This window comes from Aedes albopictus, chromosome 3, assembly GCF_035046485.1.
Source record: "Aedes albopictus strain Foshan chromosome 3, AalbF5, whole genome shotgun sequence".
In the NCBI taxonomy this organism is placed as follows: Eukaryota; Metazoa; Arthropoda; class Insecta; order Diptera; family Culicidae; genus Aedes; species Aedes albopictus.
Window position 1 is genome coordinate 15,517,764 of NC_085138.1, and position 60,948 is coordinate 15,578,711.

General features: G+C 41.5%; 4 protein-coding genes across 5 annotated transcripts; 2 read left to right on the top strand and 2 right to left on the bottom strand.

The window, feature by feature from the left end:
- Positions 1-8,767: 8,767 nt before the first annotated feature.
- Positions 8,768-9,864, bottom strand: LOC109427981 (uncharacterized). The gene is made up of 2 exons (XM_019703638.3): positions 9,499-9,864; positions 8,768-9,438 (listed from the first exon to the last, which is right to left on the bottom strand). Exons 1-2 carry the CDS (start codon positions 9,563-9,565, stop codon positions 9,095-9,097), a joined length of 411 nt encoding a protein of 136 aa, XP_019559183.3. The 5' UTR covers positions 9,566-9,864; the 3' UTR covers positions 8,768-9,094.
- Positions 9,865-11,528: 1,664 nt separating this feature from the next.
- On the bottom strand, positions 11,529-12,763 carry LOC109427975 (uncharacterized). Of its 2 annotated transcripts, none has more exons than XM_029876843.2 (3): positions 12,604-12,763; positions 12,087-12,545; positions 11,529-12,021 (listed from the first exon to the last, which is right to left on the bottom strand). In XM_029876843.2, the coding sequence occupies exons 1-3, from the start codon at positions 12,650-12,652 to the stop codon at positions 11,633-11,635; spliced, it is 897 nt and encodes a 298-aa protein (XP_029732703.2). In that variant the 5' UTR covers positions 12,653-12,763; the 3' UTR covers positions 11,529-11,632. The 2 variants fall into 2 exon arrangements, with proteins under 2 accessions (XP_029732703.2, XP_029732701.2); XM_029876841.2 differs by having other exon boundaries at positions 11,529-12,024.
- A 3,723-nt stretch (positions 12,764-16,486) lies between these two features.
- Positions 16,487-17,160, top strand: LOC109427980 (uncharacterized). The gene is made up of 2 exons (XM_019703637.3): positions 16,487-16,651; positions 16,713-17,160. Exons 1-2 carry the CDS (start codon positions 16,594-16,596, stop codon positions 17,123-17,125), a joined length of 471 nt encoding a protein of 156 aa, XP_019559182.3. The 5' UTR covers positions 16,487-16,593; the 3' UTR covers positions 17,126-17,160.
- A 9,756-nt stretch (positions 17,161-26,916) lies between these two features.
- On the top strand, positions 26,917-59,210 carry LOC109418213 (microtubule-associated protein futsch). Its single transcript, XM_062842455.1, has 5 exons — positions 26,917-26,940; positions 28,582-28,809; positions 38,628-39,009; positions 39,073-52,038; positions 54,969-59,210. Exons 1-5 carry the CDS (start codon positions 26,917-26,919, stop codon positions 55,136-55,138), a joined length of 13,770 nt encoding a protein of 4,589 aa, XP_062698439.1. The 3' UTR covers positions 55,139-59,210.
- The last annotated feature ends 1,738 nt before the right edge of the window (positions 59,211-60,948 follow it).

Below are 60,948 nucleotides of genomic sequence, written 5' to 3' on the forward strand. Positions count from 1 at the left end.
TTCTCTCTTGATTTCAAATGAGACCTTATGAAACAATAACGTGTGTTGATGAATTCATCAGAGCTTGATTATGATTTCATAATGTTATTTTATGATTTCTTGCTGCTGAATTATGAAGTTCAGTAACCAAATTAAGACAATCGTAGCGCTTAGCATGGAATTAGATTCTGGTTAAAATAATGCAATGCATGTGTAAATTGACTCTAGAGCGATTGCTTTACGCATGAACTGAACCATTTTGAATCCGGAACTAGTTTATTTGTTAATTGTTCAGTTTCATGGTAATGCAGCTTTCACTCAAGAGCCAAACCTCTTCTAATTCAATGAAGATAGTTTATGCACAGAGAACAGACATCCAGGCTAGAACAAATTTCATTCGGAAAGTTGTGTAAGGATTTGAATCTTTACTTGAGTAAGGTTGCAAACCAATACACGATGACAACACTAACGCCACCAAACGCCATATTGCCACAGTCAGTGGTGAATTGAAACATTTCAAGTGGTGAATTAAATTAGTATGGGAGTCGAGTCAAGTACAAGACACTGAAGACGACCTTACAGTTGAGGTCGAAATACGTATCTGTCAAAGGATGCAAATTCTTAGTGGAATTCAAAGGAATAGTACTTAACCCGATTTTCTTTTTTATTTAGTATGGGAAATTAACCGATTGCAGCGCCTCGCTATTGCCACTTGAGTTGCCGATTTCAAATGGCCGTTAAATTTCTTACACAGTTTCGGAACTGGACTTGGATGTCTGTTCTCTGTGGTGATATGATTCACAAGTTATATGAAAATTCACGACACGGTCTTTATCCCGATTATGATTTATTTGGTCGCGATAGTAAGGGTAATGCACATACGTCAACGATCTTTCTATATTAAACGCGTTACCGCATTGATCGTTTACACTACCGTGAAAACCAACTTTCCCACGAAAGTTATCGCGCGCTTCTGATTTTGCATTCAATATTCGCGCCCCCATCTTCCTACCGAGAAAACCGATCGACTCACGGAAATAGTCGCGCGTTTCACACAATATTGAACTTAGAATATACGGAGAATAAACTTTCAAGGTTAGATAGCTATTATCGAATTATGTATTTTACTAAGAGTAGTTCCATGTGTTACCTGTGATCGACAGCCGTTGAGGTAATTAAGTCATTTATTTTTAATTTGCTCAATGATTGTTGTGAACTGCAATCACTTTCTTCTAACATTTTTATCGCTTCAATATTAGACCTGCACCAGAACTACAAGATTTATTTGCAGATATTACAGACTCCAGGAGTCCTAATGAAAACGCATTGGCGAAATTACCCCAACTTCTTCTAGTATGTAAAGAAAAAAAAAACTCCGAATGATCTCACCCAGTTCCATGTCGTCGGATGACCGCAACCATTTCTTGACTCCTTCAATTTTCTGCAATACTGTTTGCTACCAAGTGTTCATCCATTGTTATCACTTCACAAACACGTGTCACTCCTCACTTATTACTTCGAACAATGCTACGCGACCGAGATTTTCATCGCAACTTCCACAAACAAGCGTCACTTTTCTTCCGCCGAACAATGCAACCCGATCGAGATCCGCAACTGCCCAAAACATGCATCATTCTTCACTTCTTACTTCGAACAAAGCCACCCGATCGCGGTCCCCATCGCAACTGCCCCAAACACGCGTTATTTTTCACTTTTCCCTTCGAACAAAGCCACCCGATCGCGGTCCCCATGACAACTCGATTGGAACTGGATCGGCGGAAAATGTGTAAACAAACAAGCGAACCTGAGTCGGGTGTATGTTGCAACTGTGATCTGATCCAGTTCCAACCCAGGCTTTGGTTCAATTGCCGCATCCATAAACCCGCTTATTAAAAATCAAGGCCACTTCTACTTCCTTTTTGTCCCAGTGCTCGTTTGTAAAATTTGTGGTGGACATAAGGGAACATCTATTTATTATGTAACGCTAAATTCGACATTTTTGAACTCCAAGGTTGGTTCATTAGGATCTGGTGACCTTCATAATGTGTTTTTGTATGATAAACAGTCGATTTGTCATCAGTTGGAGGATGACAAATCGACTGTTTGATGAAACTGATGCGTAGCAAAAGATAATCAGATAACCCCAACTTTTTTGTACGGATCGTAACGCTAGGCTGTATTCTCTATTCCTCTGGAGCATTACGTAATTTATTAAACCCCTATCTCCTGAAGTGTCGAGGCCAGCAGCAAGACACCGGGGTGAAACGCACCGTACTAGTATGCCTTATGCTGCCAGCTTAGACTACAGCTCCGTCTCACAACTCACGTTTAACGTTACTTGTCTTTATGATCATGATAAATCCTCAGGACAATATTGTTATTGTTACATTGCTTCGTATTGATTTCCTTTGTTCCACATTGAACTATTGTAACTCATTTTCTATACAACATTGTATACAACAAGGCTCTTTATGCAGTATCAATAGGGTAGGGCCGAATATAAATAGCACACAATGTAATGTATCAAGCAGTCTCAAATAAACCATAGGAGTGACAAGTACTATCCGTGTTTAAGTCTCGTCCCGGAACGTATCCGCGATAACATGAAGCGTTACGCTATTTGGGGAAGCGCATAATGAAAATTGAAAACTTAAAATAGTTTTTATGCGCAATGTTGGGAAATTTCGACAGCGGGTTGCACTAGGCTTTCCAAAGATCAAATTAAGTACTTATTTTGAAATCATTTCACGATGAGATATTGAGCAGATATTTGGCAACTTTTTGAATATCCTATCAATTAAGCCTGTATCCGCAATAATCGGGACACAGAAATATGGCTGTAACTCTGCAATAGATACATTAAAATTGCTCAAATTTTGCCTGATAATATCTTAAGATGTGTTCATTTTACCTGCAAAATTTCATGTGAATCGGTGAAGTACTTTTTGTTGTAACAATGAAACAGTAGAACGCGAGCAATTGAATTTTGTACAGCCCCGGTTTAGCTTGTCAGCGCTGTAACTTTTGAATTTGATAAAGGAAATGACTGAAATTTTGAACACAAACCTCTCAATCTACTTTACTTACATAGGCAAAATTTCAAAATAAATCGATGCACTATCAACAATTTTATAGTCGTATATTGGGGCTGACCGTGGTTTTAGCCCTTCAGACAACAATTAGTGAGCCCCCTTATTGTTTCGATTGTATTGTTGAAAGTACTACACCAATAATCATCACATTTTGCAGGCATAATATACACATAATCAACTACCTTCTGTGAAAATTTCATGAAAATTGACAGACATTCAAAAGTTATCAATAGACAAACATCGCACATAAAAAACATGAAACATTTTCATTAACACTATCCCCTATCAACACCAGTAACTTTCAATCCAATTGATAGAAGTTGATGAAATTTTGCAAAAAAGTGTCTCTATAAGTATCCTAACTGCTCATGAAGTTTCATAATTATCCTCACAGAACTTTGAATTGTAGCGGAAAAGAACCATCTAGTTTGCGAATGAAAATTGGTGATGATTGTACAAAATCTTAAAAACGTCGTCTGTTTGTTTCTAATCCACAGTTAAAAGTAATGCATCGATTTTTATGAAATTTTGCACAAATAATAAACATACACCAAAGCGGTCTCAGTTAATTTTTGGCCAATTTTTATTGATTCAGTACAGAGTTACTGCCGTACTTTTGTGTCCCGATTATTGCGGATACAGGCTTTATCATATTAAGATATGACATCAAAATTTGAACGTTTTAAGATATGATTATGATATTCACGTCTACCCGTCGCTTTAGGAGGGGAGGGGGGTTTTGCAGAACGTGACGACCCATACAAACAATCATGAGGTCCCATACACAAAGCGTGACATAGAGGAGAGGGGGGTTGAAGAAGGTCGAATTTTGCGTGACATAATTTGTGTATCACCCCTTAGACTAAATCGATTTCGCTCAAATGCTGAACGAAGCTTCTGGGAATCCAAAACAACTGATGCAGGAGGTAAGGCTTGGCATTTTTTGAATCTTATGTTTTTCATATAAGTGTGGTTCACTCCAATACGTCCTTTTCAAATGTTAGTCTAGATAAATATTAGATTATGCAAAGTTGCTTCTTAAACATTTTTTTGAACTTCCATAAAGTTTCATTGGTTGATGAGAGGCTGCTGAACCTATATATGGCCATGTTGGTACGAAACACGATGAAAAATATTCACTCAATGTAGACATGAAAAAAGTTTTTGTTAGAAAAACCTTTTTCCCTTGAATATGTCACAGCAACATTGTTTGGAGAAAATGTAGGTAATTGAAATACCTTTCTCCAGAAAAAAAATCATCGATTTAAAAACGTAGGGTTTTTTGTAATATCGATTTAAATTTTTAAAACCTTTATTTTCCAGTGTAGGAATTAATTTTGTATTTTTTAGATATTTTTCTAAAAAACTTCATGAAATTTCACGATAGTGCGCCATACAACACTTTTTTGTAGGTCTTGTCATTTTTGAGTTACATCGATTTGAAAAAAATCCATGAAAAAAAATTAGGCCCTCTTCAAATGTTACTCTTGAAAAATTTCGAAAAACAAAATATGAAAAGTTGCTTAGAAAGACCTATTGTTTATGCCCACAAAGTTTCGTTCGATTCTGAGAGGGTGCTGCCAACCGTTGGTCGAGTTGGCGCGAAATTCGTCTAATGTTTAACCAAAATCTCAACCGTTAAGTTTATTCTACAGGAAAAAATCGGTAGAGCTTGCAACTTTTACCGAACTTCGTTAGAGTTTGACAGATAAACGATAAGATTTATCCAAAATTTGCTATTTTCACAGAATTGCGTTAAAACCCTGTTACCGAACGCTCAGCAGTTGAGATTTCGGTATAGTAGTTTACGCAACAAGGTGCAGAATGAAGATTTTTACAGCACGAGTCGTACACTTATCCAACGAGGCTTGCCGAGTTGGATAATTACGACGAGTGCTGGAAAAATCGAGTTCTGCACCGAGTTGCGTACAACGTTTTTTGCAATTTCATAAATTACCACTTGAGCATAGTTTTCAACAAAACTTTTTCATCAAACTGCACACTGATGTTCATAGCCATGTTTAAGAAAGTCTGATCATAGCTGGTTATAACGTGCAGTTGTCATAATTTTTCAAACCTGCGTCCAGAAAGCATCATGAAATTGATCAAAACTGAAAACAGTGCTGTAATGGTTCATTACGCAACGCAAATCAGTGCTGTAATGAACCATTACAGCACTGATAATTTGGTGCGGGAAAGTAGGCCTTTTCCTGTCAGAATTGCGTGAGGTAAAACAGCCTATTACGATGAGAAATTGCAAAAAAAAAATTACCGAACGCGACTAGCTGTGTAAAATCACAAAATTGTGAACCATTTTCCAAAACATAAATAAATCGACGCAAAATGATGTTTAGATCAAAAACAAAAATATGGGCATTAGAGGCACCACAATACTTAGGCATGGTACAGGCAAATCTCGAATAAACTAGTCGCGTTCGTCGTTTTTTTTTCATCGAAATCTCAACTGCTGCGCGTTCGGTAACGGGGTTTTAACGAAATCTATAAAATAGTAGCAAATTTCGGTAAAATGTTATCGTTTAATTACGTCGGCAAAAATTGGGAGTTTTACCGAATTATTCCTGTAAAACAAACTTGACGTTTGAGATTTCGGTAAAAGTTCACTGGATTTTTTCTAAGTCTGATTACAAGGGTGTCTAACTAACTGGCTAACGGACTTGGGTGCGATTATGTAGATGCACTGTGAACTAAGATGCCGCCAAACGGAAACGCAGGGTGCGGTCATTCATAGCAGTTCGTTGTATAGGAAACGAGTTGCTTGAGCTATCGTTGCACAATGCACATTCATGATACGCTGTGCACTGATTTTATTGTCCCCATGAGGTCATCAAAACACGCTGAATTTCATTGAAAAAATCAGTAATAGTTAGTAAAGTTCAACGAGTTTCATTAAGTTTGACATGAACGTAAACATGAAGTTTGATGAATGATAAAATTTCACAGAAGTTCGGAGAAAATTATTTGTTCGGCAAAAATGTTTTTTGCAATTTCGCATCGTAATAGGCTGTTTTCCCTCACGCAAATCTGACAGGAAAAGGCCTACTTTCCCACACCAAATTAGCAGTAATGGTTCATTACAGCACTGATTTCAGTTTTGATCGACTTCTTGATGATTTCTGGACGCAGGTTTAAACATTTGTGACAACTGCACAGCATAACCTGCTATGATCACAATTTCTTGAACATGGCTATGAACATCAGTGTGGAGTTTGATGAAAAAGTTTTGTTTAAAATTTTCCTCAAGTTTTGCCTCAATTGCAAAAAACGTTGTACGAAACTCGGTACAGAACTCGATCCTCATTCTGCACCTTGTTGCGTAAACTACTATTAGGGTGCATGTACCAATTATGACACTACCTAAGGAAAGCTATTTATACAAAAATAACGAGAAGACGAATGTCATCAATAAGTTTAAAGACAGCTTAGTTTTCATACTTTACAGGAAAAATATAGAAACGGAGCCATAACTATTTTTAGTATTGATTGCAGCGTGTGCCAATGATAGGAACCCTGTACCAGTTATGGCTACATTTTTTAACTTCGGTTCCTTTTCGCACTATTTGCATTAGCCATAACTGGTACACTATGGCGTAAAAGGGTGCAAGGAAGCCGAAATTTTAAGGAAAATGATTTATTTCTACCACAATTTAAGCAAAATGTGGAGCTTAAACGAGTGCAACCATCTTTCGTGAACGTGATCTGTTGCTCACAAAATTTTTCTTGTTGATTTACATCGTAAAAGGGTGAAAATTAACTATGGCGAATAATTGGTACTATAGGTTTTTTTCTTGCTGTGTATACTGCCGTGAATCGCAAGTCAGTCCAGACTGTACGTACAAGCATAGAGAAAACGGACGTTGAAGTTTTCAAATTCGGTGTAAATAAATCGGAAACTTGGAAACTTCTGCAAGAATCATGAAACTTTCACAAATTGTTTCGAACGTAAAAACATAACCGTAAAATATAGGGTCCCAAAGGGGCCGCTCATAAATCACGACTAAATTCTGGCCATCTTAGACCCCCCCTTCCCACCCTCGAACATTTTTGTTCATACAAAAATTGGAAAAACATGTAGGGTATGTGTACCATCAGTAATCTCACGCTCCCATATTCATCCTATTCGAAAACAAGCAATTGCGGCACCGATTGATTCCGTTCTTTTTGTTTTCATGGGTGCTCACTAGCGTGGTTCAAAAAATAGTTTTTGCTCCACACCGCTCATTCGATTCTTAACCAGATTCTATGCCTTCTCCCAAAATTTGGGTTCTTTGGTTGAAAATTGAGACTGCACAAGCCCTTCAAAGCTTGTATGGGAATTGCTATGGGAAAACGATGTTTTTCATTCAATCGACCGTAGTATTTTCCTAAGTTCCCTAGAGCGTTAGTTGACCCCTGGTACTTCTAGGCTACACTATCAGCTACCACTTTGCCGAAGACCGCATAGAAATCGCATGCCTCATTAATTAGTAACCGATTTTTATCCAGAATCGAAATTTTTACTCATGATGGTTAAACTAACACAAGTTTACAAAATAAAACGAAAGTCGTGAACTTCTGTCAACGACCAAAATTTTTGAAGCACAATTTAGTGCTGATTCCGAAACCGACCTTCAAAAATTTTTAAGTAGAACAGTTTTTGAGTTTTAACTCAATATCGAGTTTTATAACTTTTCAAAATATGTAATTTACTAAAATGCAAATAACTTGCGTTTTGTTCAACCAATTTTAAATCTTTTTTTACCAATTGAAAGCTGAATACAATACCATTCGATCATCTGAATACATGTTATGCGCCATATTGATGAAATTCAAGATATTAGCAAGCTTTAGGGACGATCTTCTCAAATTTTAGCCAAATTCCCAAAATTTTTTGAAGAAATGTATTTTTTTCAATAAGAAAAAAACAACTTGAAAATTCTTTCTCGACGTTTAGTTGACATATCATATGTAGGCGATTTACAGTAAAAATTTCAGCTCAATCGAAGAATTGATTACGGAGAATTAGATGTTTGAAGTGAGCGACTTTGCTTAAAAATAGAACAAAAATCGATTTCAAATCATCAACCTTGTATGGAAAGTCGAAAAAATTTCCGCTCTACTGTAATTTTTTTCATTCGCGTTTTCGAACTCAGGGCATGATTCTACACCAAAAATGATCATCAGCTTACCGAGTTCAAAAATGCTGTAAACTAGTGTAATCGTCGGGCATCACTGCATTTTGCAGTTAAACATAGTAGCCATGATTTCAGTGTGCTATCTTTGGTGCCATGTGCAGCAATGTTGCCTGCTGGGAAGCTGGAGGATCATTGCTAAAGTTTGTCGAGTTGGATACAAATCGATAACTAATTAATGAGGCATCCGATTTGAATGCGGTCCTCGACAAAGTTGTAGCTGATAGAGTACCTACCCTAGGAGTACCAAGGGTCAACTAATCCTCTAGGGCGCTTGGGGAAATGCTATGGTCGATTGAATGAAAAACATCGTTTTCCCATAGTAGTTCTCATACAAACTTTGAAGGGCTTGTGCAGTCTCAATTTTCAACTAAATGAGCTCAAATTTTGGGAGAAGGCATAGAATCTGGTTACAAATCGAATAATCGGTGTGGAGCAAAAACGATTTTTTGAACCACGCTAGTGCTCACTTCTAACAAAAAATACAATAATAAGAAACAAAACAAACAGCGCTTCTATCCTTTATTTTTCGTAGGATGAAAATGGGAGCCACATGCTTAATAAGGGAACCAATACCCTATGTAGACTTTTGCCAGAATTCCCCAGGTACTACCAGTTCATTTGGACATTCTCATGGAATATGTATCATAAAAAATTCCGTGGGTTAGTCTATCAGGATCAGTAGGTCGGCTCTAGAGGCACGTTCTATCAGGATACTAGCTGAAGGAAAACGATAAAATTAAAAATAAACCCAGAAATTGGAAACTAAACCTAACAACATTGTTACATCATGCTAATGAAACTACACGCTAATCCTCATAATCAACAACTTCTTCACTTATTGCACTCATCACCGGAATCGCTAACGCTGCACCGGGTAACTGCAATCTCCGAATTCCAGCCACTGCACAGATCCGTCCCAGCGTAGGTGCATCCTTTCTGCTCGACCAGCACAGTGCTCCCGGTGAGCGCGCTGGTGTAGCTTAGCTTGACATCGAAACACTTGTACCCGGCGGAGGAATCCCCTGTGGCGCCGCTGGCGGACGCCAACGTTGGATTTTGGTACCCCAACAACCGGTGGTGAAGGGACACATTTTCCTCGGAACACTCTACCTTTGCCACAGGGCTGGACCGGCAGGCCTTGGGATCGAAACAGTTACTGCACTGTAGGGCATTTGCTGCAAATTAGGTGCAAATGTTATTGACTAATTCTGGAGAGTGAAAATTCGAAATATTACCAGCAGGTATGATAGAAATGACCACAATAATAGAGAAAACCTTAAGAATGTTTAATGCGAGAAACATGTCGGTGCAATTGCAGTATGGGAACGGAGCGGAAGCGATCACTACTAGTCAATGGTAGCTCCAACAATCATTTATAGTGATCAGTCGATACACAGCCAGCTACGTGATTGATTGCAACGTTGCAAGTGTACAAATAGTTCTACATTGAAAGCTGTTTGTACCATTACCATTGCTGCATTTATAAAATAAAGTTTGTGAAACCGTCCAGCGTGTAAATAATCATTCATTATCTATGTTGATTATCTAAGGCTGCTGACATACTAAACTTGATGCAATAAGGCAATGACTAAAACTACATCTCCGTTGCTTTCCAAACAAGAACAGGAACTGCTGAGTTTGAGTGGTGATCACCGATTTTACTTACTATACTTTCCTTAAGAAGTAAAACAGCCCTGGGCTGAATTTCTCTAATAAAGAAATAATAACAATAAAAATAATAAAAACAGCATTTCTATATTGTCCATGTTGTGCATAATCATACGCATAGCTCAATTCTGGTAATAACCAGTGTAGAATCTGCATAGATAAGGACTGTTCAATTTATAAAACGGACAACTTGCTTGTGCGATATCTTTTTTATTTTTCAATAATATCATTATCAGTTTTTGCATAACTTTCTATAGCTATTCTCAAATGTAGGAAAAATATAACATTAAGCTAAATGTTCTTTATTGTGTAACTGAAGCGGTTTTCCTAAAACATCAATAAAAACCCATTTCTCAAAATTCGACATAACTTTCCACATACTTAATATGCACATTTTCATGAAGTTTTCAATGTATTGGAATCTTATACTATTCTACTAAAGGTAAAGCTTAATAGTTGGTCAGTAATAATGCACCAAGCAGTCTCCGGCTTGATATGGTGAGTTGCCTTATTTTCAAAGAAATTATGAAAAAATGTTCATTTAAGTCTTGTGCTGCAATAACATCACGGATTCGGCTAAAAATTTGTCCAGAGTAGTAGAATATTGCTCTCTGAATGATACAGAAGAAAAAAATACTTATAATTGCATTTTTCATCAAAAATTCAATCCATAAAGATGGATATGTATATTGAAAAATGTCATACTTTTTGCTCCATTGTTGCAGATTTTCGACTCTAGCGAATCTTGTTATTATTTTTTTTTTCAGCAAAGTTGGTCCTATGTTATTGTACACCTTATTTAATAATAATCGGATGCAAAGTTTTCATTTCCAACATTATTGTTATGCAAATTTTGCATTAGGTTGCATTGTTATTTGTAGGAACCTTCAAAAAACGAAACCGTTTTGATTACTGTGTCTGCAATAGCGCACAGTAACCAAACCAGCAATGCTATTAAGAAGCAGATTTCGGGATGAACCTGCCTACGGCAGAAAATCCCTAAATAAAAAAGAAAAAAAAATAAGAAGCAGTTTTCTGCATTTAAAACCACATTATTCTCACTTTCGACTGGATGCATAAAAAAAATGATTATTAAATATTTTCATGCCCTTTTTGCTTTACAATTGAATTTTATTGAAAAAATCGAATCTTACTTGAGACTTTAATATCTCAACACTTAATTTTCTGATTGAGTTTAAATTTTGCCAGAATGTTTATTACTCATGCTGCTGCCGCATGGCACATACTTTTCTTGTATTAGAAACGATATACCATATGTGAACAGTAATTTTATATATATTTTCAATTTTCAGCAATCAAAAAATTCACCTTATTTAACACCTGACCGATTTTCTAAAAAATTAAACTATTTTTATTCGATTCAAAAATGATCATTGTAATGACAGATGATGTACTGAACAACGAAACAAGGGTGGTTAAATTTGAACTACGCGTCTTCTTTTTATAGCCTTATATATAAAGTTGTTCGTGTTATAAATTGAACAGTCCTTAAGTAACTTTGTAAGGTTTGATAATCATCATAAGTAAGGGAGTGAAAGCATTATCAAGATTCACACGAAATAAACAACATGGTAAACACGTTTACACTAAACGCTTTGATTTCAATTATAATCAATTTCAGTAACGCACAAAAGGACACAGAGTAACTTTGAAATCTTCTTCAACTACGCATTCCTTTTATCACCACTTCACTTTTAGCTGACAAACAAACATCATCAAAGTCGCAACTATCGCCAAACCCGTCACACTTCCTGCATTCAACAGGCTGGCCCCGGAACACTCCATGATCGTGACATTGTGCCATTCGCTCCGCGTACAGAACCGAGCGGACGCAAACGTGCATCCCATACCGTACGCAACCCCTCCGTGTTCGGGATCGCTGAAATTGGCCTTCATGGAGAAACACTTGAATTCACTGTAGTTGCCCACTGGTAGATTCGGATTGAACTGCCGCAGGCTGAAATGCAACTCGTTGACGTCAGCTGCCGTACACTGGGTTACCCGACTGCGGTTCCTACAGTGCTCCCAGCTGTCGACGCTTTCGCATTCCGTGCAATTGAACGTATTAGCTGCTGCGAAAAGATTGAGATGTAATTTTAGGATTCTTAATTGCGCCTTGCTCGACGAAGATTACCTGGTGTAGCGCCAGTTACCCCCGGCTGGGGATCAGACGCTGCCGTCGTCGTAGACGGGCCTACAGAAGTTGTAGTCTCTGGTATCACATCCCAGGTAGCGTTCCGTTCGCAAACTCCAGTCGAACAGATGGCACAGTTGATGGCTTTGGCGCCATTGGCACTCCAACCGTCACAAAATGTCGTATCGTCGTAGGTGCAACCCCGGATGAACACATTCACCGACGAGACATCTATTTCCAGCTCCAACCTGAAGCAACGGAATTGGGGGCCGCCCGAGCGAGTATTGTTCAGCTCTGGACTGTAATGGGCCAGAAAATTGTGCGTCGCATCCACGAGTTCAGTCGAACATTCTTTGGGCTTGGCAGCTTCATCACAATGGGTCCAATTGAATCGATCTACGCACAGATTACACTGAAATGCAGCTTCCGCGGTGCCGGTTTCGATCGTTTCTGAGTGCACTAAAATAATTGAATAGAGAGGATCAATATGTTTTAAAAAGCCAAAAGAACTACTAACCTATCGTAAGCACGTAAATAGCTATCAGCAAAAGATAGCAGTACATCATCCTGCTTGCAATAAACTACTCCACCTTCGAATAGACGCACTATCAGTATGAACAATTGCATCGAATTGGATAGGATGGTAGCCAATAGCCATGGATATTATCAGAACTAAAGTGTAAATTGCAAATTTTGTTTGTGCATTAGTCACAGTTGCTCAATGGTATCCCACGAGCTTCAAGGTTGTTCCATAGAATGGGGATCGATAAGTGGATTTTCAAGTATTGCCTGTTGTGATAAGGTACACGTTTTTGCAATCGTACACACGAAGTATCAATACGATTCATTTGGTAAACCAACTATAGAGGGATTTTTTTCCTTTACTAAAGACATTTTCGGCCGTGGGACGCTTCATATCGGAATATATAAGGGGAATGAGGACATCGTGCAGTTTCTTAACCAATTATTACCGGGATAAAATGAAACAGTATCTTACCGGTCAGACTAAGGTCTGAATGTCCTCTGCTGTACGTAGGAGTCGTCTCCAATCTTCTCGGTTCATGGCTGTGCGTCTACAGTTCCGCACTCTGCGAAGGGTCCGGAAATCGTCCTCCACTTAATCGACCCACCTAGCTCGCTCCGCAGCACGTCTTCTTGTACCGGTAGGGTTGCTCTCGAGAACCACTTTAACCCTTATGTGGCCGGCAGGGTACCCGGGTATCCAGCACCCATTTAAAATACACGGTGTAGAAAAAAGCAGAAAGTTCACCGGCCACATAACGGTTAATCGGGTTGCGATTCGACATCCTGATGACGTGACCAGATCCCACCGTAGCGTCCCGATTTTCACGGTGTTCTCAGCTGATGTAGCTCGTGGTTCATTCGCCTTCTCCAAGTCCCGCTTTCCATCTGCACTCCTCCGCCGTAGATGGTACGCAACACATACATGCATACATTTATTTGCTCAACATCACATTTAAGATAAGACCTAATCAACACAATACTCGGTTTGTTACTGCTGCTCTCCATCTTCGTCCTTAACACGCGTCGCTCGAAAACTTTGAGTGCTTGCAGGTCCTCCTCGACCTCATATCCTCCATGTGTCTCGTGTCCGTAGAGGACCACCGGTCTTGTTAGCGTTTTGTACATGATGGTGAACTTGGTGCGTGGGTGGCACCGCAGCTTCTTCTGGAGCCCGTAGTAGGTCCGACTTCCGCTGATGGTGCGCCTTCGAATTTCACGAGTAACGTTGTTGTCAGCCGTCAGTAAATTGACCGGATTTTGTAAAACTCGTTCCCCAGCTGATGAATTCGCCTCGTCGCATCACACCTTCCAAAGCGATGTTGAAGAGTAGGCATGAGAGTCCGTCACCTTGTCGCATTCGCCGGCAAGATTCGAATGAACTAGATCGTTCCTTTAATCAGTCTAGTCAACTTCCCAGGAAAGCCGTTTTCGTCCATGATTTCCATAGCTCTGTGCGGCTGATACTGTCGTATGCCACTTTGAAAACGATGAGCAGGTGATGGGACCTGGTATTCACGGCATTTCTGGATGAATTGCCGAAAAGTGAAGATCTGGTCCATGGCCGACCGGCCGTCGATGAAGCCGGCTTGATAAGTTCTCACGAACTCTTTCGTTTTAGAAGAGACGACGGAAAATGATCTGGGATAGCACTTTGTAGGCAGCATTCAAAATAGTGATCGCACTGAAGTTCTCACATTCCAAATGGTCGTCTTTCTTGTGAATGGGTTCTTCCTTCCACTACTCCTCCGGTAGCTGTTCGGTTTCCCATATCCTGACTATCAACCTGTGCAGACAGGCAACCACTTTTTCTGAACCCATCTTGATGAGTTTAGTTGCGAAACCATCCTTACCAGCCGCTTCGTTGGTTTTGAGCTGGCGAATGGCATCCTTAACTTCCCTCACCGTGGGAATTGGTTCATTTCCGTCCGCTGCATTGGCATAGTATTTCTATCCGTTGTCGTGGTCTCCCGTGCCTAGGTCCTCCACGTCATTCAGGTGCTCATCGAAGTGCTGCTTCGATCACTTCACGTCCGTCCGTCAAGAGGCCTCCGTCTTTATCCCTGCATATTTCGGCTCGCGGCACGAAGCCTTCGCGGGATGCGTTGAACTTCTCGTAGAACTTCCGTGTTTCTTGGGAACTGCATAGCAGTTCTATTTCCTAGCACTCTTCTTCTTCCAGGCAGCGGTTTTCCCCCCGAAAGAGGCGGTTCTGTTGTTTCCGCTTCTGTTTGTAATGTTCCACGTTCTGCCGGGTTCCTTGCTGCAGCATTACCGCCCTCGCTGCGTTCTTTTCCTCCAAAACCGTTCTGCACTCTTCGTCGAACCATTCGTTCCGTCAATTCCGTTCCACGTGCCCGATGATGCTCTCGGCTGCGTCGTTGATGGTTGCTTTCACTGTACTCCAGCAGTCCTCCAGAGGGGCCTCATCGAGCTCGCCCTCATCTGGCAATGCAGCTTCGAGATTCTGCGCGTATGCTGAGGCGACATCCGGTAGCTTCAGTCGCTCAAGGTTGTATCGTGGCGGTCGCCGGTACCGTACATTGTTGACGACGGAGAGTTTTGGGCGCAGTTTGACCATCACCAGATAGTGGTCGGAGTCGATATTGGCGCCACGATAGGTCCTGACGTCGATAATGTCGGAGAAGTGCCGTCCGTCAATTAGAACGTAGTCGATTTGAGATTCCGTCTGTTGTGGTGATCTCCAGGTGTAACGATAAGGGAGGCTGTGTCGGAAATAGGTGCTACGTTTGGCCATATTTTTGAAGGCGGCGAAATCGATAAGTCGTAGGCCGTTTTCGTTCGTCTGCTGGTGGGCGCTGAATTTTCCAGTCGTCGGTTCTGGCCTTCATACCTGAGAGTTTAAGTCACCTTCGATGATCTTGACGTCGTGGCTTGGACAGCGCTCTTGTCGTATCGCGTTCCAGCTGCGCATAAAATGCGTCTTTGTCATCATCAGCGCTTCCGAAGTGAGGGCTGTGCACGTTTATTATGCTGAAATTGAAGGATCGACCCTTGATCCTCAACTTGCACATTCTTTCGTCGATTGGCCACCAACCGATCAGGCGTCTCTGTATGTCGTCCATCACGATAAAAGCTGTTCCTGGTTCAAGTGTGTTGCCACAGCTCTGGTAAATGGTATGATTACCTCTAAGCGTTCGCACCATGGATCTTGTACAATACACCTCCTATAGCGCTACTATGCCAAACCCACGGTTCTTTAGTAGATCAGCGGGTATGCGGGTGCTCCCAATGAAGTTGATGGATCGGCAGTTCCACGTACCGAGTTTCCAATCGCAAGTCCTGTTTGTTCGCAGAGAAGACGTTGCAGATGGTCACGGTTCGTATTAATCTGTTGATGATTTTCCATTGCAATTTGTTTTTCACGGCTGGTCCGTAGGACTGGACAGCAAATCCCTACTTTCCGGAGGACCATAGTGCACAGTTGAGATTGTGAGCCCCTTCTCCTGGAGAATAGACGTTCAGGTTTGCATAAGCATACCCCGCTTCCCTGTCAGCCTACGGTTCATGTTTCCACTGTGGTTGGTTACGCGATCTTCCCTTAGGTTTCCGACCGGTAATACGGGAAGGTATGAATAGAAGTGGCTGGGAATAGGCTAGTGACTCAATGGGATTTGAATTACGAATTACCCAGAAACTGCTTACCTAGAGAAAACTTAAAACAACTAATCAAAAACAAGGCAGAAAATTTGTTGCCATCTGAAACGTAATTATCATTTGATTGAAATCGGATAGGTATAAGTCATGTCTGTGACTCATAGATCTTCTTGGATGAAGTGATTGCAACTATTTTCCACCTTTTCGCATCGCATTGTTTTAAAATCCCCTTATCGAGCACTTCGATATTATCAGTGGCACTATCATCTATCTACACACTAACTACCAATGAATAAAAGATAACACGAGCGGGGTTTGATTTGATTACTCATTACCCATCGCAGTGGCTCTTAAACTAAACGGTAAAATGATTGTGAAAATCTTTTCGTTGGGATTTGCTCTTTCATCTTTCTTCTTTACCCATGGTAAGTTGGACAAACTTCAAATCATCAAAACCTTCAACTAATCCTCCTTATTGTAACCAAGCTCTAGCCCTAAACTGCAGTCTCTGCACAACCCTCATGGGCTGGGAAGCCTGTGACAGGGCCGCCGATTACTGGGAGTGTTCGGACGAAATAGTCCTATTTGGGCATGATTTCCTATCGGATTTGAATCCTACGCTGCCGTTGAACAAAACGGCTGCCAACGCCGGTGGTGGTTACAAATGCTACTCGCTGGAGGTGCTATTCGGCGCGGAGAAGCAACTGCATGGATTTGCCCGGGGATGCACCTTTGCCGAGGTGGATTTCTGTTCCGGGTGGCGAAGCGGAACCGAAGTGATTGAATGTCGCACTTGTCGCAGCGAAGATCCGAACTCGTGCAACGGTGCTGGTAGCTTGGTGACTGTGTTGTGGATAAATTTAGTCGGGATTTTTGTCCTTGCTGTGAAAGCGTTGTAAAGTAGCGAGATGAATAAAGATTTTAATACCTGAAATCTGGAAGTATGTTAGAAGGTGAGAAAGGTATGCTAATATTCATGTTAGCAGTCATTCAACTAATTGAAGTACTAGTATCAAATCATGGAAACCCAGACACAAGATTACAATGGCGATCTTTTCACTAATAGGTTAACAGTTTATTATATACTTACTTTATTATTACTTACCGGAAGCTTTCTCGAAGAAACGATAAATCGAAAATAGACTGTGTTAGTGTGTAGTACCTTCTTTGGAGCAACCCACCAGCAAACCTAGCTGTGAACAACGTTCTGAAAATTTTCCCCGCAAAATGCACAAGCACAACCGTGAAAAGAAAAGATGACGCGCAAAAAATGCAGAGTAACAAAATTGACTTCATTCTAGCATCTAGCTAGGGCTAGACTGTTCAAGAGTGGTGCAATAAAAATGTCTTCATAAGGGTTCGTCCTGAAAGAGCAGTTTGGTACATTGGTCGTTCAAACACGTTCCGCATACCGTCGGTCGTATAATAAGACGTCAAGAGACGGCTCTTTTTGTTATAATGTGGTTGGAATATTGCCTTAACAAGGAATTTGGGGGCGAAAAATAGGATGCCGATGTCGGTGCAAGCTCAATTACACAGTGCAACCGAGGAATAATCTCAGACTTAAATTTCACATTGCTGGAAACGGTGGTAGAACACCAGTGCAGTGATGCCCTTAAGCTTTAGTGTCTCAAACTTGAGACTTAATAACGGTGAGATTATGAATATGTTATTAATTAGCTTTGAATGTCACCTATTTAGATTCGCGTTATGTGTTCACACGATGTTATCCGAAGTTAACCGATACCGAATTGGTTTTATCACTGCCGTTCTTTTATGTGCTGTGACTGTGTCAGATCAATCTTCAGCATAAGAGGACATAAACGATCAATTTTTAACTTATGCAAAGTGGTACAGCTCAAGAAGATTTAGTCTAAAAACCTTATTTTCGTGACGGCAATTTATGTCTAGGTAACTTTTCGAATCTGGAGTTTGCTACTTTCAGTAAAAATAAAATGCCAAACTCGCGTGTCATGTCTCGAGCATATGTGCTTGTCAATAAAGCAATCGTGCCTACACTCATCTCTGAACTAACTACCAGACTAGAACCACCAGAGTGTTGTGACAATTGATGCATCTATAGGAAACCTCAACAGTAAATACGCTTAGTGTTCGATATATTTACCGCTTGATGAACCATCTCCTATCGGTGCTTTCAAACAAGTCATCGCATACTGCACTTCAAAAGGCCTTCCGTTAATTGTGGGCAGTGATGCTAATGCTCACCATATAATCTGGGGCAGCTCAGACATCAATTTGAGAGGCTCCAGTTTTTGAGTAGTACATCTTGGATTACTTAACATAGGCGACCGCCCAACCTCCATGGTATCTGCTAAAGAGGAAGTGTTAGACATAACGCTTTGCTCTAGCAGAATTAATCATGAGATGACCTATTGGTATGTGTCAGATGAAGATTTTTTATCTAACCATCGCTACTTCTTTTTTGAACATGTGAATGTTACTTCGCAAACTTTGCGTTTCAGGAATCACCGGTCAACCAACTGGGATCTGCTTATTCACCACTTTCAAGAACTTTCTTGTGTTCAACGTATCTAAGAACTTTATGACTAAAGTTCATGTTAATACTTGCACAGCCTCAGATAGATGTGATCTATCAAGTGGTAAGTTCGATAAATCTTTGAGGGCCTCCAAGGCTGCGATGACCTTTTTTAACTTTTTTTCTCTGGATTCTTTCACTTTTTCACTTAAATTCTCTGGAATTTAGTATATCTGATCTACAAGCGTAATCAGTGATCTATTGGAGTTCTATGAATGAAATTCATATATGCATAGGATCGGCAACTATGTGCTGTCAAGTTGAGTGTTCAATATATGTTTGAGGAAATCAAAGAACTCTCTTGAGTATGGGTCATCGATCTACCTGCGTAATTTGTTGTCTCTAAAAGCTTTATGACTGAGGTTCATACTCACACAGCCTCAGGTAACTATGATTTATCATCAAATGGTGAGTTGTACGATTCTTCTAAAACTCCCATGAAAATTATGTGAAATTCACCTGAGAGCATCTGAAGTCCCTAAAACCGCGCCGAAACCTCCTCAAACGCCCTGAAACGCTATAAAAAGCCTCTGAAAGTTTCCAGAAACATTTGTGAAACTCACTAGAGAGGGCCAGAAGCAAGGTCGTGCACAATGGGGAGGTTTTGGGGGGTTGAATCCCTTCAATTATCGATTTTCCATGCACTAGGCGCCCTCCGTCCTATGCCAAAATCAGGAAAAAATCCTCCCTTGTCGCCTTTTCTGTGGACGGGCATGGTCACAAGTCCCCCAATACGCCTAAGAAACGCCATGAAACGCATCGAAACTCCCTGAAATCCCTTTAAGCGCCTTGAAACGCTTTGCAACGCCTCTGAATCCCTGAGAATCTCCAAAGCCCCCTAAACGCATTGAAACGCTTTAACGAAACGCACTCTGAAATCATCGTAAAGCTCACCTGAGAACCTATGAAGCCCCCTAAGACACCTCTAAAACCTCCTGGAATACCTTGAAACGTTTTGAAATCCCTAAAAGCTCTCTGAAACGTCTGGCACCTTCGCTTACCCCCCGTAAAACTCCCTTGAAATTACTCAGATCCTCCCTCATTTACATCTGATAGCCTCGACCACCCTCCCTTTTGCATCTGCTAGCCACTTGCCCTTCTCAAATTTTGTTGCAGCCTTGGAATCCATTTAGGCTCGGAGTATCATAAATTTAAAACGACTGAGTGGGTACTAAATAGTTTCAGCCCTTCAAATCTCCTTGAGCGGATGAGATACAACGGCGTAGCCCGCTTTTTTCTTTTTTCTTGCTCACTTCCTAATCATACACGAGAAAGAGTGGGATGAAACCCGGGGCGAATGGCCGCTCTCTCCATCCTTCTCCTCTAAATGTTTTAGGGAGGAATTCTACGATTCTACGAATCAAACACCGCTAGCCATCATGGTTTCTCATAGCGGAAATCATGATGGTTACAGGTCGCAAGCCCTGGTAAAGTGTGGAACGTTTTGATGGCTGTGATCCCTGACCATCATGTAATCAAAATCCCAGGGATACTCAAGTGATCATACTGTTGGGTTGTGGGGGTTGCGTGTGTGGGGTGCATATATTGCCAAGCATTGCTATGGATCGTTAGGGCTGGGTAGGAGCGGGGAATGGATCTACGATTGCTTAATTGCGATTATACCTACTTACTGGTATAGTCGTGGTTCAGCAGTGGTGGTGCCGCTTTTCGCTTGTGTTCGGCCTAGGTGGTTTGTTTAGGCGGTGCGGGTAGGTCTGTATGTACTTCGTACGTGCAGTGCGTACGGCTCCTACGGCTCAGCATTATGGTTACTTGGGTAGTGTAGGATAATTGGGTTTGGGACTGAGGGGGTCGTCATTGATTCTGCCGACACCATTGCGTGCTCATTGTTGACGGTTGTGTTGGTGACGATTTCTTCAGCTTTAGAATCTCATTTATTCCACGCACAAACTTTGGGAGGAGGGACTGCTTTGTAATGCAAGAGAGGGATTTAAACTCTGCGTTACGGGTTGGGCGAGGTCATGCAGATAGAAGCAACCCAGGTGACCATGCGGCTCGGGTCGTGATGGATGCATGAGTGCAGTGTGTGTGGGGTGCGCTACCCTGTGGGTGCAGTTGAGTCCGGGTTGGAGTGGAAAGAGACCCTTCTCTACCCTAGATCGGTTTCGGTTGTACGGACGGGGTAGTGTTTGGCTTATTTGTGACGTGTTGTGTGGGATTTGCGGCCCGAGCTGCGCGGTTACTTAGGAAGTATTGTGCTCTGCAATCTAGATTTTGGTTTTAAGATGAAGCTATGGCTGGGCTGTGCCTCGGATATGTTGGGCGCAGGTCGGGAGAGCTGATGGCGGTTTGTGCTGGAGGGTCTGCTCGATTGGTTAATCACTGGTGGTGGCCAGTTGATTGACTTGTCGGCGCTGCCTGTCATTTGGTTCTTGGGGTTTGTGCTCTCGAGATTCGGGGCGTTGCTTCGTTGTATCTTCGCTTTAATACTAATATTCCTTGTTTGATTTAACTGACTGTTATGTACAGGCGCTTAACTCATTCTATTTCATAGATTGCCAGATTTAAGTGTAATGGTTCAATAGGGTGTTAGCAATCAGAGTGGATTAGAACGAGTTGGCGCCTACAATACACCAACACTAACACACATACACCAATACTTACACGCACACATGCACCTACAACTAGCTGTAAAAGACCAGTGGGCGGGACAATGCCCAAGTAACACAACTTGTTACAATACTGTATATTTTACATGATTCATACAAACGTCCATGTTTTGTTTTGAATATGAAAAACCTATTTTCGTACACTTATATAACCGAAAAAGCGCAAAAAATGGCGGCTTATAAAACATCTTTGATGTTACTAAAGATGTTTTTCAATACATTATTATAACATAAAATAAAGTATCGAATATGTTCTCAGCAACATCGTTAGAACTTACTTTTTGCTAACAGGAAAATTATTCTTTGTCAATCGCACACTGTGGAAATAAATGTGACATGTGATATTTGGTAATGGCTCAAAATAATTGTCAAGCCTTACTTTTCATTTGTAATTCACCATTACGATGTCCGGTCACTATGACTGAAATACATGTGCCACTCAAAATTTATGGTGAAATAAACACATTCACTCTTCATGAATTAATTCGCCTCCTGTCAGATTGAAAACAAGAAGGAAAGTTTTTGTCATCTCTATGGTTTTTGTGAGATTTTCGAGTACATTTTCAGATATGCAACATGGTGGATTCTTGACACAGTACCGTCAAAAATTTTTAGAATGCTATTTTCAATTAAAACGTATTAATAATGTGATTTTACACTGTAGAATTTGTATTCGTTATCATTAAGGCAACTATATTATTACATTGAACCTTAAAATTTTCCCAGATAAATAATTATTCGGAGAAAAATTTGTAGATGAACAAACTGCTATACATTCATAAAAGCGTTAGTTGTCAAATCTTTTAGCAGGCACTGTAATTTATCTGGCCTGATAGGAAAGTATTCAAAATATTGGAAAAACGTTCAAACTACAATTTTTGTACATCTCAATAACATGTTTGTCGAGTACTACTTGAATCGATTGAAATACATTGAAAAAACATCATGGCAACGTACTTGCAACATCCATTTTCAAATAGCATACAAAGATGTGATTTTTTGTTTTTGATACCTGTTTTGAACATCAGTGCAACAATAACAAAGTTAGAGTGCAGCTCGTGGGATCAATCTGAATAAATTCTTGTCTAATTTTGCGCTATCTAAAATTGTGTTCTAAGTTAGTTTTAGTCGCCACGTAAGTACTCAAAGTGTCCGCACAAAGTAAAATATGATGGTGCTATTATAGTTAAGTTTCGGTTTAGTTTTATGTGCATGATGTTTCATAAATTTAAGTGAGTGAGGGGAGACAGAGATCCGATAAACTTATAAAAACCGTATTGAATACGTAAAAATAGCGTAATCGTAACATACTTGAGCCTAAAGGCTATATCTATGCACTGATGATGTTTTACACATCATCTTGAATTGAAAGAAGACAACGATACACAAATCAAGTTTAATCAACGTTATATTTACGTAGCTGTAACGTGTGGTGAGATTGATAAGATTTTTCAGTGACTTGTTAATGCCAAACATATTTTAAACCTGATTTCAACATAAGATGTGTACAGATACGATTTAAGTACTATATTAAAACATCTTTTTCAGATTTCATTTTCAAAGATGTTTTCTGTGTTACTTGGGTGGTGCCTACCCAACAGTTGTAGGTGGGGTGTTTGGCTTAGCTACATGACTTGGTCCGGCAAGCCCATAAACATCAATTGGTAGACGTATTGCCTAGTGAAAAGACAACGCAGATGGGCGAAAGCCAGGGGATGCGTTGATAATAGCAGAATAGCAGAATAGCAGAATTCTACGATTCTACGAATCAGAAATTCTTACAGATACTTCTGCAAGGGTGCATCAAATAAATAATCACCGTCAGTGATTTTATCATGGATTTCTCCAGAGATTTTTTTCAGTGATTTAACCAGAATTTCCTCCGGAAATTTCTCCAGGGATTCCTTAGAGGTTCCTCCAGTGATTGTTCTATTGCTTTTTCTTTTTCGAGAATTCCTTCAGGAATTTCACCAGGGATTCCCAAAGAATTTCCACCAGAGATCATTTGAAGCAATCCAGGAATTCTATCAAATTTTTCTATAAAAGAAAATCCCTTAGGAATACATGCAAGGATTCTCTTGGGGTTTCTTGAGGAATTCTACCAGGGATTTACTAGGGATTGCCTCAGAAATTCCTCTTGTGATTGCCTCGGGGAGTGCCCCTGAAGTTTCTACAGGAATTTATCCAGGGATTGCTTTAGAAACTGTTCCAGGGATTCCTCCAGGAGTTCATCCACAAACTCTTCTTGGCATTTTTTCAGAGATTCCTCCAGGATTTCATCCAGGAATTCCTCCAGGGACTCCTCTATGAATTCATTCGAGAATTACCCCAGGAAACCCTCCAGAATGTCCTCTCGGAATTCCTCCATCAATTTCACCATAGGTTCATTCAGAAATCCCATCAAATATGTCTCCAGGAATTCCTCCAGATTTTTTTTTCAGGAATTTCTCCATGAATTCCTCTTGGGTTTTCTTCAGGAATTCTTCCAGGGATTCACTTGGGATCCCCTCAGAAATTCCAGGATTGCTTCTGGGGTTTCTTCAGGAATTTATCCAGGATTTTTTTTTTCTGAAATTGCTACAGGGATTCCTCCAGGTGTTCATCCGCAAACTCTTCTTGGGACTTTTTCAGGGACTTCCTATAACAGGGTGTCTACTCATAAGCCAGAATAAAATTCCCTGAGTTTTCCAGGTTTTTCTAGAGGGAAGTTTTGAAAGTTTATTATTCCAAATTTGCCTAAATTTTCTAAAATGTGCATACTCTGCAAAAGCTATACAAAAACATTCCCAAAAATAAAGTAAACATCTTTCAAAATTTCAGAGAGTTGTTCCTAGGGTTCCTACCACAGCTCCTTCCAGGATTTCCGTCGTATTTCATGAGGCATGTGTTGGAGTACCTTTCGATATTTCTTCCAGAGGTTTTCGTGATATGCTTCCCGAGTTTCTCGCTAGATTCCTCCTGAAGATCCGTCCAAAATTATCCAAAGTTCCTTCACGATTTTTTCTTAGTGGTTTTCAGGAATAGCTTCCAACAGTTTCTCTCGGGAACAGTTTCTACGAGATACTTGCAGATAAGCTCCAGGAATTTCTAACAAAGGGTTAACCAATGTTTCCCTTGGATTTCCTTACGAAACTTCTCCTGTAGTTTCAAAGTTCCTTTTTAAAAAATTCTTAATATTTTTCTCGGGTTTACTCTTAGAACTTTTTTTCGAGATGTCTCATTTTTCCACAGGTTTTTTTTAAGTTCCTGTCGAGATTTCTATAATAAGACATTGCGTTTTCACTTAAATTTATCCGAATATTTCTCCGGAAATTTATTACAAGGAATTTCGTAAATTATACCCGGAGATATTCTGAGAAAAACTTGTGGAAAAATTTCTGTAAGAACTCTAGGAGTCCCTATTAATGAAATCCTAAAAGGAACATCCAGAAACAATTTCCGGTAAAGGCTCCGGGAAGAGTTCTGGGAATAATAATGAGAAAATCTGTAAAAAAAAACCGGTGGATTATTGCAAGAAATTCGGTGCAACTATGAAGAAACGCCTGGTTCTAAAAGAAATCACGGGAAGAATTCAATAAAAAATATCAGCAATAGCTTCCATAATGCATTCCGGAAAAAGTCTTAGGAGAAAGTCTAGGGTGAATACAGAAAAACTCTGAGAGACAACTCAAGAAAAAAAACGGAAAAAATCTTTTGAGAACTCCGAGAGACATCTTAGGTGAAATTTTAAAATAAATCTCACGAGAACCTTTAGCATTAATATATATTCCAGCTGAAACTCCAGTAGAAAATTAGAAAGGAACTCTAGAAGTAAGCTCACAGAAGCATCTTAGAGAAATTACAGGAAAAACTGCGGCAAAAATTCCGAGAAGAATTCCTACTGAAAGTTGGTGAATTAAGAAATCCTTGGAGGAAATCGTAGGAATTACTCTTGTAACAACTCTGAGAAAAATTCTGGGAAAATCCAAGTGAAACACGTAAAATATCCAAGAAGAATCCCGAGAGAAGTTCTAGGAGAAACTCCACGAGAGCTTCTACGAGTTATGCCGCGAGAAACTCTTATAGAAAATTCGGGATAAATCTTTGGAATCCCACGAAGGACTCTGGGAGCAAAATCGGGTAGAAATTCTAAAAAAGAAATTCTGTAGCATCCCCATGAAAAACTACAGGAGGATTCGGTCGGAATTCAGAAATCCGGGAAAAATAGGCTGATTCCCGGTTTTCCAGGAAGTAGACACCCTAAGGATTTCTTCGGGAATTCCATGGCATTCCTGCATGAATTCCACTTGGAATTTCTTCAAGAATGCTTCCTGAGATTCCACCAGGAATTCCTCCAGGGATTTCTCCAGGAATACTTCCAGCGATTCATCCAGGGATTTCTCCAGGAATTCCTTCAGAAATTGCTCAAAGAATTCGTCTAGGGATTCCTCCTTCAGGAATTCATCCCAGAATTTCTCCCAAAAATTCCTTCTGTTATTCCTCCAGAGATTTCTCCTGGGATTCCTCTAGGGTTACCTCAAGGAATTACTCCAGGAACTCATCCAAGCATTCCTCCAGAAATTCATCCAGGTATATCTCCAGGGATTCGTCCAGAAATTTTTCCAGGGCTTCCTCCAGGAATTCTTTCACGGGTATTATCAGCAATTTCTGCAGGAGTTGACCCAGGAATTCCTTCAGGCATTCTTCCACGGATTCCTACAGGAATTCATTGAGCGATTGCTCCAGGAATCCCCTTCAGCGATTGCCCCGGCAATTCCTTCAGTGATTGTCCAGGAATTCTTATTGTGATTTCTTCAGAAACTCTTTTCGGAATTTCTTCAAAAAATTTATTAAATTTTCTGAAAAATTTTCTGAAGTAGTTCTACCTGTTCTAGGGATGCACCTGATAATTTCTCCAGCGATTCGTATTGTTATTCTTCCATAATTCTACAGGAGCCAGGAAATTCTCCAAAAAGTCATCCTGGAATTCTATCACAATTTTCTCCAAGAAATCCTTTAGGAGTTCATCCACAGATTTGTTCAGGAATCCATCCATGAATTTCTTCAAGAACACTCCTTGCAGCTCCTGCAAAGGGATTCCTTCAGAAATTCGTCCGGTAATTCTTTCAGGAATCATGATTCTTCTGAAGATAGTATCTTCAAGTACTCCTCGAGAGATTCCTCCATACGTTTTTCCACAGATGTTTCGAGAATGCTGCTTTAGAAATTCCTCCGAGGATTTTTGTAAAAAGTTGTCAAAGGATTCCTAAAAAAAAACTTCTTCGGAAATGCCTCGAGGGTTTCCTCCAACGTTTGTTTTAGAACTTGGATTTTTTTATGAAAGTTGGATAGATATTTCTCCAGAAATTTATATTTCGTCCAGTTATTTCGATTGGGTTTCCACCTTACTATATGCGAGAATCGTTTGTAAGTTACGAACCGTATTCATACAAACAGATTCATATTTGAATCAGTAAAATATTACTCATATGAAAACTTATAACTTTAAAAACTTCACGACCTGATGTACGTCAACTCACATACCACGGTAAGTATGAAGGATATGAGAGTTATTTTCCTTCATCTTTGGCTTCTTGCAATCGCGGAAAAGGAAACCTTTTCGTTTTCCGTATCTGACCGTCGTCGTCGACTACATACTCGTTATGGTTGTACCCGACCACTTTTCCATGTGTACTTTCTGAAAGTAAAGCACCCGGGGCTGTACAGTCGAAGCCGAAAATTGAAAATAAAGTCATCGGTTTCGAATACGTTTGAAGATCAAACGATACCACGAATAAATTGTTCAGTGCTTGTTTTCGCTCATGACGATAGCTACCGTGTGTTATTCTAGCTTTTGGCTGTGATAACATAACTGAATTGTTTCGTATTGGCATTGAAACTGAGAAGAATGGTTGTGGTTTTAAGGACAAACGTCTTGAAATCCCGCTTCAACTTTGCATCGAAACTTCAGGCGCACAAATCTCAAAAAAGCAAGCTTCAAACAACAATGTATTTTATTATTCTGTTCTTGCTCACTTATAATTAGCTTAAAATAAAAAGCTCAGGTGCACTGGTTTTGTTTACGAAGAAATTTGTGCCCTCGAAATCGTGAGTAGGTGCCAAAGTCGGCCATTGTGTCGGCCATTTTGGGATTCTAACAAGTCTGTCCTTAAAGGGAGATATGGTTAGTGTAACAATGTGATCATAATGGATTTATTTGTTGTTGGAAGAAGCATACTGGGGTGAAATGTCGTCTCGATGAATTTTGTTCTCCTTCCACGTTTTTACCGAATCATACACATGATACATTCTGCACGGTGCATTGAAACACTTTCCAAAAACTCTCAAAACCGACCATGAACCTACAGCGCGTAATTCAATGATTTTCCAGCTCCTCGGAAAGCTGACACAAATCCCGTGACTGACAGCAGGATAGCAAACGCAAACGGCGCGATGTTTGCTATAGTGCCAATCTCCGATTGCGGAAAGCAACTCGGGCGATCCTTATGCAATGCAAATTTCCTGGCCTGGGCCGTGTACATTATGGCACACAGACAGACGACAGGATGCAATATAAAAGCTTTGCTGAATAGCAGCGCAGGTCGCACGGCATGTTCCATTGGTGCAGTGAAAGTCGAATGGTGACCGAGGCACTGGATGCTAGTTTTGTGGCTGTAGCACAAACGGAACAGCAGTAGAAGTCTATGTCAATAAGAATTTTCACAGTTTTTTTAGCATGACCGCTAGTTTTTTTTATAACTGTTGTAGGGTGGGAATTTTCGGCATTTTTATTATCTTCATCTTTAGAAGTTTTTTTGTCAGTGAAATTGCCTAAAACTTGGTGGCCTTATAACTATGTTTTGTATAGCAACACCGAAGAGAACAAAGCTACTGAAAATAGCATAGGTTTCCTATTTAGAAAGTGAAAAAAAGAGTCCGAATCTAACTATAACCACCAATCTTCCTGTAATCCTAATGAAGATGCAGACTACAAGTAAAAATTGTCATGAATGTATGTCTACTTACTCATTATCAGTTTTTTGAAAGCTTTTTTAATATCAAAATAAAAAGCGAGGGTAAAAAGAGTCACCTTTTTGATAACATTTTTGCAGATTGACCAGAAAATTTCAATTGGCTCAGTGGGTCATAATCTACCATAGTTCTCACTTCCAAATTGCATACAATTTAGACAGGTACTAACCACGTTTTATTATTTCTTTTCTCTCCCTCTCCACCCCTCGCAGGCGAACGGTTGATCCAGTATGCGAGCGAGAATCTCGTCACGGAGATCCTGATCCATCCGCAGATCAACACCTTCATCCAGTGCATACGGAACCTGCTGAGCAGTTTCACCCGGCACCGACACATCATCCACACCGGGTACACTTTCGCCGGCAATGGCTCCTGGGTCCTGCAGGTAAGATTGGGCGGAAGAGTGAGAGTGTTTGGTGATGATAGCAAGCGAAGCAGGTACACGTTTTACAAATTGATACATTGGGGTGGGAGCTTGGAAGGGGGTCGGTAATTACCACACCAGATGTGAGCTGGAAATAGGATAGAGGCCGAGCGCAAAGCAGGGATGACCTGTGGCAAGAATTAATTAATTGACCCGGAAAATTAGTCGGCAAAAATGTGGTAAAAATTGGTAGAGAAAATAGATTTTATGTTTGGAGAGGGAATTTGTTAATCATCTAGTGGAATATTAGTATTGTACCGTTTACGCAGCTTAACCCATATCCGCGCAGTCTCCTATTTCTATGACTGTACAAATGAATATTTTGAGAATTACGCAATGTTTCAGCACTCTGCCTTTGGAAAAATTGTTCAGAACATCCATAATTCCTACATGTTGAATATGGTAACGCAACCGTTTTGTGGGTCCAATTTGAATTAAGAAGTACATTTTTTTTTATCTGTATTAACGAGATTTTCAGCCCTAGGCTAGTTCATCTCGGGACCCACGCTTTACTTCCCTTCCGAAGGAAGAACTCACATTTTGTGAGTTTGTCGGGAGTGGGATTCGATCCCAGGTCCTCGGCGTGATAGTCAAGTGTTCTAACCATCACACCAGGTCCGCTCCACTCGAAGAAGTACATTTGTTTTCCTGATATCTTAGCCATGGCTCACAATTTAAAGTTGTGAAGTACTTTTAAAGTAAATATCTTGAGAATTACGCAGTATATCAGCACACCTAGCCTTACCTTACCTATCAGACTAAGGCCTGAGTGTCCTCTGCTGTACATAGGACTCGTCGTGAGTCTCCAGTTCCGCACTCTGTGAAGGGTCCGCAAATCATCCTGCACTTGATCGACCCACCTAGCTCGCAGCGCATCACGTCTTCTTGTACCGGTCGGATGACTCTCTAGAACCATTTTAGTCGGGTTGCTATCCGACATCCTGATGACGTGACCGTAGCCTCCCGATTTTAGCGGCGTGGACGATGGTTGGTTCTCTCAGCAGCTTATGCAGTTCGTAGTTCGCAACATGTTCGTAGATGGCACGCAACACCTTCCGTTCGAAAACACCAAGTGCGCATTGGTCCTCTGCACGTACAGTCCATGCTTCGTGTCCATAAAGGACTACCCTAGGGACTACCGGTCTAATCAGCGTTTTGTACATAGTTAACTTCGTGTGACGGCGAACTTTGTTCGATCGTCCAAAGTAAGCTTGATTTCCTGCCAAAAAGCGCCTCTGAATTTCTCTGCTGGTGTCATAGTCGGCGGTCACCAGTGAGTAGTCAATTTCATCACCATCGATAGAAAATTCGGGGTGGCGGGCGCGGTGATTCTTCCCTGGAGCCCTTTGCCATCATGCACTTTGTAATCAACATATTTATGACTAATCCGATTCGCCTGGCTTCATTCCTTAATCGGATCGACGTTTCCGCTATCGTCTCATATTTGCGATCTATCATCAGCGACACCAAGCAGCGATCTATCATCAGCAAAAGCAATGTAAAACAGCAAACACGAAAGACCATCACCTTGCCGTACCCTCTGCGAGATTCGAAGGGACTCGAGATTGTCGCTGATACTCGAACTACGTACATCACCCGGTACATCGTCGCCTTGATCAATCGTTCCAGTTTATCCGGGAATTCGTATTCGTGCACAATCTGCCATGGCTGGTTTCGATCGATTGTATCATACGCCGATTTAAAATCGATGAACAAGTGTGTGGGCACGTTGTATTCGCGGCATTTTTTCAACACCTGGCGGATGGCGAACATCTGGTCAATTGTAACGCGTTCGATGGGGCAATCCTGAATGATATTGCCCCATGAACTTTCTTGCAATCTGTGATAAATGGCTGCATAAAATTTGAGAGAGTATCTTGTAGACAGTGATCAGTAGTTTGATCGCGCGATAGTTCCCGCAATTCAACTTGTCGCCCTTTTTGTACATGGGACACACGATACCTTCTATCCATTTCTCTGGTAATACTTCCTCCTCCTAAATCTTGGTAATGAACCTGTGCACTATGGTTCATTAACCTGCGGAAGTGCTCTGAGATTACTTCCAGGATTTCATCCGAGATTCATTCATTGATCAGTTTCGGGTTTTCTTTAGGGATATCTCCTAATATTCCTTCAGGTGTTTGTCAAGGGTTCTGTCAAAGGTTTATTTCTGGAATTTCGAAAACATTTCCTTTTGGGAAATCATTTCATTGTTTCCAGTATTTCTTAATCCTAGTAGGATGTTGGGGTCAATATGACCCAGAGAGACACGCTAAATGCGCACTACGTCGTCGTGGTGCAAAAATCCTAACATCCTAGGAAGGTTAAATGATTTCTCCCAATTTTGCTTTGGAGATTCCTTTCGAGATTCATTTAGAAATTCTTTCATTGATTCTTCCCGAGATTTCGTTAGGATTTTCTTCCAAGATTACTATTTGATTTGTTTTGATTTATTAAGGTAGTCCTATGCGGATTTTCATAGATTTCTTCAGAAATTTCTCCTGTAATTCCTTCATTGAATTTCCCAGTTTTCCTTTAGTAATTTATCCCAGTATTCCTTTGAGATTTCTACCCAGATACTTTCCGATATTCAATCAGTGATCCTTTCAGGGACTCTTCCAGGAATTCCTTTAGAGATTTCTCCTGGCATTTCTTCAGAGGCTCATTCCGGGATTTCTTAAGGAATACATCTCAGGATTCCTTGTGGGATTTCTCCTGGGATTCCTACCGAGATTTCTACGGGATTCCAACATTAACACTTCTTTGGATTTCCCCAAGGATGCCTTCAAGGATTCCCTGGTAGCATTTTGGCCTGACAAAATAGGTACTTTTTGTGTAATTTAATTAAAAACAATTTGTAACTCATAAAAGTGGAACTCTTGGCTTATCGTGTAGGTATTTCTGAAGAAATCCTTGAATGATTCTGGGAGAGTCACTGCTGGAGTATCCCCAATGCAGTCATTTCATAGCAAATCAATATGGGGCATTGTACACCACGATTGCCAGGGTAAAGTCTTTTACGTTTTGTGGCCTTGTTGTTTACGATTCATACTTTCGTCAGCTTTTCATGAGTGGTTTGCCTGAATTCAAAATGTGGGGGGTTCGCGTAAGCTGATTTATGACTTACTTGCTTCAGGAACTCCTTCTGGGATGGGATTCCATACGAATTCCATGTGAGATTCCCCCTGGAATTCCTTCGCGGTTTCTACACAAATTTCTTCTAGGATTCTTCCATCAGAAGTTTTATCTGGGATTCTCCCAGGAGTTTCTTGAGAGATTCCTAAAGCAGCTCCATCTGGAATTACTCCAGAAGCTCTTTCCGAGAATCCTCCAGCAAGTACTTCCGGGATTCATCCTGAGAGTGTTTCCAGATTCCGTAAGGAGTATCCGTCTAAGATTCTTCTTGGTACCCCTTCCCGAGCAGGAGAAAATAGCTGAAGAATACCAAACTCAGGTATGGAAAACCGAATACCTACAACCTGAATGAGGTATTAAGTAGCCCTGCATAAGAGGTAAAATACCTAAAATAACTGATGTGCTTCCTGTGCATAACACGCGAATAATGACTTCAGGTATGGCAAAACCTAAATAATAATCGATGATTTTTCCATACAAATAGTGATTTTTCCATAATTGAATAATACTTCAATCAGTCCTCAAAACCAAAATAATAACTCGTTGAGGTATTCTATCAATACCTACAAAATATTAAAATAAGTTATTTTCAATACCTGGACAACCGACCAATACCTGGTTTTGGTATGATACCTGACTTTGGTATGCTCCAGTTATGTGTCAGTTATTCATTCCTGCTCGGGTTTGGGTCCCTTTAAGATTCTTCTAGCAGTTTCTTCTGAAATTTCTAAAAAGACTACATCTGTGTTTCCTCCCAGAACTGCTTCCGGGATTCTAACTCAGATTCCTTCTCGAACTTTAAAGAATTGCTTCCAAAATTTCTCTAGTAGATCCGGGAATTCCTTCCGAGATTATCCTAATAGTACCGTTTGGAATGCATTCTGAAGTTTTTGTTTCATGTATTTTCAAAAGATATTTCTGGGAAAAAACCAGTTCGAAAACCAGGCAGAACTCTGGGGGAAATTCCTTGCAAAGCTGCTGGAGCAACTCCTAAAGAAACAGCCATAGAACTTCAAATTTCCATAAGGAAAATTGGAAGAATTCCGAAAAAAAAAACATGATCCGTAAGTTCCCGGAGATATGTGAAAAGGATCCCTAAAGCAATCCCGAAAGAACTTCTGAAGGAACCCCGAAAGAAACCCCAATGTAATACCGGAACAAAATCCTAAAGGAATCTAGGAAGGACTGCCTGAAAAAACCCTGGAAGCATCTCCTGAAAGGGGGCGTCCATAAATGACGAAGCTTTTTAGGGGGGAGGGGGGTGTTTGTGATTTTGTGACGAAGTGTGACGATAGGAGGGTAGGGGTTAATGATATGCTACGTAGCTTTCTACTAAGCCTCTTGAAAAAAGTATTTCGTAATTTATCAAATTTTTACTTGCAATAAGTATCATTATCCAGTAAAACAAAATTAAAAAAGTTTATTGCATTTATCATTTATTTTTTCATTCATATCAATGTCAATAACCAATAATGGAGATTAAAGGCAGCCTCATTTTATAAGACATGCAGCTCTTTGACGCAACAACTGTATCTGAGAAAATGGCTTTGAAATCCTGCGTAAAGAATAATGTATTATGTTTGCAGACAAAAATCAATTTCGCTCAAATGCTTCCCACGATCAATAGTTTGCTGCTTGCTATAGAGAGTACTGCACGCCGCTAAGGTTGCAAAGGAAAATTTTTCTAAGTTTTGGCATTATTCCAGGAGCTCCTTTCTACAGGACTTCCTCGCAGAATTCCTCCAATAAATTCATAAGGAGCTCCTCTAGCAGTTTTGTAAGAAATTCTCATGATGTTCTTTATAGGTTTTCCCGACAGGAGAAGTATAACATTTGCACAGAAATTCCTACTGGGAATCCCCGAAATAAAAACTTCTGAAAACATTACAAAAGTATCTGGAGAAATCTCAGAAGGAACTTTCAGAAGAATTTCAGAAGGAACTCCTGGAGGAATTTGGAAAGGAAACCATAGAGAAATTTAAAAAGAAACTCCGTGAGGAGGTCCTTGAGCAATTCTTGATGGAGCATTCGGAGAAATCTTGAATAAAGTCCTGGAAGAGTTTCAGAAGGAGATATTTGTAGATTCTCAGAAGGAACTCCTGGTTCAACTTATAAAGAAAACACGGAAGAAATTTTTGAAAGAATCCCGGAAGGAATCTCTGAAGGAATCCCGAATGTAACTTTTGGGGATCCCGGAAGATTATCTGGATATAACTCCTGGTGAAACCTAAGAAAGAAAATCATGGAGGAATTCCAGAAGGAGCAATGGAAGGAATCCGTAAAGGCATTCCTCGCGGAATTCTAAGAGAATGGAGGAATGTCGGAAAAAGTTCCTGGAATAGTCCCCGGGAAAAAATCCTGGATAAATCCTAGAAGGAAGTTCTCGAGGAATACCAGAAGAATCCAGGAAGCAATTCATGAAGGAATCCGGAAAAGAACTCCTGGAGGAATCCCAGAAGCAATTCCTGGGAGGGCTTTTAAAGAATGCCTGTGGGGTTTCCTGCCGAGATCTCGGAATTCCAGAAGGAAATCAAGAAGGAATTCCTGGAGGAATCCTAAAAACCTTCTTTGTGCAACACAAAAAGAAGTTCTGATGGAATCTCAAAAGAAATTCCGGTTCCCTGAAGAGATGCCTGAAGAAACTGCTGGTGGAAGAGAGGAGAAGAAAACCTTGAGAGAACTCTTGAAAGAAACCATGGATAAACTTTTAGAAAAACATTAGAAAACAAATTTCGGGATAAAACTCGCGCGCGATTCGGAATCATTTTCTCACGCGCGAGATTTTCATGCAAAATCTCGCTCTCACGAGTCAAGCGCCGAAATCTCGTTCGCTTGTAAAATGAATCCCAATCAATTTGAACGACATTTAATGTTATTGCACGCTAGATTTGCTTTTATTCTATCATATAATCCTAAAAACTTCGATGTAAATAATAAGAACACCAAGAAATAAAGCAATGAGTGAAATCGCGAATCAACACATGCATGATTTTTTCGGCGGCGAGTTTGGCGAGTCAAGAATCGCGCGTGAAACAACTCAACCATGAGATTTGAGAATTTGAGTTTTTACCGACACTGTTTCTGGTATAGTTCGCCTTGGAGCTCCTTCTGGAATTCCTCCAGGAGTTCCTTTCTCGGTTTCTCTTACAGGACTTGTCAGGGAGCTCTTTTAGAGATTCATCGAGGAATATATACATGGTTCCTTCAGAAGTTCCCTCTGGAATTCTCCCAGCAGTTTCTACTGAGTTCCTGAGTTCATCTGGTATTCCTTCAGGAATTATTTCTGGGAATCCTCTAGCAACTCCTTCAGGGATTGCTCTTGAGAATGCTTAAGGAATTTCTTCAGGAGTTCCAAGATTCCTCCAGGAATTCTCTCTGGGATACCTTAGAAGCTAATTCTTAGATTCTTCCAGGAGTTTCTTCTGAGATTCTTAATGAGATTCCATTCGGAAAATCCTGCAGAGATTTTTACAGAGATTCCTTCCGAAATTTCTCCAAGACTTTCTTCTCGAATTTCTCCCGGAGTTCTAGATTTTTTTTTCGGGAATTTCTTCTAGGACTCTTTCAAGGATTTGTTCCAAAATTTCTCCATGAATTAATTATGAGATTCTTCCAGAAAAAGTTTTCACATTGTTTTCATCTGATTTTCAAATGGACTGTTTTCATATGCGTGTTATGTGAAGTTATGTGATTTTCCAATAGAAGCTATGTGATTTCCTAATGTTTTCCATATACCGTTTGAATTTCATGGGATATTTCCGAAGAAATTTTCATCGGAAAATCCAGTAACAGTTATATAGCCAAACTAATGGAAATTTTCCAGTGGATATGTGATTTATTTTTTCAGTGTAGGAATGCCTTCTCGTAAAAGGAACTCTTGGAGGAATTCTAGAAGGAACTTCTGAAGGAATTTCAGAAAGTGATCCTCAAGACATCTCAGCAGAAGGAATACTCAAAAAGAGAACTCCCTGAAGGAACTCATTAGGAAATGCCAGAAGAACTTTTAAAGGAAAGACTGAAATAAATCATTGAGGAAACCCAGATGAAACTCCTGGTCAACCTCAGGAAAAAATGCTGGAGAAATCCCAGAAAGAACTCTGGAAGGAGTCCTAAACGCAACTTCTGGAGCACTTCTAGAAAGAGCTCCTGGAGAAATCTCAAAAGGTGTAATCCTCAAATGTTCTAGAGTCCTGGAAGGAACCCGAGAAATCCCCTACGAAACTCGTAATGGAATCCTTGAAAAAATTCTAGAGAAATCTTGGCGTCAATCTCGGAAGGAATTTCTGGAGAATTCCCGCACCTTCCGGAGGAATCCCGAAAGGCATCCCTAGAAAAATCGTAGAAGGAATCTCTAAAGGAATCTCGTAAGAAGTTCCTGGAGGAATTGCAGAAAGAAATCTTGGGGGAATTCCATAAGAAACACCTTTAGAAGTTTAATAGGATTCCTTTAACATCCAATCGTTAACAACAAGGCCACCAAACGTCAAAGATTTTCCTTAGCAACCGCGGCGTGCAATGCCCTATAGTAGATTAAAGATTGTTGTGATAGGGTCTTGTACCATTTGGACAGGTGTACCTATTTTTGGCACTTGTCGATATAACTAAGTCAATTTTATACCTAATAACCTAATTTTTGAAACACGGTGAGTAACGCATCTAACCCTGCAAACAAATTCTATAACGCAAAAGGGTTAGGATGATCGAAAAAAGTAAAATTTATCAAAACTTAAAACTTTCAAAACCCTTGGAATTTTTGGAGGAAGCCTGGAAGAGCTCATAGATAAATCCCTCGAAGAATTGCTGGGGGAGTCCCTGAAGGACTGGATTCCTTGGAATAAGCTGGATGATCCCAAGAAGAGTTCTTGAATAAATCCTTGGGAGACATCGCTGGAGAAATCCCTGGCAAAACTCTTAGAAGAATCGCTGGAAAAATCTCTAGGAAAAAGCTGAGAAGAATGCCTGAAGAAATCCCTAAATAAACTTCTGGATAAATCTATGAATGAATTCCTGGAGTAATCCCAAAAATAATCCTTGGAGAAATCCCCAAAAAAAATCTTGGAGTAAATCCAAGAGAAATGCTTGGATAAATCCCTGGAGGAATTCCTGGATAAATCCCCTGGAAGAAATGCTGGAGGAATCCTTGAAGGACTAAAAAAACCTTGGAGAAATCACTAGAAAAAACACTGGGCCAATCCTTGTACATTGGAGAGTTCTTGAAAAAAACTACATCCCCAGTGGGATTCCTGAATAAACCCCGTGTAGAATGCTTGGAAGAATCCTTGAATAACGGGAGCAAAACATATTTTGGATTGCGACTTATCCTAGAGGTCAATCCAATCTGATACTATATTGGTTCAAAAAGATTTTCTTACTCGAATTCAACTGTTAATCTTCTTATATATTTTTTTAATTCGCATAATCAAGCAAGTGTTGGGGCGTTAAATAACGTAAAAATACTTATTATTATTGGACGATAGCTTCAAATGGCACTAAAACACTCTCGTATTTCGCTCCCGTCCTCTTCTGAAAGGAGCAATGTGTTAATCATGTTTCAAATTAAAAATTAATCTTCTAGCATTACTCCACTTTTCCGCTTGAAATGCTTCTGAAAGCAATCGTAACGCGCTCAACGTTTCGGTATCTACACAGTATGGTGGTTGGCGGCGGCATCCACTTTCCAGTGAACAGTCGTCAGTGAACAGGGTAAGGTCGAGCTACCAAAATGTTAAAGGTCATGTTTTATGAGCTAAACCATTTGCAACATACATACTTCTACTGACTGACTAACTGGGTTGTCGCTGTTAATGCTATCGCCGTGAGGCAGGACTGTGAAGGTACGGATGGCAGCCTTGAAGGAGTAAGGACGTGTTTTAGATGCAGAATGAACAATCACCCTTCACACTGACACATTTCAGAGTCAATTTTTGGGGTGGATGGTTGATTTTGCCACTCACAGGATACCTGACATTTTAGAATTGCGTGTATCTATGTTGTACTTGCACTTGAAAGGTCACGTTAAAGATATATGATTCCTATATGATGTGAGGTTACTGAAAAAAAAACGAAAGTGGTTATGAATATTGTGATGTATGTAAAATGATGTATGATTTTTTAGAAGGATTGCTTGCAACAATAAAACGAGGTGCAATTTGATGACATTTTTTTTAATGTGCTTGCACAAATGGGCTCGTATAGTAGAAACGAGCGGTAAACTAGTGCTAGTTTCAAGATCTTTTCGTAATGGGAATATTATAAGCCTCCTCGGACATAGAGTATCATCATACCTGTCGCACCATATACGAATGCGTACAATGGTCCAATGACAAATATTACTATGGACATTTTTATAGAACGCTAACGCCAAAAAACAATAAGAAGCCTTATGCTAGTAATGCTAGTAAATGGATTGAAATAGTATGGAACGACCTCACCAATTCGTCTACATTCAGCTTCATTTTCATACCCAAATTTAGTGAGTTGGAATCCATAGCTGTAAAATTTCCTTGATTTTGTTCAATCAATACGAGGATAGGAGGATAAGTTAGATATTTGATAGAATGACACAGCCAAGGACACAGCCCTGTTTCATACGCAACACATTCCATTAAACTTTAATGAATTCAAAATTCACGTTTTTTTTCCAGGACGGCACGTTCTCGGTGGTGGACTTCATGGAGGCATTCCGTGAGCACGAGGTACAACGGGTCCTGCGTGCCTACCCGGACACGATCACCATGGACGTGCACTGCGCCCCGGTCGGCAACTGGCAAGCCATCCAGGACAAATCCTTTGCCCGACTCTGTCGCATCCGGCTGAATCCGGTGGATGTGCTGAGCTCGGGCAGCGACAAGTTGAATGCATTCGTGGACTATCTGGCATCGATGATCGTACCGACGGAGATCTCTGAACTTTTGGAAAGCTCCGACGTGGTCGGCAACATCCGCTTCAGCCATCCGACGCTGTATGTCTTCCCCGGTGGACAAGGTGACGCCGCTCTGTTCGGTATCAACGGGTTCAACATGTTGGGTAAGGACTGGGGTCTTAGGAACGTAGTTAGATGCCTTTTAACGCAATTATTTCTTTTTGCAGTTGACGGAGGTTTCAGTCGAAAGTCATGCTTCTGGGACTTCGTTCGCCACCTGGATCGTTTGGACGCTGTTCTGATGACGCGCATCAACAACACCAACATCAAGGGTATCTCGGCTGTAGTTGAGCGGAAACATGAAGCTCACGTCTATCCACAGATTGGACACTTCTTCTGCAACATTCCAGAGCGGAAAGGACTACTGAGCCCCGATGGTGACAAGGATCGCGATCCTTTGCTGGTAGATCTCATCGAAGAAGGTCACCAAATAGTGACTAACTTGAAGACCTTGAACCTGAAAGCACAAAACTGCTACAGAGATGCTGAGCCCATCAACCTGTATCACAAGGTCGGACACGGAACATTGGACATGTACGTCATAAGCCCAGCAAAGGATTCTAAAGAAGTCAAAGAATTCCTTGCCAAGTGGAATGCAGCCGATCCAAAGTTATTTGCCCCAAGAGATTCCAAAGAATTCGTTTTCCCAATGCAGAACATAATATCAATCTGCGCACTGCTGGTTTGGACCCCGGCTAACCCGGAGGACAACATCACCAGAATTCTCTTCCCTGGATCCGCACCAGAGTACAAAATTCTCGAAGGACTAGAAAAAATGAAGAACGTAGAATTCATGCGACAACCGGTTTGCACAGTCAAGTCAATCGCGCCGAGTCTCTCGACGCAAGTTCTCACCAAGAAATCACTGAAATCATCATCCATCGATAAGATCATTCCCGAGCCAATCCTTCCGTCCAAGTCAACGAAACCATCTGAGAAGGATAATAAGATTTTAGACAACAAGATGAAGATGATCGACAACAAGCTGGCCGATTCAACCAAGAGTTCCTCGGACATGATGGATAGCTCGGCGGATGAAGCCAAGCTTGAGAAACACATAACAAAGTCAAGCGTCGCTACCGTCGCCACGGCCAAGGTTACCATAAGTAAATCCAAGGTAATCAAAACGACGTCTACTGAATCGACAAAGAAGATCGATAGTATGTTGATCGAAACAAGTAAAAAGATTGACCTAGACGAGAAGAAAGACTCTTCTGACGCAGGCTCCGACAAAGATGAAACTGAGAAGAAGGTAGCCGCAGAAGAAGCAGTTCCCGAAAAGAAACTCGACAAGAAAGACGACGAAACCAAAGACTCCAAGAAAGACGAATCACCAGCTGCTAAGGAGGAGACCAAGGCAACCAGAAAGGTTTCGGAAAAATCAAGCAGACTAGCAACAGCTCGTCCCAGAATTGATACCAAACCGCCGAAACCGGCAGCTAAACCAATAAAGAAGAAAGAAGAAACTAACAAGTCTTCACCCACAACGCCAAAGAAAACCGTCGAACCCAAGCTTACCAACGGGCATTCAAAGGACGATGAGCCAAAGAAACCTTCAGCTCCTCCAAAAACCACGAAACCCGTGACCACTAGACCCGGTAAGGCAAGTCCGAAGAGTACACCAGCTAAAAGTGCTAAGGATGCTAATAACCGCAAAGTCCTAGAAGCACGCCAACGTCCGGCTGCCAAACCCGCTCCAGCAAAGAAAGATTCGGTAGAGAAGAAAGATTCACCTCCCAAGATCGAACGTAAACCTATTTCTCGTCGTCCACGAGGACCGACATCGGCCACCGCCGTCGGAGGAAGTCCTGTCAAGGCGAAAAAAGTTCTCAAATCCGAAAAGGATGCCGTAATTCGCAAAGCTAAGCTAGATAAGAACGGTACCACCGATTCCAGTCTGGTGTCCACACCAAGCGCTGACGAAGCCGGCATTGCAGTACAAAAACGCATCGTCGATACTACGGCATCAGCAGCGGCAGGTGCTTCCGATATGGACGCCATCCAGCAACAACAGTTGGCTGAGCTCAAGGAGGAACAAGAAGCAGTCCGAGAAATTGAGGCCGTCTTCAAACGTGACTCCGAAAAGGTAAAACGTCGCGAAGTTCTCTCCGAGCACCGTGAGATCCAAGATAGCACGACAGAACCGGAAGAAGAGGAAGAGTATCTGATCATTGAGAAGGAAGAGCAGTACACCGAAGACTCCATCAATGAGCCGGAAAGCAGCGCAACGAAGGAAGAGGAAATCCAAAAACATCAGCGAGATTCGCAAGAATCGGAGAAGTGTAAGCGCGATAGCATGGAAGGTGAAAAGCAAGAAAAGGCCGATGTTGGAAAGATGGAAGGAGAAACCGCTACTGTAGTGGAAATTATCGAAGGTGAGAAAGTTGAAGAAGAACAGGCTGAAGAGACCCATCAAGACAACAAAGAAACAGTCTTGGAGAAAGAAGCTATTGAAGATGTAAAAGAAGAACCCAAAGAAGCGGAAAAACTATCACCCAAGCACAAGCAAGATATCGAAGAAGAAGTTCAAGATATCATTGCTTCTGCGAAGGAGATTGCCAAATCCAAGATGGAAACCTCCATGGATGGGTTGAAAACGGAAGAAATGTCATCAATCAGCCCAGATGAAAAAGTTAGCAGCACCAAGAAGACCAGCGACACTCGTGACGAAAACGAACCTGAACCAGTTCAAAAGGAGCATATCGAACCACCACACGAGAGTCACCATGAGGAAAGAGTTTCTGCTACAGCAGAATCAGGAGCTACCACGACAGCACCAACTCTGCCGGAAGACGAACGCATCCCACTAGACGAAATCAAGGAAGATCTTGTGATTGAAGAGAAATACGTCAAGGAGGAAACGAAAGAAGTAGAGGTTGCGCCTCCACCGCCAACAGTCTATGAACCACTGGAAAGACCGACACCTGCCAAGATGCACTTCAGTGCACAACAAGCTCACATGCGGGATGTTGTCAAAACACCAGATGAAGTGGCGGACTTGCCAATGCATGAAGAGGCAGACTTCGAAGAATACAGCGAAGACAAAGACAAAGAGGACGAAAAGGAACGAGACACTAAGGAAAAGCCAGAAGCTGTAGATGCAGCCCAAAAGAAGGAGACTGAAGTGAAGCAACCCGAGAAGACTGATAAGGTAGTAATGGATAAATCGGCAGAAAGTGATAAACTATGTGATACAGTTAAGGACGTCAAGCAAGAAGTGCAGGAAACCATTGAAAAGGTTGAAATTGATGCAATGGTTGAAAAACCACCAAAATTGGACACTCAGCAGACGTCAGCCAAGGGTGAACATGATGAGGCAGCCGTTCTTAAAGATCTCGAGTCACAAATTATCTCCAGTGAACCACAGGTTAAGAAACAGCCAGAAGTCAAAAAAGTACAGCAAGTTCCTGAACAAGCAACAACCGATGTCGATAACGAAGAGGACAAACAACCGGTCCACGAAGAAATTGTTGTTGCCAAGAAGGTTGAACCTAAGGTACCTCTGCCAGAGCCATCTGTTCTGGACGAAATCTGGGGTGCACCGCAAAAGGCAGAAGAAAAACTGGAAGAACTAAAACATATAATCGACGACAAGGCAAAGGAAACAACTTCGGATCTGGTTGCCGTTAAAGACGAAATGGTGAAAGAAATAGTGGAACGTAAAGAAGAGATCGTCGACAAGGTCAAACAGGAAATCATCGATACCGACAAGAAGATGAAGGAAACCGTTGTTGAGCTAGGAAAAGAAGCCGAAAAAGCTGCTGTGGAAACGGCTGAAGCAGTGGTCAAAGACATTACTGCCAAGGTAGATGCTGTTGGCGAAGACTTGCAGAAGAAAGCTCAACAGGTTGATGAAAAAGTTGCATCAGAAGTAGACAAAATCAAAACCAGTGTTGAGCAGGCCGCTGCTAAGGCTGATAGCGTTCTAGCCAGCATTGAAATGGAGAAGAAGGAGCTTGAAACATTGGCAACAAACATCAAGGAAGAAGTTAGCGTTAAGATTGACGATACCAAAAAACAACTAGACGAAGAACTTAACAAAGCCGTCGAGCAAGTGCAGGAAAAAGCGAAAAGTGGCATCAGTTCATTCTTTGGTGGAATCAGCGAAAGTATCAAATCTGGAATTGAAAAAGTAGCCGATAAGGTTGAAACCAAGATCAAAGATAAGACCGAACAAGTCGAAGCTCGACTTCAAGAAGTAACTGATAAGATTGAAGAATTGAAGAGCAAAGAGGCTGCAGAAGACGTATGCGTAAAACAGGAAGTGGCCAGTGTTCCAGAACCAGCAGAGCAAGCTATCGGGTTCGAAAAACCATTCGGATACGAGCGAACGTTTACACAGGAATTGCGAGAAACACACATCACTACGTTGGATTCTCCGGTTACCGACGCAGATAAGGTTGTTGACATGAAGTCTGCAGTAAACATCCCGCAGCACATTGATGAGGATAAGGAGTTGGAAGAACTGGAATCCAAACAAATGACCAGCTCGTACATCATTGAGGAAGTCAAATACTCAACCTTTGAGGAAGCTAACCTTAGAGAGATTAAAGAGGAAGAGGAAGAAGATCGTGTTACTCCCCCGCAGAAAGATGAAAAGAAAAGTTCCTCTCCGAAACTCGAACCAATTGTTGTTCCACAGCGAGCCAGAACCCCAGAGGACGTTGCCAAGATTGTAGCCAATGTTGCTGAAGTTCTGAAGTCAGATAAGGATTTAGAAGAAATTATTCCTGGCTTCGATCCACATGAACTAGAACGTAAACTGTCACAGGGAGCCCCTCGTGAAGAAGATATTGGAACCGTTCAAAGAATGCTGGTTACCGCTAGCAGTGAAGATGGTGGCGAAGAAACTGTAATCTGTCCAGATGGAACGATTACATTTTCCAAAACTGCCACTCCAGAACCTCCAGTTTCCGGTAAAACTACTCCGGAAATCAAGGTTGATGAGGAAACTGAACAAGCTAAACCATCAGAAGTAAAACAAGAAAAACCAAAGCTTCCAGAAGTAAAACAAGAGGAAAAATCCAGCCCAGCATCATCTGGAAAATCTTCACCGGATTTGAAGACTTCTCCAACTTCAATCGAAGAAAAAGATAAACATGAATTGCCCGAAAAGGTAGTAATTGAAGCTAAGAAGACTCCTGAAAAAACATCGGACGATCGCAAGGAGTCTATTGCGGAACAATACGCCCAAATTGATGATTCCAGGCGTGAGTCCGCCATTAGCACCTTCAGCGAGCGCGATTATACGAAGGACGAAAGCTCGATTATTGACGAACGTGATTCTTCCAGGGCTCATTCGATTTCAAGTCACATCAGTGACTTGAAAGAAGATGCAGCCGACGTCAAATCTGTTTCCGAATTTCTCAAAGAATCTGACAAACAACAAGACGTATTTTCCGAACCTGAGAAGCAGAAGGATAGCTTGGCCAAGAAGAGCGAAGAATTGTCCAGCCCAGAATCTGTGACAAGCCAGAAAACTGTGTCTGAAAAGTCTGTTGCTGCGGAAGCGGTTGTTCCAACGAAAGCAGAAGAGAAGATTCCACAAGAAGTCCAGTCATCTAGACCGGAATCGGCAACTGATCCAATCAGTCCAAAACCCTCGTCGGACAAGGCTGCTTCGCCCGCTGAACTATCTCGTCCTGAATCAGGAGCATCAACTGAAAAATCTCCAGTTGCTGAATCCAAACCTGATGCATCGAAAGATCGATCACGGCCGGATTCATCAGCGTCACATGCTAGTGAGAAGGCAGACACCAAAGAACCGTCTCGCCCGGAATCAGCGGCATCAGAGAAACCAAAGGATGGTAAAAAGGATGCTTCTCGTCCTGCATCTGTTGCATCCCATGCAAGTGAAAAAGCTGCATCCGACAAGATGGAAACTCAGCAGGATGACAAACAAGTCTCTCGCCCAGAATCTGTTGCGTCCCATGTAAGCGAGAAAGCGCCGTCAGATAAGATCGAAGCCCAGCAGGACGACAAACAAGTCTCTCGCCCTGAATCTGTTGCGTCCCATGTAAGCGAGAAAGCTCCATCAGATAAAATCGAAGCATCGAAGGATGACAAACAAGTTTCTCGCCCTGAATCTGCCGCATCCTCTGAAGAACCAATTGTCGATCAACTGCAATCGCAAACTGGTGATAAGACACCATCTACTAAAGATGAAATCAAGCCCGACGAAGCCAAGGGATCGTCTCGACCAGAATCCGTCGCATCCCAAGTAAGTGACAAAGCTTCTTCAGAAAAAGAAGCTAAACCTGCAGAAAAGGAACCTTCCATTGATGCAGAGAAGTATTCGGTTGAAGCCTCAAGATCACAATCCGTAGCTTCCCATGTCAGTGAGGAAGCATCACCTGAGAAGATGGAGGACAAGACAGATGAAACCAAGGAAGCTTCACGGCCAGAATCTGCTGCATCTCACATTAGTGACAAACTGGCATCGGAGCAGAAGGAAGATGTCCAAGCTCAAAAGATGGAAGCTAAGGATGCCTCACGACCGGAATCTGTCATTTCAGACAAGAGTGATAAAGCAGAAGCAAAACAAGACGTCACTAAGGAGTCCTCACGTCCAGAATCAGTCGCTTCTCAGGTCAGTGAGAAGATTCCAGAAGAAAAAACTAAGTCGGAGGAAACAAAAGAGGATTCTCGACCCGAGTCAGTTACCTCACAAACTGCTGAAAAGATTTTACCTGAAATGACGAAGAAAGACGATGACAAGCAATCCTCCAGACCTGAGTCAGTAGCATCACACGTTAGTGAAAAATCTGTGGCAGATAAAGCGGAATCTAAGGAAGCAGATTCTGAGGCAGCTTCACGGCCAGAATCCGCGGCTTCACATGTTATTGACACAGAAGAGACGAAAAAAGAAGAATCTAAGGAAGCTTCTCGACCAGCATCTGCGATTTCTCATGTCAGTGAAAAAGAGGATGGTAAAAGCACAACGTCTTCTGAGAAAGTTGTGACAAAAGCGGAAGAAGCTAAGGACGCTTCAAGACCGTTGTCGGCGGCATCTCATACCAGTGAAAAGCCTTCTTCTGACAAAGACGCCAAGGATGAAACTCGACCAACATCAGTCGCATCACACATCAGTGAAAAACTTGATTCCGAAAAGATGGAGGTCAAAGAAGCTTCAAGGCCTGAGTCGGGAGCATCTCACATCAGCGACAAAACAGATGTTCAACCGAAAGAAGATTCTAAACAAGCAGAAACAAAAGAAGTTCAACAACCGGGAGCAGCTTCTGAAACCACCAGGCCAGGATCAGTAGCTTCTCATGTCAGCGAAAACGTTTCCTCTCAGAAGGGTACGGAAGCTTCTCGGCCAGAGTCGGTGTCATCTCATGTCAGCGAAAAAGCTTCTTCTGAGAAAGGTACAGAAGCTTCTCGTCCAGAGTCGGCGGTATCCCATGTCAGCGAAAAAGCTCCTTCTGAGAAGATTACGGAAGCTTCTCGTCCAGAGTCGGCGGTATCCCATGTCAGCGAAAAAGCTCCTTCTGAGAAGATTACGGATGCTTCTCGTCCAGAGTCGGTAGCATCTTATATTAGTGAAAAGGCAACTACAGAAAAGGTAGACACCGTACAAGAAGCAACTAAGGATGCATCGCGACCGGTATCGGTTGCTTCTAATGTGAGTGAGAAGTCTGTTGATAAACATGATACGACCAAGCAAGACGAGACTAAAGAAATTTCACGACCAGAATCGGTTATGAGTGAGATTTCCGGAAAATTAGATACAACACAAAAAGAAGCTAAGGACTCTCTGCAGTCTAATGAAGATGGAGAAAAACATGTAAGTGACAAACCATCTGAGAAGGGAGCTTCACGACCAGAATCAGCTGCTTCTCATGTGAGTGAAAAAGCCTCTTCTGAAAACGTAGAAGTTAAGGATGCTTCGCGTCCAGAGTCGGTTGCTTCCCATGTCAGTGAAAAGGCATCATCCGACAAGGCAGATTCGAAGCAAACAGAAGCTTTGCAAGCTTCACGGCCCGAATCAGTTGCCTCTCATGTAAGCGACAAGGTTTCAGATAAAGATGAAATCAAACTAGAACAAGCTCAAACAGTATCTCGACCTGAATCGGCTGCATCTCATGTGAGCGAGAAAGAATCTGCTGAAAAGGCCGATGCTAAGGAAGATACCGCGAAAGTGATGCCGACTGTCTCCCAAGCTACTGAAAAAGTAAGCGAGAAAGCAGATGTCAAACAAGAGGATGGTCAAGTATCTTCTCGACCTGAATCGGTGGCTTCCCATGTCAGTGATAAGGAAACTTCCGAGAAAACCGAAATTAAACGGGGAACAAATGAAATAGCACAGCTGAAAGCGATTGCATCTCAGGTAAATGATAAAGCTTCAACTGGAATGTCACAAGCAGTGAAGGTTGAACCAAAGGAACCATCTAGGCCCGAGTCCGCAACTTCACATATCAGCGAGCAAGCTGACACCACCAAACTTGATGAAAAAGAAAGTTCACGACCAGTTTCAGTTGCATCTCACGTCAGCGAGAAGACAGAAACAAAACCAGAGACAAAGGATATGTCAAGGCCAGAGTCGGCTGCATCGCATACTAGTGATAAAGAGCATTCGAAGGAAAAGGAATCAAAATCAACAGTAGAAATGAAGGAGCAGGTGTCAGAAACCAAAGAACCATCTAGACCTGAATCTGCAGCTAGCACTATCGATCAAGTTATTGAGTCTAAGGTGGATACTGCAAAGCCCGAGGAGAAGGGAGATTCTCGACCTGCTTCGGTGATTTCTCAAACAGGTGGAAAAACTGTATCGGATGAAAAAGATAGTTCTGTTCCAGAAGCCGCTTCAATTACCACCACTGAAAAAGCCACCGTTGACAGCACTCATCAGGAGAAAGAAGTATCGCGTGCCGGTTCGGTAGCTAGCGGCGTAAGCGACCAAACCCCGCTAACCAATGGCAAACCAGAGGCTGACTCTCGGCCAACTTCAGCAGCAAGTCACGAAAGCGAAAAAGTGCCTTCAGGCAAAGCTTCCGAGAAAGAAGAATCGAGAATAGCGTCTGCCGTAAGCCACGTGAGTGAACCAGCTTCATCAGAAAAACTCGAGGCCAAGTCAGAAGACAGAGACGCTTCACGTCCAGCGTCTTCAGCAAGTCATGTTAGCGATAAAACAACTGATTCCAAGCAAGAAACAGCTGTTAACGAACAGAAAGAAGCCTCTCCTACATCAGCATCCAGTCTTCCTAATGAGAAAGCAGATTCCGACAAGCAACCCGCTTTAGATTCCTTGCCCATTGATAACAAGGAGACTTCTCAACCTAGTGACAAGCCATCAAGTGACAAGTCACCAGCAGCGGAATCGAAGGCTGATGAGAAGGAACCATCCAGGCCTACATCAGTCGCCAGTCATGTAAGTGAAAAGGATTCCCACAAGGCAGGATCTGATAAGGAACCTTCACGACCTGCGTCATCTGCTAGCCAAGTAAGTGACAAGGGAACCGGATCACACGAAACAGAAAGTACCAAGATCCAGGAGAAGACGGAAACGAAAAACGAGAAAAGTCCTTCTCGCCCTGATTCGGTTGCAAGCCACGTGAGTGAAACAGACAAGAAAACCGACGAAAAAACACAGTCACGTCCAGAGTCTTCAGCTAGCCAAGGTTCTTCGGATAAATCAACACCGAAAGATTCGAAAGCTGAAGATAAAGAACCTTCGTTGCAGGAAAGTGCAACTAGCGAAACCGTTGTGAAAGCCGCAGAAGGCTCTTCAACTGAGAAAGTAATTGGAGAAGGAGATTTTTCCCGACCAGAATCACCAGCTAGCTGTTCTAGTGATAAAGTTGAAACCGCAAAGGAAGCCAAATCGACATACGAAGAAAAGGACTTAGCTCGCCCAGATTCTGCATGTAGCTACCATGGCGAAGCTATACCTGGAGAGAAGTCTTTCTCGCGTCCAGAGTCCCCTGATAGCTGTGCCGATGATAAGATGGAAGAAGCAAAGGCACAGCCTGCAGAGAAACATGACACCAAAGACGTTGAGGTGGAGCAACAAGTTGACACTGTGAAAGATGCTAAAAAGGAAGAATCAAAGGAATCTACCGAGGAAAAAGATTTCTCGCGCCCTGATTCGCCAGCTAGTTGTGGAGACGAGCCCGAGCTGACGTCGAAGGCTGCGGAATCCAACGTTCCCGAGAAACATCTTGCTAGAGAAGACTCTGTCCAAAGCTATCACGGTGAATCAATTCCCGGAGAGAAACAATTTTCTCGGCCCGATTCTCCTGCGAGCGGAGGTGAAGATGATACGGCCGAACCAGCAGTTAAATCTAAGGAAGCTTCCAGGCCTGAATCTGCTGCAAGTCATGCCAGTGGAAAAGACAAGTCACCTGTTGCCAGTGAAGTAAAGGACAAGGAAGTCTCAAGACCTACATCCGCAGCGAGTCATGTTTCTGATAAATCAGGTACCACTGAAACTAAACCAGAGTCACGACGGGAGTCTACCGTGCAAGAAGAACGTCCATCGTCAGCATTGAGCGACCATGCAGATGCACAGGAAGAGAAAATCTTTTTGAAAGAGTCTAGATCGAAGTCGCTTTCGGCGGTCATGTCTTCAACGCCTCAACGAATCGGATTTGAAGGAAGTGCATTGGGCGTGTTGGAGGAAAGTGCTGCCACATCGCGAGACGATTTACATATTTTGAAAACTCCCCGAGAAAGTATCACCAAGATAGAGGAAATGGTGTTCACGGAGAAAAAACAAACATCGACTGCTTCCAGAACAGGTATGTCGTTGTTTGGGCCGAGCCAATTCCCTGCCGATGAGAAAAAAGGATCCGAAGGCTTCCCAATGACAGGATCTGAGCATGAAAGCCCTGATCAACCAGATTCAATCATTCCGGGAGTCGATAAACTCTTAAAAGAAACCGCTAGTTCAATGAAGGAGATAGAAAAAATGTCTTCATCAGTCATTACAATGATCCAGACAACAGAGAAAAAAGACGAATCAGTCAAACAGGAGAGCAAGAGTTCGACGCTCGCTTTTCCTCTACTGGACAGTGGAAAATCAACGCCAATGTCAGGTGACAAAGACAAATCGCAAACTTCCAGTGTCAAGTCGGTTAGTCCTCATGACAAGGATTCGCTAGAAGGCAGTTCGGCATCGTTGAACACGTTTATTGAGAAGGATAGTCTGTCGGAAAGTACCTCCAAGCAGGTAACAATCAAGATGAGCGCTGTGGAAGAAACCATTGATTCGAAGAGCATGACTACAAGTACAAAAGTAGAGAGCGCCGAGTTGCTTGGAGGATCCAAAACACCCCCAACAGCTCCCATCAGTCCGAATGTTTCAAAAGAGGATTTCACTTTGGGACAGCATATTGAGAGCACCGTAACAAGTAGCAGTGCCACGACGGTTACCTCAACAAGCCAGACAGTGGTAAAGCAGCAAAAGGAAGATGTGTCTGGTATTTCAACACCTAAAGAGTCTGTACCATCTGGAAAGAGCAGTCCGGGTCTAATGTCCGTTCACACAGGTAGTACAGATAGTGCGTCCAAGTCAATCAACCTCGGCCACAGTTCAGGTATTGAAACATCAGAATCATCTCCGAAACCAACATCTCCGTTCCCGAAATTGTTGGATACGTTGAAGACCGATGAAGTCAAGACCAGCTCCGGAATGAGTACTCCAGATATGACGCGTACCTCCACACCGGACATGGTAGATTCTCAGATCGAGCGCATTCCTGAAGATAGCAAGGATGAAGCGAAGCAAGAGGTTGTCACAACGACTACAACAACGACGAAGCGCTACATCATCAAGGATGGTGAAAAGATCGAAGTTGGAAGCACTGTCAAGACGGAGGTATCAGGAGATTCAAAGAAGGATGATGCCAGCAGCGCCGGCGAATCAATGTCCACATCAACAACAACCACCACTACTACTACAAAGATTGCCGCGAAAGAAGCTATTAAAACTCCGATTAATCTCACCTTGGCATCAACAGAAGACAGAAGTCTAACTGAAGATTACGATGAGAAGGAAGTGATGTCCCCAAGATCAGATATTTCCTCCGGACAAGCTTCACGAATCGTTGCTGGTTGGCATGACGAGGATGTTCCAGGATCTCCGATGAGTGTAACTTCGCAAGCTCCACTGTCACCAAGCACGAAGTATACCTACGATTATGATCTGCAGCATTCAAGTTCCGGTGTTAGCAAGAAATCCGACATCGAGATCGACGACAGCCAGGATGAAATACCACCGCAATATGGAAGCGATGAGGTTAAATCGGCAATCACCATCGCCTCAGCTTACAAACCCGATCCCATGAGCACTTCCTTCTATGGACAGCTACCAGACGTATCGGATACAGCCGTTACTACTTCTGTAACGTCCACAAAGTCTGTTCCAATCCCAATTTCAGCTGGCAAAGCGTTCGCCAAGACTTACATGGAGTACGCTTCCAGTGGAGACAGTAGCGTAGACTCTAGTCATGTTCATAAGACAGGTGACCGCAAATTCCTAGATGAAGCCGATCTTGACTTTGAAAAAGCGTTCATGAAGTCTGACAAAGTAGATTTGATGACCCAGTCAATGCACTTCTCCAGCGAAAAGGAATTCATGGCTGCAACGACAACAACATCGTCCGCTATGACGACGGTGGCCGATAGCAGTAAGAAGGAACTAGACTTCACTGCCAGCGGTCTACCGGCTACAATAACAGCATCGCAAGCACAAACTACTACCGCAGGGCAGTCCAGCAGTACTGCTACAACTAGTACAACTACCAGTCAACAGTCTCAGCCAGACAAAGACAAGGATCCACTAGCATCGTGGGGCAAGCCGTTGGGACTACCTTCGCCTGCGCCACTGAATGACGAAAACATGAAGACCACCCCCAAGAAGGAGCGCAAGATGATCCTGAGCAAGACGAAGCTGAACAACGAAAAGAACCTCCGGAAACGGTCGGAATCGCCGATCAAGTCGGCGAAGAAGCCCGCTCCGGTCTACGTGGACCTGTCGTACGTGCCGCATCACGGAAATTCCTACTACGCCAATGTGGAGTTCTTCAAGCGGGTCCGAGCCCGGTACTACGTCTTCTCCGGAACGGAACCGAGCCGCGAAGTGTACAACGCCCTGCTGGAGGCGAAGCAAACGTGGGAAGATAAAGAATTAGGTAAGTGCCGGGCGATTTCCTGAAGAAGAAAGCCTGATTTTTCAAAATTTGTTAATGAATATTTGTGATTACCCCAATATGGAACAATGCGATAATCATGGACTGGCACGTTATTCTCCATTTGGGGCATTTGTGCCATTTATGAATGTCATTAAACGTAGATCGTTGGAGGATACGTCAGTTTTCCATTGTCATATCGTTCTGGCACTGAATGAGTGGCTTTGACATTTCTCAATTGCGAACAGCTCAGCATCTTCTTCTTGGCGTAACGACCCTGCATAACGTCCTCCAGAGAAACCTCTAGGGATTATTCACAGTATTTCTTCTGGAATTCCACCGGAATCCACTCAGGATTCTTCCTGGGATCCCTTAAAGTATTCTTCTAAGGATTCCTACAGGACTTCCTGCCGGGATTCTTCCAGATGTTGCTCACGGTAATCCTGAAGGGAATTTTCTAGAGTTTCTTTCAGGGATTCCACCCGGAATACTTTGAGGGACTCCCCCCGACATTTCTTCATTAATTTCTTGAAGAAGAATGTCTCCTTGATTCCCAAAAAGGATTCCTCGCGGACAACAAGTCACACAATTTTGTTTAATTTTGAAACCGTGTCGGGTTGAAAAGGGTCACACCGTCTAGTACACTTTTGGGCCATTCATTTCGGTTGGGTTTGGGAAATCCCTAGCTGGTGCACAGGTACTACCTGCCGGTTCAGACTATCGCCTCTACTTAACAGTAATTAATCAACGCAATTTGTTAGACTGCAAGCCAAAAGATTCTAGAAAAATCAACGATCATCCAGTCGAAACCTCCCGGTATATCTTCATTGATTCCGCCCGTGATTTTTTTATTCCTGGATTCCTTTAGGGATTACTTTACTGATTATTCCCGAGATTCATTTGGGGATTTCTTCAATATTTTTCCTGGTTTCCCCCCTGGAATTCCTTCAGGAATTTTTCTTAGGATTCCTTCATTGATGCAAGAGACGAACCAGCCAAGGGCTGAAAGTCTCTCTAATAAAGACAAATCAATCAATCAATTCATTGATGCTTCCCTGGATTTCTTCGTTGATATTCTCCGGATTTCCTTTAGGGATTCCTCCCAAGATTCAGTCTGGGATTCTATTAAGAATATTTCCCGAAATTCTTTAAGAGGTTTCTCTCAGAATTCGTTCCGCCATTCCTTCATTGATTTCTCCCGGAATCCCTTTCAAGTTTTCGTCAGGTTCTTTCAGGTGTTCCTCCCGGAATTCATTCAGGGATTCCTCCTGAATTTTTTTCAGGAATTCTTTCATCCATTTCTTCCATGACTACCATCGATCTCTCACAGGATACTTTTAGGGAATTTCCCCTGGATTCCTTCAGACATTCATCCCAGGATTTCTTCATAGATTTCTCCCGATTCTATTATGGATTCCTTCACTGCCGTGAATCGCATATCAATAATATTTTTGCTGTGTTTCCTATGCAAATGAGACAGATATGCGATTCACGGCAGTTCATTGATCCATCCCTGGTTTTCTTTTGGAAATCATCCTGGGATTCCGTCAGGAATTCTTCCAGGATTCTGTTAAGTCAAGCATTCTCTAGAACTTTTTTTCTGGATTCCTCCTGGGATATTTCCCGGTATTCCACCAGGGATTTCTTCATTGATTCTTCCAGAAATTCCTTCCAAAATTGCATCAGGGATTTTTCCAGGCATTCTTCCCGAGTTTTCTTCAGCAATTTCTTCGGATATTTCTTCATTGATTTTTCCTAGGTCTCCTTTACAGATTCCTCCCGAGATTCATTCAGGGATTCTCTCTGGAATACTTTTACTGATTTCTCCAGCGATTCCTTGAAATAACTTCATTGATTTCTCTCGAATTTCTTACGGGCTTTTTTTCAGGTATTACTCCCGAGATACATTTAAGGATTCCTTTGGAAACTAATACTGAATCCTTTCAGGTATTTCTTCAGAAACTTCATCCGTGATTCCTTCATTGATTTTTCCCGGGTTTCCTTTGGGAATTAATCAAGGCATTCCTTCTGAATTCTTCCCGAGAAATTTTTAACATTCCTTTCATGAATCCTTTCAGGGATTCCTCCATAATATTCAAAGAGTCTCCTTTTGAGATTCTTTCAGGAATTACTTCAAGATTCGATTAGGGATTCCATTCAGCGATTTCTCCCGATCCTTCCTAAGTTGCTCTTGGGATTCCTTAACGGACTCTTTCCGGGGTTATTTCAGGAATTTCAGCGATTCTTTTCACGAATTATTCCTGGGATTTCTGCCTTGATTTCTCTTGGATCCTTTCAGGGATCCCTTCCGGGAATTTCCCCAGGGTTCCTTACCGGATTCCTCCATGGATATCTTCCGGGATTCCTTCAGGAATTTCAGTCACAACTCTTTGAGGTATTTCTCATGTGATTACTTCCAACATTCCTCCTACGATTTTTCCCCGGATTTTACTTGAAACTTGGTTCCTTTAGATAACGTTTACTCCGTGTGACGGGGAGGGGACTCTATTGTAAGACGATATTGTAAGCCATGTATGTGAAAGTATGCTGTAAGGGGCAAGAGAATTGATAAAAATGCAATTTTATTTTTGGATTTTACATTGAGAGAAGATCCTGGGTCGCCCGGGAATCGAACTCTAGACACTTTCAACGTGGTTTAATTTAAATAAGAAAAAAAATAATTACGACATTTCTATAGTGATCCGTAAGTCGAGAAATCTTTTTGAGTAGTTATCATCTCTTTTAATCGTTCAGAGTTAATTGAACCCGATGAAAACTCGCTCATGTTGTCTCGGTTTCTAAAATTGCAAAGGATCTTAAGTTTGACTGTAATGTAAACCTTAAAAATGGCCTGAAATTTGTCTTCAAGCATCAACCAAGGCATCAACTACCTATGAGTCAACCACAAGCTTTAATATTTGCTCTATTTTCAGAGGTAACTATCATTCCAACATACGATACGGACGTGCTCGGTTACTGGGTCTCGGAGAATGAAGATCTGCTCGCGAAGTACCACATTGACCTGTCTCCGTCAGCGGCACGCTGTACAATCAACCTGCAGGACCACGAAACGTCGTGTTCTGCCTATCGACTGGAATTCTAGGCGAGCGGGATATTTGTAGCATTTTCCAGCGATATCCATACGGTCCACACACAGTCCCAGGGTGGATCCTCGCCGAGAGACTCCTCGATTGCCGCTACGCCAGCAGCCGTCGCCGGAGCCACCAGTGAGGAAGTGCTCCTCCGTCATGCCTAAACCTTCCCCGGCTTGAAATCCGTAGTAGAAGACCCAGGAGAATGAGACACGGTTCAAATCCTGTATACATCTTTTACTTGTAGGGTTATGTTTTTAGACCATTAGGGATCCCTAGGATCTCTAGAATTTAGCAACAGGGTCTCTTTCTGGTAGCTGGAAAGGGGCAAACAATTCGAATTTCCAATACTATTTATTGAAATTTGTTAGTTTCGTTTCAATTTAGAAAGAAGACGAACACACATGAATTCTAACATACACACACATACACATATTTATACACAAAACACATCTTTAATGTTCTGTAATAGGTAATAGTTAGTATTTATCAAACAGTAGCCTAACAAATGGATGGAACAAAACCAATACCTAGGAGAAGACAATTAATATGAGCTTAACGATCACAAATACAAACAGAAAAAGGACATAATCCTTAGTAGAAATCGGGCCTCCTCCTCTGTAATAGATAATTGCGCGATCTAACCTCAACCACACTGACCGTCATGACTGAAGAAAAAAAAACTAGAACAAAATAGCAAGCTAAAACATCCCAAAGCTAGTCGTCGTTTGCGTTGTCGAGGATAGAGAGAGTCTAACCGAATCTAGGAGCAAATTCGAATCAGTACCTATCAAATACAGAACAAAGCTAAAACCAACACGCGATGAGCGAGTCGTAGTGAATCGTTGAAGGTTTATTTAATAAACCTAACAGCAGTGCTAGAACAAGGTAGCTAGAGTTGTGATAAAGTTTTAAAGGTAATAAAACTGGCTACGGCAAAAAAAAAACGCAAATTCTCAATTCACATCAATCGACAGTAAGCACTGAAAACGTATCTTCTTGATCAATTCTAAATTCAAAATGGCCGTAGCTATTGCTCTGTGAAAGTGCTTACAGATTCTATTTTTTTTCCAACAAATCTAATGCTGTTAGATAAACTTGAAGTGTGAAACAATTTCTCCTCGTTCGACAGTCGCTACATTTCAGTCTCGCAGAGAAATGCAAAAATCGCGCACGCAACTTCCGTCTAAAGTATTTTTCAGAAGATAAACATACATACACACAAACATGCACGCGCGCGCCATATTTTAGAGAGCACTTTTGACACATTCGAACCGACAGCCAAGAAACCGACGCCATTTTGGAAGTATTTTTACACCGATCAATAAATAACGTTTAGTAGAGGAACTTTGAACGAAACAATTGATATGCTTATTGTTCATGCAAAACGTAAAAAATAACGCCGATTTTGTCATTACTTTTGCGAGAAAGAGACTGTCGAGAGGAGAAGTGCAAGAAAACTAAACGGGACATTCTTATCAAATTAGTAGAACTAACATTACGAAGAAATCCTCACATTCACTTATATATTTACGATTATAAGATCTATTGACACGTTGGCCTGTTAAATGACATACTTGTCGCACTATAAAGGCAAATTATCGAGATCGTATATTTTTATATACACAAACAGAATAAAGACAACTCTTACACGGGAACGTCGGAAATGGAGCTTGGCTCCGGGAAAATAATGACAAAGACAAAATCTTGAATGTTAAGCGATGGTTATTACAAAAAAAAATCTCTTTAATCTTGAATAAACAAAATCCCGCTAATATATACATCATAGAGAGATAACATGACAATGGTAACATAAAAAAATGTGTACTAACACTATCAAAATAGGATGAAAAACTAGATTGACGTTCAGTTCCTCCTCTTCCTTGAAACTATAAACACAATTCTCTCAATACATCACGAGATTCTAAAATTGACTTTTACTATAAACCTGCAAACTTTAAAACGCAATCGGGAGAAACCCGAAAACATGGGCAAACTACTTTTACCATAGATGATGATCGGAAAGAATCCTACGGCATTCGTTTGGTGATTCCAAATATTACCGAAAAGTACCTACTTCAATCACCCTTCACCTGAAACCCAAGACCCGTTTCTACACATGCTGTATTATGATACCTATTAGTTTATCCTGCTGGTAAATTTATGACATAAAACAAGTTTCTTAGAATAAATAAAAGAAAAAGTTATTCTCGAACGAATATTACAATTACACACACAGTTGATCGATACTAACAAACATAAAAAAGAACAAACAAATCTTAGAAACTAAAAGAAAATCTTAGTGATGTTTATGCCAGCTAATACTTATTAAAAACTGTTACGTATATTTAGACATCAACAGGCAACCAAAAGTTAAATCCAAAAAAAAGGAAACAGTGCAGTTACAGCTTACAGCCGCAGAGCATTGTAGATCGTATGAACGAACCGGAACTGGAAGCGCAGAGGATTGTTGAACAAAAATGGACGATTTTTTATACGCGATTTTAAGCTTTTATAGTAGTGATGATGATAATGACCACATGACACAACAGCTTAACAACAACCACGGATAGAATCCTCCCCAAAATCAAATCGAGGCCGATCCTTCAGGAAAAAAGGCTCCCAAAACAGATAGTTAGAATTTATGGAAAACAATACCTAACAAAAATCCAATCGCTTCGTTTCCACGTTGTCAAAATCTAAGTAAGCAATGAGTTTCGCTTGATTATCGTTGCCTGCTATGTTTTCGTCGTTATGTTTGGCTGCCATATTGGAAAACGCTTTCATTTCCGTGGTCTAAGTTGGCCTTTGAAGGGTACCGTGAAAGCTCATCCAGAACAAGAGCATAATAGTGAGAACTGGGCTGAGTACCTGCTCTTTTGTGAATGTTTATGAATGTTATGAGCCAACTACGAGTTAGAAGGAAACTTATAAAACCCAATAAAAAATCGTAGTGAGGTGCTAGGGAAATGCCGGAAATGCCTTTTCTTGGGAAGAAACTATGAAATAAAAACGCTGAAAAGCAAAAGTGTGTCGCTTTAGTAAACGCTAATTCTGCACGTTGTGATGAACGAACAGCAAAAGATAGTTTGTGCAAATCAATAAATGCATGTCAAAGACTTTTTCGATGTGATTTTACAATTTAATTTATTTCGTTGACGGTTAGTTTTTACGTTTTGCAAAGCACAGCTGTGCGTATTGTAGTAGCGTTAGTGCAGAAATACAGTTTTATTGAGTTTACGCGACAGTTTACGCGTTGAGTTGATTAATCCTTGGTTCATGAAAAGGATGCAAAGAGAAGACTAAGAAAACAAATAAAACAAATGATATTAGATTTAAAAACCGAAGTATGGAAACACTTTTTGGAGGTAACAAATAGAAGACACATTGCATGTATTAAACTAGCGAAACAAAACAAAACTATTTAATCTGTCAGCTGAATTATGATTATGGCAGAGTAATAAGACAAATGAAAAACAATTTTAGCTTCATCTAGTCAGTTGATTCGATGTTTCGTCTGTTAAATGATTCCTTAACAAAAACCAAAATCAAAACATGCCTGCATTGCACCTTTTCATCATGCGAAAACAAAAATCAGCATTCTCCGTGATCGTTCGATTACGATGGTCAGATGGAGAGAAACAGCACTTGATGCATTTGTCACAAAGCGCATAAAATAATGATCATTCATTCTCAGAGCCGACACATTACCAACTTGAAACAGATAAATTATCGCACGCCGCTGATTCTCAGTGATCCCAAACACGGTCAGGATAACGAAAAGACACGTAAATTCCAATCACCACACGACATCATTGTTATGATGCGTCGTCATCCATAGAAAACAAGATATTATAATGACACAACATCACTAACAAACAGAAAAGAAGAAAAACCACAACACATATAATTATTCAATAGAGAGAAGAAAAAAAATAACAAATTCCATATAAAACAAATCAATTTAATTGAACATGAAAATATAATCTATTATTATGATGTATGGTCAAATAAAAACACAATACAAAAAAAATCTGTATTCAAAAATCAAATAAAAAGTATAAAAGTGAAAATGTAAATAAACCTGATTATTTTCTGTAATTGAGAAATCATCTCGTCCTCGAACATACTTTCAGATCATCCACTATGTTGTTATGCAGTCTTGTATATCGAATAAATGCGGTTTCTTTTGAGTTACCTACACTGCCTAAGATCGCATAACTGTTCCATATGAATAGGAAACCCAGAAAATATGGGACTGATATGCGATCATAGGCAGAACTTTGCTGTATAATAAAGAAGGAATTTCCTGCTTTTTTTCATTGCTGCTCGTTCTTTTTAATCACCACACATTGCCCTAATAAACTCTTCAGTTGGATGTGGGATGAACAGTAACAAAGATATATTTTAGGATCAAGAAACCGTCTTTCAATCTTCAGCAATCAGTAATTTTACCCATTTTATCCCATTCGAAGCAATGGGATATTACGAGAACCGGCGTTCGGAGATACGGCATTTGGAGAATTTGCATTCGGGGAAAAGAAGCATAATCCTCTTGAACAGTACCATGATAAGTAAGTAATCAAATGCGGGCTGTCTTTACCAAATAACCATATTAGGGCAAATGCGGTGAGGTGCCACGTGTTCATACTTTCTAAGGATATCAAAATGTTAACTGGACTACGATTTATCGATTGCTCTGCCTCCAGTAGCATGGTTAATGGCCACCTTCTTCCAACACAGCTTCCATTATTCTGATTAATGAACTGCACTTCTCCGATATTATTGACGTCAGAACGTGACGCCTAGCATTGACACCAACAATCACTATGTAAAGGTCAAGCTGCTCCCAAAACTGTCAATAATCGACCAGGTCTGGTACCAATGGGCACCACGGTAAAACCTAGAGCGACTAAAGCAACGAAGTGTCGCCTCAGCATATCGTAGCACAAAATATCGAGGCAGCGTTATGAGGGTTAGCTTGATGTGGCCTCTTTAAATGACTTGTGGGGATCGGATGCGGAAAATAAAGAATTTCACCGACACTTCAACTATAAAACATTTATTAATACGGATCGAAATTTCACGGTACTTATTCGTTTACGTCGCGGGATTGTTCTGCCTCCTTTTATTTACACTCGGTGGGCAGTGATGCCAGATAATCACACAGCGCCCCTCCAGTTACACCAAAAATCTGACCCGATGACCAGATGGTGTAACTTTCGTACGATGATCATCCTGGGGATACTCGTCCAAATCTGGGTTGCATACGAAAGCAGGTTTGACGCGATCTATTGAAATACGGTGAACTTTTCCTGAAATAACTATGTCCATGAACTTCGTATCCCGTTCAACCACTTTGAATGGACCTTCATACGGCGGTTGCAATGGGCGTTTCACGGAATCTACGCGTACAAATACATAGGTACATGTTTTCAAATCATCATTAATGAAAATTGGTCGTTTGCCATGTGATTTGATCGGTCGTGGTTGTATGTTGTCGAAGGTCTGGTGCAGCATTTGGGCAAACTGCGAACGATCAACATTCGAAGCTGAGGGCTGGAAAAACTCGCCAGGAATGCGCAACGATTGACCGTAAACCATGTCTGCAACCGAGCACTGAAGATCATCTCTGAACGCTGTTCGAAGTCCGAGCAGAATCATTGGAAGCTCGTCGCACCAGTTTTTGGAATTTACACACATAATCGACGCCTTCAAAGTGCGATGGAAGCGCTCTACCATGCCATTGGCTTGCGGATGGTAAGCGGTCGTATGGATGTGGTGCACCCCCAATATTCTCGTCAGCTCTCGAAACAGATCG

Coding starts and splice junctions, on each gene's coding strand:
- LOC109427981 (XM_019703638.3), bottom strand. CDS start 9,565: ATGTTTCTCGCATTAAACATTCTTAAGGTTTTCTCTATTATTGTGGTC. Junction 9,439..9,498: donor CATTTCTATCATACCTGCTG/GTAATATTTCGA, acceptor CCTAATTTGCAG/CAAATGCCCTACAGTGCAGT.
- LOC109427975 (XM_029876841.2), bottom strand. CDS start 12,652: ATGATGTACTGCTATCTTTTGCTGATAGCTATTTACGTGCTTACGATA. Junction 12,546..12,603: donor TATTTACGTGCTTACGATAG/GTTAGTAGTTCT, acceptor CAATTATTTTAG/TGCACTCAGAAACGATCGAA. Junction 12,025..12,086: donor GGTAACTGGCGCTACACCAG/GTAATCTTCGTC, acceptor ATCTTTTCGCAG/CAGCTAATACGTTCAATTGC.
- LOC109427980 (XM_019703637.3), top strand. CDS start 16,594: ATGATTGTGAAAATCTTTTCGTTGGGATTTGCTCTTTCATCTTTCTTC. Junction 16,652..16,712: donor ATCTTTCTTCTTTACCCATG/GTAAGTTGGACA, acceptor ATTGTAACCAAG/CTCTAGCCCTAAACTGCAGT.
- LOC109418213 (XM_062842455.1), top strand. CDS start 26,917: ATGTACGTCAACTCACATACCACG. Junction 28,810..38,627: donor ATGGCTCCTGGGTCCTGCAG/GTAAGATTGGGC, acceptor TTTTTTTTCCAG/GACGGCACGTTCTCGGTGGT. Junction 39,010..39,072: donor CAACGGGTTCAACATGTTGG/GTAAGGACTGGG, acceptor TTCTTTTTGCAG/TTGACGGAGGTTTCAGTCGA.